Source organism: Schistocerca nitens, chromosome 2 (assembly GCF_023898315.1).
Source record: "Schistocerca nitens isolate TAMUIC-IGC-003100 chromosome 2, iqSchNite1.1, whole genome shotgun sequence".
Classification (NCBI taxonomy): Eukaryota; Metazoa; Arthropoda; class Insecta; order Orthoptera; family Acrididae; genus Schistocerca; species Schistocerca nitens.
In genome coordinates this window covers 1,195,480,968-1,195,553,056 of record NC_064615.1, presented here as the reverse complement: position 1 = coordinate 1,195,553,056, position 72,089 = coordinate 1,195,480,968, and positions in this window count along the sequence as shown.

Genomic DNA, 72,089 nt, shown 5'->3' with positions numbered 1-72,089 from the left:
GGATTCGAAAATCTAGACTCACAGGAGATCGACCATAAGGTGCCCGAGGCAGCAATAGACCCTTGGAGACAGGTCGGCCGGAGGACGATGTATTGAATCGCGACGCAATTTGTGTGTTCCATTGTCATTAAGAGGCTCTGAACCTTAGTATTAACCGCCAGTTTTGCGTCGGATTCGAAAATCTAGACTCACAGGAGAACGACAATAAGGTGCCCGAGGCAGCACTAGACCCTTGGAGACAAGTCGGCTGGAGGACGATGTATTGAATCGCGACGCGATTTGTGTGTTCCATTGTCATTTACAGGCTCTGAACGTTACAATTAACTGTCAGGATTGCGTCGGATTCGAAAATCTAGACTCACAGTAGATCGTCCATAAGGTGCCCGAGGCAGCAATAGACCCTTGGAGACAGGTCGGCCGGAGGACGATGTATTGAATAGCGACGCAATTTGTGTGTTCCATTGTCATTAAGAGGCTCTGAACCTTACAATTAACTGTCAGTTTTGCGTCGGATTCGAAAATCTAGACTCACAGAGGAACGACCATAAGGTGCCCGAGGCAGCACTAGACGCTTGGAGACAAATCGGCTGGAGGACGATGTATTGAATCGCGACGCGATTTGTGTGTTCCATCGTCATTAACAGCCTCTGAACGTTACAATTAACTGTCAGTTTTGCGTCGGATTCGAAAATCTAGACTCACAGGAGAACGACCATAAGGTGCCCGAGGCAGCAATAGACCCTTGGAGCCTGGTCGGCCGGAGGACGATGTATTGAATCGCGACGCAATTTGTGTGTTCCATCGTCATTAACAGGCTCTGAACCTTACAATTAACTGTCAGTTTTGCGTCGGATTCGAAAATCTAGACTCACAGGAGATCGACCATAAGGTGCCCGAGGCAGCAATAGACCCTTGGAGACAGGTCGGCCGGAGGACGATGTATTGAATCGCGACGGGATTTGTGTGTTCCATCGTCATTAACAGGCTCTGAACGTTACAATTAACCGTCAGTTTTGCGTCGGATTCGAAAATCTAGACTCACATGAGATCGACCATAAGGTGCCCGAGGCAGCAATAGACTCTAGAAGACAGGTCGGCCGGAGGACGATGTATTGAATCGCGACGCAATTTGTGTGTTCCATTGTCATTAAGAGGCTCTGAACCTTACTATTAACCGCCAGTTTTGCGTCGCATTCGAAAATCTAGACTCACAGGAGAACGACAATAAGGTGCCCGAGGCAGCACTAGACCCTTGGAGACAAGTCGGCTGGAGGACGATGTATTGAATCGCGACGCGATTTGTGTGTTCCATTGTCATTTACAGGCTCTGAACGTTACAATTAACTGTCAGGATTGCGTCGGATTCGAAAATCTAGACTCACAGTAGATCGACCATAAGGTGCCCGAGGCAGCAATAGACCCTTGGAGACAGGTCGGCCGGAGGACGATGTATTGAATCGCGACGCAATTTGTGTGTTCCATTGTCATTAGGAGGCTCTGAACCTTACAATTAACTGTCAGTTTTGCGTCGGATTCGAAAATCTAGACTCACAGAGGAACGACCATAAGGTGCCCGAGGCAGCACTAGACGCTTGGAGACAAATCGGCTGGAGGACGATGTATTGAATCGCGACGCGATTTGTGTGTTCCATCGTCATTAACAGCCTCTGAACGTTACAATTAACTGTCAGTTTTGCGTCGGATTCGAAAATCTAGACTCACAGGAGAACGACCATAAGGTGCCCGAGGCAGCAATAGACCCTTGGAGCCAGGTCGGCCGGAGGACGATGTATTGAATCGCGACGCAATTTGTGTGTTCCATCGTCATTAACAGGCTCTGAACCTTACAATTAACTGTCAGTTTTGCGTCGGATTCGAAAATCTAGACTCACAGGAGATCGACCATAAGGTGCCCGAGGCAGCAATAGACCCTTGGAGACAGGTCGGCCGGAGGACGATGTATTGAATCGCGACGGGATTTGTGTGTTCCATCGTCATTAACAGGCTCTGAACGTTACAATTGTCAGTTTTGCGTCGGATTCGAAAATCTAGACTCACAGGAGATCGACCACAAGGTGCCCGAGGCAGCAATAGACCCTTGGAGACAGGTCGGCCGGAGGACGATGTATTGAATCGCGACGCAATTTGTGTGTTCCATTGTCATTAAGAGGCTCTGAACCTTACTATTAACCGCCAGTTTTGCGTCGCATTCGAAAATCTAGACTCACAGGAGAACGACAATAAGGTGCCCGAGGCAGCACTAGACCCTTGGAGACAAGTCGGCTGGAGGACGATGTATTGAATCGCGACGCGATTTGTGTGTTCCATTGTCATTTACAGGCTCTGAACGTTACAATTAACTGTCAGGATTGCGTCGGATTCGAAAATCTAGACTCACAGTAGATCGACCATAAGGTGCCCGAGGCAGCAATAGACCCTTGGAGACAGGTCGGCCGGAGGACGATGTATTGAATCGCGACGCAATTTGTGTGTTCCATTGTCATTAAGAGGCTCTGAACCTTACAATTAACTGTCAGTTTTGCGTCGGATTCGAAAATCTAGACTCACAGAGGAACGACCATAAGGTGCCCGAGGCAGCACTAGACGCTTGGAGACAAATCGGCTGGAGGACGATGTATTGAATCGCGACGCGATTTGTGTGTTCCATCGTCATTAACAGCCTCTGAACGTTACAATTAACTGTCAGTTTTGCGTCGGATTCGAAAATCTAGACTCACAGGAGAACGACCATAAGGTGCCCGAGGCAGCAATAGACTCTTGAAGACAGGTCGGCCGGAGGACGATGTATTGAATCGCGACGCAATTTGTGAGTTCCATCGTCATTAACGGGCTCTGAACCTTACAATTAACTGTCAGTTTTGCGTCGGATTCGAAAATCTAGACTCACAAGAGAACGACCATAAGGTGCCCGAGGCAGCACTAGACCCTTGGAGACAAATCGGCTGGAGGACGATGTATTGAATCGCGACGCGATTTGCGTGTTCCATCGTCATTAACAGGCTCTGAAAGTTACAATTAACTGTCAGTTTTGCGTCGGATTCGAAAATCTAGACTCACAGGAGAACGACCATAAGGTGCCCGAGGCAGCAATAGACCCTTGGAGACAGGTCGGCCGGAGGACGATGTATTGAATCGCGACGCAATTTGTGTGTTCCATCGTCATTAACAGGCTCTGAACGTTACAATTAACTATCAGTTTTGCGTCGGATTCGAAAATCTAGACTCACAGGAGATCGACCATAAGGTGCCCGAGGCAGCAATAGACCCTTCGAGACAGGTCGGCCGGAGGACGATGTATTGAATCGCGACGCAATGTGTGTGTTCCATTGTCATTAAGAGGCTCTAAACGTTACAATTAACTGTCAGTTTTGCGTCGGATTCGAAAATCTAGACTCACAGAGGAACGACCATAAGGTGCCCGAGGCAGCACTAGACCCTTGGAGACAAATCGGCTGGAGGACGATGTATTGAATCGCGACGCGATTTGTGTGTTCGATCGTCATTAACAGGCTCTGAACGTTACAATTAACTGTCAGTTTTGCGTCGGATTCGAAAATCTAGACTCACAGGAGATCTACCATAAGGTGCCCGAGGCAGCAATAGACTCTTGGAGACAGCTCGGGCGGAGGACGATGTATTGAATCGCGACGCAATTTGTGTTTTCCATCGTCATTAACAGGCTCTGAACGTTACAATTAACTGTCAGTTTTGCGTCGGATTCGAAAATCTAGACTCACAGGAGATCGACCATAAGGTGCCCGAGGCAGCAATAGACCCTTGGAGACAGGTCGGCCGGAGGACGATGTATTGAATCGCGACGGGATTTGTGTGTTCCATCGTCATTAACAGGCTCTGAACGTTACAATTAACTGTCAGTTTTGCGTCGGATTCGAAAATCTAGACTCACAGGAGATCGACCATGAGGTGCCCGAGGCAGCAATAGACCCTTGGAGACAGGTCGGCCGGAGGACGATGTATTGAATCGCGACGCAATTTGTGTGTTCCATCGTCATTAACAGGCTCTGAACGTTATAATTAACTATCAGTTTTGCGTCGGATTCGAAAATCTAGACTCACAGGAGAACGACCATAAGGTGCCCAAGGCAGCAATAGACCCTTGGAGACAGGTCGGCCGGAGGACGATGTATTGAATCGCGACGCAATTTGTGTGTTCCATTTTCGTTAAGAGGCTCTGAACCTTACGATTAACTGCCAGTTTTGCGTCGCATTCGAAAATCTAGACTCACAGGAGAACGACAATAAGGTGCCCGAGGCAGCACTAGACCCTTGGAGACAAGTCGGCTGGAGGACGATGTATTGAATCGCGACGCGATTTGTGTGTTCCATTGTCATTTACAGGCTCTGAACGTTACAATTAACTGTCAGGTTTGCGTCGGATTCGAAAATCTAGACTCACAGGAGATCGACCATAAGGTGCCCGAGGCAGCAATAGACCCTTGGAGACAGGTCGGCCGGAGGACGATGTATTGAATCGCGACGCAATTTGTGTGTTCCATTATCATTAAGAGGTTCTGAACCTTACAATTAACTGTCAGTTTAGCGTCGGATTTGAAAATCTAGACTCACAGAGGAACGACCATAAGGTGCCCGAGGCAGCACTAGACCCTTGGAGTCAAATCGGCTGGAGGACGATGTATTGAATCGCGACGCAATTTGTGTGTTCCATCGTCATGAACAGGCTCTGAACGTTACAATTAACTGTCAGTTTTGCGTCGGATTCGAAAATCTAGACTCACAGGAGAACGACCATAAGGTGCCCGAGGCAGCAATAGACCCTTGGAGACAGGTCGGCCGGAGGACGATGTATTGAATCGCGACGCAATTTGTGTGTTCCATCGTCATTAACAGGCTCTGAACCTTGCAATTAACTGTCAGTTTTGCGTCGGATTCGAAAATCTAGACTCACAGGAGATCGACCATAAGGTGCCCGAGGCAGCAATAGACCCTTGGAGACAGGTCGGCCGGAGGACGATGTATTGAATCGCGACGCGATATGTGTGTTCCATCGTCATTAACAGGCTCTGAACGTTACAATTAACTGTCAGTTTTGCGTCGGATTCGAAAATCTATACTCACAGGAGATCGACCATAAGGTGCCCGAGGCAGCACTAGACCCTTGGAGACAAATCGGCTGGAGGACGATGTATTGAATCGCGACGCGATTTGTGTGTTCGATCGTCATTAACAGGCTCTGAACGTTACAATTAACTGTCAGTTTTGCGTCGGATTCGAAAATCTAGACTCACAGGAGATCTACCATAAGGTGCCCGAGGCAGCAATAGACTCTTGGAGACAGCTCGGGCGGAGGACGATGTATTGAATCGCGACGCAATTTGTGTTTTCCATCGTCATTAACAGGCTCTGAACGTTACAATTAACTGTCAGTTTTGCGTCGGATTCGAAAATCTATACTCACAGGAGATCGACCATAAGGTGCCCGAGGCAGCAATAGACCCTTGGAGACAGGTCGGCCGGAGGACGATGTATTGAATCGCGACGGGATTTGTGTGTTCCATCGTCATTAACAGGCTTTGAACGTTACAATTAACTGTCAGTTTTGCGTCGGATTCGAAAATCTAGACTCACAGGAGATCGGCCATAAGGTGCCCGAGGCAGCAATAGACCCTTGGAGACAGGTCGGCCGAAGGACGATGTATTGAATCGCGACGGGATTTGTGTGTTCCATCGTCATTAACAGGCTCTGAACGTTACAATTAACTATCAGTTTTGCGTCGGATTCGAAAATCTAGACTCACAGGAGATCGACCATAAGGTGCCCGAGGCAGCAATAGACCCTTGGAGACAGGTCGGCCGGAGGACGATGTATTGAATCGCGACGCAATTTGTGTGTTCCATTGTCATTAAGAGGCTCTAAACGTTACAATTAACTGTCAGTTTTGCGTCGGATTCGAAAATCTAGACTCACAGAGGAACGACCATAAGGTGCCCGAGGCAGCACTAGACCCTTGGAGACAAATCGGCTGGAGGACGATGTATTGAATCGCGACGCGATTTGTGTGTTCGATCGTCATTAACAGGCTCTGAACGTTACAATTAACTGTCAGTTTTGCGTCGGATTCGAAAATCTAGACTCACAGGAGATCTACCATAAGGTGCCCGAGGCAGCAATAGACTCTTGGAGACAGCTCGGGCGGAGGACGATGTATTGAATCGCGACGCAATTTGTGTTTTCCATCGTCATTAACAGGCTCTGAACGTTACAATTAACTGTCAGTTTTGCGTCGGATTCGAAAATCTAGACTCACAGGAGATCGACCATAACGTGCCCGAGGCAGCAATAGACCCTTGGAGACAGGTCGGCCGGAGGACGATGTATTGAATCGCGACGCGATTTGTGTGTTCCATTGTCATTTACAGGCTCTGAACGTTACAATTAACTGTCAGGTTTGCGTCGGATTCCAAAATCTAGACTCACAGGAGATCGACCATAAGGTGCCCGAGGCAGCAATAGACCCTTGGAGACAGGTCGGCCGGAGGACGATGTATTGAATCGCGACGCAATTTGTGTGTTCCATTATCATTAAGAGGTTCTGAACCTTACAATTAACTGTCAGTTTAGCGTCGGATTTGAAAATCTAGACTCACAGAGGAACGACCATAAGGTGCCCGAGGCAGCACTAGACCCTTGGAGTCAAATCGGCTGGAGGACGATGTATTGAATCGCGACGCAATTTGTGTGTTCCATCGTCATGAACAGGCTCTGATCGTTACAATTAACTGTCAGTTTTGCGTCGGATTCGAAAATCTAGACTCACAGGAGAACGACCATAAGGTGCCCGAGGCAGCAATAGACCCTTGGAGCCAGGTCGGCCGGAGGACGATGTATTGAATCGCGACGCAATTTGTGTGTTCCATCGTCATTAACAGGCTCTGAACCTTACAATTAACTGTCAGTTTTGCGTCGGATTCGAAAATCTAGACTCACAGGAGATCGACCATAAGGTGCCCGAGGCAGCAATAGACCCTTGGAGACAGGTCGGCCGGAGGACGATGTATTGAATCGCGACGGGATTTGTGTGTTCCATCGTCATTAACAGGCTCTGAACGTTACAATTAACTGTCAGTTTTGCGTCGGATTCGAAAATCTAGACTCACAGGAGATCGACCATAAGGTGCCCGAGGCAGCAATAGACCCTTGGAGACAGGTCGGCCGGAGGACGATGTATTGAATCGCGACGCAATTTGTGTGTTCCATTGTCATTAAGAGGCTCTGAACCTTACTATTAACCGCCAGTTTTGCGTCGCATTCGAAAATCTAGACTCACAGGAGAACGACAATAAGGTGCCCGAGGCAGCACTAGACCCTTGGAGACAAGTCGGCTGGAGGACGATGTATTGAATCGCGACGCGATTTGTGTGTTCCATTGTCATTTACAGGCTCTGAACGTTACAATTAACTGTCAGGATTGCGTCGGATTCGAAAATCTAGACTCACAGTAGATCGACCATAAGGTGCCCGAGGCAGCAATAGACCCTTGGAGACAGGTCGGCCGGAGGATGATGTATTGAATCGCGACACAATTTGTGTGTTCCATTGTCATTAAGAGGCTCTGAACCTTACAATTAACTGTCAGTTTTGCGTCGGATTCGAAAATCTAGACTCACAGAGGAACGACCATAAGGTGCCCGAGGCAGCACTAGACGCTTGGAGACAAATCGGCTGGAGGACGATGTATTGAATCGCGACGCGATTTGTGTGTTCCATCGTCATTAACAGCCTCTGAACGTTACAATTAACTGTCAGTTTTGCGTCGGATTCGAAAATCTAGACTCACAGGAGAACGACCATAAGGTGCCCGAGGCAGCAATAGACCCTTGGAGCCAGGTCGGCCGGAGGACGATGTATTGAATCGCGACGCAATTTGTGTGTTCCATCGTCATTAACATTCTCTGAACATTACAATTAACTGTCAGTTTTGCGTCGGATTCGAAAATCTAGACTCACAGGAGATCGACCATAAGGTGCCCGAGGCAGCAATAGACCCTTGGAGACAGGTCGGCCGGAGGACGATGTATTGAATCGCGACGGGATTTGTGTGTTCCATCGTCATTAACAGGCTCTAAACGTTACAATTAACTGTCAGTTTTTCGTCGGATTCGAAAATCTAGACTCACATGAGATCGACCATAAGGTGCCCGAGGCAGCAATAGACTCTTGAAGACAGGTCGGCCGGAGGACGATGTATTGAATCGCGACGCAATTTGTGAGTTCCATCGTCATTAACAGGCTCTGAACCTTGCAATTAACTGTCAGTTTTGCGTCGGATTCGAAAATCTAGACTCACAAGGGAACGACCATAAGGTGCCCGAGGCAGCAATAGACCCTTGGAGACAAATCTTCTGGAGGACGATGTATTGAATCGCGACGCGATTTGCGTGTTCCATCGTCATTAACAGGCTCTGAAAGTTACAATTAACTGTCAGTTTTGCGTCGGATTCGAAAATCTAGACTCACAGGAGATCGACCATAAGGTGCCCGAGGCAGCAATAGACCCTTGGAGACAGGTCGGCCGGAGGACGATGTATTGAATCGCGACGCAATTTGTGTGTTCCATCGTCATTAACAGGCTCTGAACCTTGCAATTAACTGTCAGTTTTGCGTCGGATTCGAAAATCTAGACTCACAGGAGATCGACCATAAGGTGCCCGAGGCAGCAATAGACCCTTGGAGACAGGTCGGCCGGAGGACGATGTATTGAATCGCGACGCGATATGTGTGTTCCATCGTCATTAACAGGCTCTGAACGTTACAATTAACTGTCAGTTTTGCGTCGGATTCGAAAATCTATACTCACAGGAGATCGACCATAAGGTGCCCGAGGCAGCAATAGACCCTTGGAGACAGGTCGGCCGGAGGACGATGTATTGATTCGCGACGGGATTTGTGTGTTCCATCGTCATTAAGAGGCTTTGAACGTTACAATTAACTGTCAGTTTTGCGTCGGATTCGAAAATCTAGACTCACAGGAGATCGGCCATAAGGTGCCCGAGGCAGCAATAGACCCTTGGAGACAGGTCGGCCGGAGGACGATGTATTGAATCGCGACGGGATTTGTGTGTTCCATCGTCATTAACAGGCTCTGAACGTTACAATTAACTATCAGTTTTGCGTCGGATTCGAAAATCTAGACTCACAGGAGATCTACCATAAGGTGCCCGAGGCAGCAATAGACTCTTGGAGACAGCTCGGGCGGAGGACGATGTATTGAATCGCGACGCAATTTGTGTTTTCCATCGTCATTAACAGGCTCTGAACGTTACAATTAACTGTCAGATTTGCGTCGGATTCGAAAATCTAGACTCACAGGAGATCGACCATAAGGTGCCCGAGGCAGCAATAGACCCTTGGAGACAGGTCGGCCGGAGGACGATGTTTTGAATCGCGACGGGATTTGTGTGTTCCATCGTCATTAACAGGCTCTGAACGTTACAATTAACTGTCAGTTTTGCGTCGGATTCGAAAATCTAGACTCACAGGAGATCGACCATAAGGTGCCCGAGGCAGCACTGTGTGTTCGATCGTCATTAATAGGCTCTGAACGTTACAATTAACTGTCAGTTTTGCGTCGGATTCGAAAATCTAGACTCACAGGAGATCTACCATAAGGTGCCCGAGGCAGCAATAGACTCTTGGAGACAGCTCGGGCGGAGGACGATGTATTGAATCGCGACGCAATTTGTGTTTTCCATCGTCATTAACAGGCTCTGAACGTTACAATTAACTGTCAGTTTTGCGTCGGATTCGAAAATCTAGACTCACAGGAGATCGACCATAAGGTGCCCGAGGCAGCAATAGACCCTTGGAGACAGGTCGGCCGGAGGACGATGTATTGAATCGCGACGGGATTTGTGTGTTCCATCGTCATTAACAGGCTCTGAACGTTACAATTAACTGTCAGTTTTGCGTCGGATTCGAAAATCTAGACTCACAGGAGATCGACCATAAGGTGCCCGAGGCAGCAATAGACCCTTGGAGACAGGTCGGCCGGAGGACGATGTATTGAATCGCGACGCAATTTGTGTGTTCCATCGTCATTAACAGGCTCTGAACGTTACAATTAACTATCAGTTTTGCGTCGGATTCGAAAATCTAGACTCACAGGAGAACGACCATAAGGTGCCCAAGGCAGCAATAGACCCTTGGAGACAGGTCGGCCGGAGGATGATGTATTGAATCGCGACGCAATTTGTGTGTTCCATTGTCATTAAGAGGCTCTGAACCTTACGATTAACTGCCAGTTTTGCGTCGCATTCGAAAATCTAGACTCACAGGAGAACGACAATAAGGTGCCCGAGGCAGCACTAGACCCTTGGAGACAAGTCGGCTGGAGGACGATGTATTGAATCGCGACGCGATTTGTGTGTTCCATTGTCATTTACAGGCTCTGAACGTTACAATTAACTGTCAGGTTTGCGTCGGATTCGAAAATCTAGACTCACAGGAGATCGACCATAAGGTGCCCGAGGCAGCAATAGACCCTTGGAGACAGGTCGGCCGGAGGACGATGTATTGAATCGCGACGCAATTTGTGTGTTCCATTATCATTAAGAGGTTCTGAACCTTACAATTAACTGTCAGTTTAGCGTCGGATTTGAAAATCTAGACTCACAGAGGAACGACCATAAGGTGCCCGAGGCAGCACTAGACCCTTGGAGTCAAATCGGCTGGAGGACGATGTATTGAATCGCGACGCAATTTGTGTGTTCCATCGTCATGAACAGGCTCTGAACGTTACAATTAACTGTCAGTTTTGCGTCGGATTCGAAAATCTAGACTCACATGAGAACGACCATAAGGTGCCCGAGGCAGCAATAGACCCTTGGAGACAGGTCGGCCGGAGGACGATGTATAGAATCGCGACGCAATTTGTGTGTTCCATCGTCATTAACAGGCTCTGAACCTTGCAATTAACTGTCAGTTTTGCGTCGGATTCGAAAATCTAGACTCACAGGAGATCGACCATAAGGTGCCCGAGGCAGCAATAGACCCTTGGAGACAGGTCGGCCGGAGGACGATGTATTGAATCGCGACGCGATATGTGTGTTCCATCGTCATTAACAGGCTCTGAACGTTACAATTAACTGTCAGTTTTGCGTCGGATTCGAAAATCTATACTCACAGGAGATCGACCATAAGGTGCCCGAGGCAGCAATAGACCCTTGGAGACAGGTCGGCCGGAGGACGATGTATTGAATCGCGACGGGATTTGTGTGTTCCATCGTCATTAACAGGCTTTGAACGTTACAATTAACTGTCAGTTTTGCGTCGGATTCGAAAATCTAGACTCACAGGAGATCGGCCATAAGGTGCCCGAGGCAGCAATAGACCCTTGGAGACAGGTCGGCCGAAGGACGATGTATTGAATCGCGACGGGATTTGTGTGTTCCATCGTCATTAACAGGCTCTGAACGTTACAATTAACTATCAGTTTTGCGTCGGATTCGAAAATCTAGACTCACAGGAGATCGACCATAAGGTGCCCGAGGCAGCAATAGACCCTTGGAGACAGGTCGGCCGGAGGACGATGTATTGAATCGCGACGCAATTTGTGTGTTCCATTGTCATTAAGAGGCTCTAAACGTTACAATTAACTGTCAGTTTTGCGTCGGATTCGAAAATCTAGACTCACAGAGGAACGACCATAAGGTGCCCGAGGCAGCACTAGACCCTTGGAGACAAATCGGCTGGAGGACGATGTATTGAATCGCGACGCGATTTGTGTGTTCGATCGTCATTAACAGGCTCTGAACGTTACAATTAACTGTCAGTTTTGCGTCGGATTCGAAAATCTAGACTCACAGGAGATCTACCATAAGGTGCCCGAGGCAGCAATAGACTCTTGGAGACAGCTCGGGCGGAGGACGATGTATTGAATCGCGACGCAATTTGTGTTTTCCATCGTCATTAACAGGCTCTGAACGTTACAATTAACTGTCAGTTTTGCGTCGGATTCGAAAATCTAGACTCACAGGAGATCGACCATAACGTGCCCGAGGCAGCAATAGACCCTTGGAGACAGGTCGGCCGGAGGACGATGTATTGAATCGCGACGGGATTTGTGTGTTCCATCGTCATTAACAGGCTCTGAACGTTACAATTAACTATCAGTTTTGCGTCGGATTCGAAAATCTAGACTCACAGGAGAACGACCATAAGGTGCCCGAGGCAGCAATAGACCCTTGGAGACAGGTCGGCCGGAGGACGATGTATTGAATCGCGACGCAATTTGTGTGTTCCATTGTCATTAAGAGGCTCTGAACCTTACGATTAACTGCCAGTTTTGCGTCGCATTCGAAAATCTAGACTCACAGGAGAACGACAATAAGGTGCCCGAGGCAGCACTAGACCCTTGGAGACAAGTCGGCTGGAGGACGATGTATTGAATCGCGACGCGATTTGTGTGTTCCATTGTCATTTACAGGCTCTGAACGTTACAATTAACTGTCAGGTTTGCGTCGGATTCGAAAATCTAGACTCACAGGAGATCGACCATAAGGTGCCCGAGGCAGCAATAGACCCTTGGAGACAGGTCGGCCGGAGGACGATGTATTGAATCGCGACGCAATTTGTGTGTTCCATTATCATTAAGAGGTTCTGAACCTTACAATTAACTGTCAGTTTAGCGTCGGATTTGAAAATCTAGACTCACAGAGGAACGACCATAAGGTGCCCGAGGCAGCACTAGACCCTTGGAGTCAAATCGGCTGGAGGACGATGTATTGAATCGCGACGCAATTTGTGTGTTCCATCGTCATGAACAGGCTCTGAACGTTACAATTAACTGTCAGTTTTGCGTCGGATTCGAAAATCTAGACTCACAGGAGAACGACCATAAGGTGCCCGAGGCAGCAATAGACCCTTGGAGCCAGGTCGGCCGGAGGACGATGTATTGAATCGCGACGCAATTTGTGTGTTCCATCGTCATTAACAGGCTCTGAACCTTACAATTAACTGTCAGTTTTGCGTCGGATTCGAAAATCTAGACTCACAGGAGGTCGACCATAAGGTGCCCGAGGCAGCAATAGACCCTTGGAGACAGGTCGGCCGGAGGACGATGTATTGAATCGCGACGCAATTTGTGTGTTCCATCGTCATTAACAGGCTCTGAACGTTACAATTAACTGTCAGTTTTGCGTCGGATTCGAAAATCTAGACTCACAGGAGATCGACCATAAGGTGCCCGAGGCAGCAATAGACTCTTGAAGACAGGTCGGCCGGAGGACGATGTATTGAATCGCGACGCAATTTGTGAGTTCCATCGTCATTAACAGGCTCTGAACGTTACAATTAACTGTCAGTTTTGCGTCGGATTCGAAAATCTAGACTCACAAGAGAACGACCATAAGGTGCCCGAGGCAGCACTAGACCCTTGGAGACAAATCGGCTGGAGGACGATGTATTGAATCGCGACGCGATTTGCGTGTTCCATCGTCATTAACAGGCTCTGAAAGTTACAATTAACTGTCAGTTTTGCGTCGGATTCGAAAATCTAGACTCACAGGAGAACGACCATAAGGTGCCCGAGGCAGCAATAGACCCTTGGAGACAGGTCGGCCGGAGGACGATGTATTGAATCGCGACGCAATTTGTGTGTTCCATCGTCATTAACAGGCTCTGAAACTTGCAATTAACTGTCAGTTTTGCGTCGGATTCGAAAATCTAGACTCACAGGAGATCGACCATAAGGTGCCCGAGGCAGCAATAGACCCTTGGAGACAGGTCGGCCGGAGGACGATGTATTGAATCGCGACGCGATATGTGTGTTCCATCGTCATTAACAGGCTCTGAACGTTACAATTAACTGTCAGTTTTGCGTCGGATTCGAAAATCTAGACTCACAGGAGATCGACCATAAGGTGCCCGAGGCAGCAATAGACCCTTGGAGACAGGTCGGCCGGAGGACGATGTATTGAATCGCGACGGGATTTGTGTGTTCCATCGTCATTAACAGGCTTTGAACGTTACAATTAACTGTCAGTTTTGCGTCGGATTCGAAAATCTAGACTCACAGGAGATCGGCCATAAGGTGCCCGAGGCAGCAATAGACCCTTGGAGACAGGTCGGACGGAGGACGATGTATTGAATCGCGACGGGATTTGTGTGTTCCATCGTCATTAACAGGCTCTGAACGTTACAATTAACTGTCAGTTTTGCGTCGGATTCGAAAATCTAGACTCACAGGAGATCGACCATAAGGTGCCCGAGGCAGCAATAGACACTTGGAGACAGGTCGGCCGGAGGACGATGTATTGAATCGCGACGCAATTTGTGTGTTCCATCGTCATTAACAGGCTCTGAACGTTACAATTAACTATCAGTTTTGCGTCGGATTCGAAAATCTAGACTCACAGGAGAACGACCATAAGGTGCCCAAGGCAGCAATAGACCCTTGGAGACAGGTCGGCCGGAGGACGATGTATTGAATCGCGACGCAATTTGTGTGTTCCATTGTCATTAAGAGGCTCTGAACCTTACGATTAACTGCCAGTTTTGCGTCGCATTCGAAAATCTAGACTCACAGGAGAACGACAATAAGGTGCCCGAGGCAGCACTAGACCCTTGGAGACAAGTCGGCTGGAGGACGATGTATTGAATCGCGACGCGATTTGTGTGTTCCATTGTCATTTACAGGCTCTGAACGTTACAATTAACTGTCAGGTTTGCGTCGGATTCGAAAATCTAGACTCACAGGAGATCGACCATAAGGTGCCCGATGCAGCAGTAGACCCTTGGAGACAGGTCGGCCGGAGGACGATGTATTGAATCGCGACGCAATTTGTGTGTTCCATCGTCATTAACAGGCTCTGAACGTTACAATTAACTATCAGTTTTGCGTCGGATTCGAAAATCTAGACTCACAGGAGAACGACCATAAGGTGCCCGAGGCAGCAATAGACCCTTGGAGACAGGTCGGCCGGAGGACGATGTATTGAATCGCGACGCAATTTGTGTGTTCCATTGTCATTAAGAGGCTCTAAACGTTACAATTAACTGTCAGTTTTGCGGCGGATTCGAAAATCTAGACTCACAGAGGAACGACCATAAGGTGCCCGAGGCAGCACTAGACCCTTGGAGACAAATCGGCTGGAGGACGATGTATTGAATCGCGACGCGATTTGTGTGTTCGATCGTCATTAACAGGCTCTGAACGTTACAATTAACTGTCAGTTTTGCGTCGGATTCGAAAATCTAGACTCACAGGAGATCTAACATAAGGTGCCCGAGGCAGCAATAGACTCTTGGAGACAGCTCGGGCGGAGGACGATGTATTGAATCGCGACGCAATTTGTGTGTTCCATCGTCATTAACAGGCTCTGAACGTTACAATTAACTGTCAGTTTTGCGTCGGATTCGAAAATCTAGACTCACAGGAGATCGACCATAAGGTGCCCGAGGCAGCAATAGACCCTTGGAGACAGGTCGGCCGGAGGACGATGTATTGAATCGCGACGGGATTTGTGTGTTCCATCGTCATTAACAGGCTCTGAACGTTACAATTAACTGTCAGTTTTGCGTCGGATTCGAAAATCTACTCACAGGAGATCGACCATAAGGTGCCCGAGGCAGCAATAGACTCTTGAAGACAGGTCGGCCGGAGGACGATGTATTGAATCGCGACGCAATTTGTGAGTTCCATCGTCATTAACAGGCTCTGAACCTTACAATTAACTGTCAGTTTTGCGTCGGATTCGAAAATCTAGACTCACAAGAGAACGACCATAAGGTGCCCGAGGCAGCACTAGACCCTTGGAGACAAATCGGCTGGAGGACGATGTATTGAATCGCGACGCGATTTGCGTGTTCCATCGTCATTAACAGGCTCTGAAAGTTACAATTAACTGTCAGTTTTGCGTCGGATTCGAAAATCTAGACTCACAGGAGAACGACCATAAGGTGCCCGAGGCAGCAATAGACCCTTGGAGACAGGTCGGCCGGAGGACGATGTATTGAATCGCGACGCAATTTGTGTGTTCCATTGTCATTAACAGGCTCTGAACCTTGCAATTAACTGTCAGTTTTGCGTCGGATTCGAAAATCTAGACTCACAGGAGATCGACCATAAGGTGCCCGAGGCAGCAATAGACCCTTGGAGACAGGTCGGCCGGAGGACGATGTATTGAATCGCGACGCGATATGTGTGTTCCATCGTCATTAACAGGCTCTGAACGTTACAATTAACTGTCAGTTTTGCGTCGGATTCGAAAATCTATACTCACAGGAGATCGACCATAAGGTGCCCGAGGCAGCAATAGACCCTTGGAGACAGGTCGGCCGGAGGACGATGTATTGAATCGCGACGGGATTTGTGTGTTCCATCGTCATTAACAGGCTCTGAACGTTACAATTAACTGTCAGTTTTGCGTCGGATTCGAAAATCTAGACTCACAGGAGAACGACCATAAGGTGCCCGAGGCAGCAATAGACCCTTGGAGCCAGGTCGGCCGGAGGACGATGTATTGAATCGCGACGCAATTTGTGTGTTCCATCGTCATTAACATGCTCTGAACCTTACAATTAACTGTCAGTTTTGCGTCGGATTCGAAAATCTAGACTCACAGGAGATCGACCATAAGGTGCCCGAGGCAGCAATAGACCCTTGGAGACAGGTCGGCCGGAGGACGATGTATTGAATCGCGACGCAATTTGTGTGTTCCATCGTCATTAACAGGCTCTGAACGTTACAATTAACTGTCAGTTTTGCGTCGGATTCGAAAATCTAGACTCACAGGAGATCGACCATAAGGTGCCCGAGGCAGCAATAGACTCTTGAAGACAGGTCGGCCGGAGGACGATGTATTGAATCGCGACGCAATTTGTGAGTCCCATCGTCATTAACAGGCTCTGAACGTTACAATTAACTGTCAGTTTTGCGTCGGATTCGAAAATCTAGACTCACAAGAGAACGACCATAAGGTGCCCGAGGCAGCACTAGACCCTTGGAGACAAATCGGCTGGAGGACGATGTATTGAATCGCGACGCGATTTGCGTGTTCCATCGTCATTAACAGGCTCTGAAAGTTACAATTAACTGTCAGTTTTGCGTCGGATTCGAAAATCTAGACTCACAGGAGAACGACCATAAGGTGCCCGAGGCAGCAATAGACCCTTGGAGACAGGTCGGCCGGAGGACGATGTATTGAATCGCGACGCAATTTGTGTGTTCCATCGTCATTAACAGGCTCTGAAACTTGCAATTAACTGTCAGTTTTGCGTCGGATTCGAAAATCTAGACTCACAGGAGATCGACCATAAGGTGCCCGAGGCAGCAATAGACCCTTGGAGACAGGTCGGCCGGAGGACGATGTATTGAATCGCTACGCGATATGTGTGTTCCATCGTCATTAACAGGCTCTGAACGTTACAATTAACTGTCAGTTTTGCGTCGGATTCGAAAATCTAGACTCACAGGAGATCGACCATAAGGTGCCCGAGGCAGCAATAGACCCTTGGAGACAGGTCGGCCGGAGGACGATGTATTGAATCGCGACGGGATTTGTGTGTTCCATCGTCATTAACAGGCTTTGAACGTTACAATTAACTGTCAGTTTTGCGTCGGATTCGAAAATCTAGACTCACAGGAGATCGGCCATAAGGTGCCCGAGGCAGCAATAGACCCTTGGAGACAGGTCGGACGGAGGACGATGTATTGAATCGCGACGGGATTTGTGGGTTCCATCGTCATTAACAGGCTCTGAACGTTACAATTAACTGTCAGTTTTGCGTCGGATTCGAAAATCTAGACTCACAGGAGATCGACCATAAGGTGCCCGAGGCAGCAATAGACCCTTGGAGACAGGTCGGCCGGAGGACGATGTATTGAATCGCGACGCAATTTGTGTGTTCCATCGTCATTAACAGGCTCTGAACGTTACAATTAACTATCAGTTTTGCGTCGGATTCGAAAATCTAGACTCACAGGAGAACGACCATAAGGTGCCCAAGGCAGCAATAGACCCTTGGAGACAGGTCGGCCGGAGGACGATGTATTGAATCGCGACGCAATTTGTGTGTTCCATTGTCATTAAGAGGCTCTGAACCTTACGATTAACTGCCGGTTTTGCGTCGCATTCGAAAATCTAGACTCACAGGAGAACGACAATAAGGTGCCCGAGGCAGCACTAGACCCTTGGAGACAAGTCGGCTGGAGGACGATGTATTGAATCGCGACGCGATTTGTGTGTTCCATCGTCATTAACAGGCTCTGAACGTTACAATTAACTGTCAGGTTTGCGTCGGATTCGAAAATCTAGACTCACAGGAGATCGACCATAAGGTGCCCGATGCAGCAGTAGACCCTTGGAGACAGGTCGGCCGGAGGACGATGTATTGAATCGCGACGCAATTTGTGTGTTCCATCGTCATTAACAGGCTCTGAAGGTTACAATTAACTATCAGTTTTGCGTCGGATTCGAAAATCTAGACTCACAGGAGAACGACCATAAGGTGCCCGAGGCAGCAATAGACCCTTGGAGACAGGTCGGCCGGAGGACGATGTATTGAATCGCGACGCAATTTGTGTGTTCCATTGTCATTAAGAGGCTCTAAACGTTACAATTAACTGTCAGTTTTGCGTCGGATTCGAAAATCTAGACTCACAGGAGATCTACCATAAGGTGCCCGAGGCAGCAATAGACTCTTGGAGACAGCTCGGGCGGAGGACGATGTATTGAATCGCGACGCAATTTGTGTTTTCCATCGTCATTAACAGGCTCTGAACGTTACAATTAACTGTCAGTTTTGCGTCGGATTCGAAAATCTAGACTCACAGGAGATCGACCATAACGTGCCCGAGGCAGCAATAGACCCTTGGAGACAGGTCGGCCGGAGGACGATGTATTGAATCGCGACGGGATTTGTGTGTTCCATCGTCATTAACAGGCTCTGAACGTTACAATTAACTATCAGTTTTGCGTCGGATTCGAAAATCTAGACTCACAGGAGAACGACCATAAGGTGCCCGAGGCAGCAATAGACCCTTGGAGACAGGTCGGCCGGAGGACGATGTATTGAATCGCGACGCAATTTGTGTGTTCCATTGTCATTAAGAGGCTCTGAACCTTACGATTAACTGCCAGTTTTGCGTCGCATTCGAAAATCTAGACTCACAGGAGAACGACAATAAGGTGCCCGAGGCAGCACTAGACCCTTGGAGACAAGTCGGCTGGAGGACGATGTATTGAATCGCGACGCGATTTGTGTGTTCCATTGTCATTTACAGGCTCTGAACGTTACAATTAACTGTCAGGTTTGCGTCGGATTCGAAAATCTAGACTCACAGGAGATCGACCATAAGGTGCCCGAGGCAGCAATAGACCCTTGGAGACAGGTCGGCCGGAGGACGATGTATTGAATCGCGACGCAATTTGTGTGTTCCATTATCATTAAGAGGTTCTGAACCTTACAATTAACTGTCAGTTTAGCGTCGGATTTGAAAATCTAGACTCACAGAGGAACGACCATAAGGTGCCCGAGGCAGCACTAGACCCTTGGAGTCAAATCGGCTGGAGGACGATGTATTGAATCGCGACGCAATTTGTGTGTTCCATCGTCATGAACAGGCTCTGAACGTTACAATTAACTGTCAGTTTTGCGTCGGATTCGAAAATCTAGACTCACAGGAGAACGACCATAAGGTGCCCGAGGCAGCAATAGACCCTTGGAGCCAGGTCGGCCGGAGGACGATGTATTGAATCGCGACGCAATTTGTGTGTTCCATCGTCATTAACAGGCTCTGAACCTTACAATTAACTGTCAGTTTTGCGTCGGATTCGAAAATCTAGACTCACAGGAGGTCGACCATAAGGTGCCCGAGGCAGCAATAGACCCTTGGAGACAGGTCGGCCGGAGGACGATGTATTGAATCGCGACGCAATTTGTGTGTTCCATCGTCATTAACAGGCTCTGAACGTTACAATTAACTGTCAGTTTTGCGTCGGATTCGAAAATCTAGACTCACAGGAGATCGACCATAAGGTGCCCGAGGCAGCAATAGACTCTTGAAGACAGGTCGGCCGGAGGACGATGTATTGAATCGCGACGCAATTTGTGCTTTCCATCGTCATTAACAGGCTCTGAACGTTACAATTAACTGTCAGTTTTGCGTCGGATTCGAAAATCTAGACTCACAAGAGAACGACCATAAGGTGCCCGAGGCAGCACTAGACCCTTGGAGACAAATCGGCTGGAGGACGATGTATTGAATCGCGACGCGATTTGCGTGTTCCATCGTCATTAACAGGCTCTGAAAGTTACAATTAACTGTCAGTTTTGCGTCGGATTCGAAAATCTAGACTCACAGGAGAACGACCATAAGGTGCCCGAGGCAGCAATAGACCCTTGGAGACAGGTCGGCCGGAGGACGATGTATTGAATCGCGACGCAATTTGTGTGTTCCATCGTCATTAACAGGCTCTGAAACTTGCAATTAACTGTCAGTTTTGCGTCGGATTCGAAAATCTAGACTCACAGGAGATCGACCATAAGGTGCCCGAGGCAGCAATAGACCCTTGGAGACAGGTCGGCCGGAGGACGATGTATTGAATCGCGACGCGATATGTGTGTTCCATCGTCATTAACAGGCTCTGAACGTTACAATTAACTGTCAGTTTTGCGTCGGATTCGAAAATCTAGACTCACAGGAGATCGACCATAAGGTGCCCGAGGCAGCAATAGACCCTTGGAGACAGGTCGGCCGGAGGACGATGTATTGAATCGCGACGGGATTTGTGTGTTCCATCGTCATTAACAGGCTTTGAACGTTACAATTAACTGTCAGTTTTGCGTCGGATTCGAAAATCTAGACTCACAGGAGATCGGCCATAAGGTGCCCGAGGCAGCAATAGACCCTTGGAGACAGGTCGGACGGAGGACGATGTATTGAATCGCGACGGGATTTGTGTGTTCCATCGTCATTAACAGGCTCTGAACGTTACAATTAACTGTCAGTTTTGCGTCGGATTCGAAAATCTAGACTCACAGGAGATCGACCATAAGGTGCCCGAGGCAGCAATAGACCCTTGGAGACAGGTCGGCCGGAGGACGATGTATTGAATCGCGACGCAATTTGTGTGTTCCATCGTCATTAACAGGCTCTGAACGTTACAATTAACTATCAGTTTTGCGTCGGATTCGAAAATCTAGACTCACAGGAGAACGACCATAAGGTGCCCAAGGCAGCAATAGACCCTTGGAGACAGGTCGGCCGGAGGACGATGTATTGAATCGCGACGCAATTTGTGTGTTCCATTGTCATTAAGAGGCTCTGAACCTTACGATTAACTGCCAGTTTTGCGTCGCATTCGAAAATCTAGACTCACAGGAGAACGACAATAAGGTGCCCGAGGCAGCACTAGACCCTTGGAGACAAGTCGGCTGGAGGACGATGTATTGAATCGCGACGCGATTTGTGTGTTCCATTGTCATTTACAGGCTCTGAACGTTACAATTAACTGTCAGGTTTGCGTCGGATTCGAAAATCTAGACTCACAGGAGATCGACCATAAGGTGCCCGATGCAGCAGTAGACCCTTGGAGACAGGTCGGCCGGAGGACGATGTATTGAATCGCGACGCAATTTGTGTGTTCCATCGTCATTAACAGGCTCTGAACGTTACAATTAACTATCAGTTTTGCGTCGGATTCGAAAATCTAGACTCACAGGAGAACGACCATAAGGTGCCCGAGGCAGCAATAGACCCTTGGAGACAGGTCGGCCGGAGGACGATGTATTGAATCGCGACGCAATTTGTGTGTTCCATTGTCATTAAGAGGCTCTAAACGTTACAATTAACTGTCAGTTTTGCGGCGGATTCGAAAATCTAGACTCACAGAGGAACGACCATAAGGTGCCCGAGGCAGCACTAGACCCTTGGAGACAAATCGGCTGGAGGACGATGTATTGAATCGCGACGCGATTTGTGTGTTCGATCGTCATTAACAGGCTCTGAACGTTACAATTAACTGTCAGTTTTGCGTCGGATTCGAAAATCTAGACTCACAGGAGATCTAACATAAGGTGCCCGAGGCAGCAATAGACTCTTGGAGACAGCTCGGGCGGAGGACGATGTATTGAATCGCGACGCAATTTGTGTGTTCCATCGTCATTAACAGGCTCTGAACGTTACAATTAACTGTCAGTTTTGCGTCGGATTCGAAAATCTAGACTCACAGGAGATCGACCATAAGGTGCCCGAGGCAGCAATAGACCCTTGGAGACAGGTCGGCCGGAGGACGATGTATTGAATCGCGACGGGATTTGTGTGTTCCATCGTCATTAACAGGCTCTGAACGTTACAATTAACTGTCAGTTTTGCGTCGGATTCGAAAATCTACTCACAGGAGATCGACCATAAGGTGCCCGAGGCAGCAATAGACTCTTGAAGACAGGTCGGCCGGAGGACGATGTATTGAATCGCGACGCAATTTGTGAGTTCCATCGTCATTAACAGGCTCTGAACCTTACAATTAACTGTCAGTTTTGCGTCGGATTCGAAAATCTAGACTCACAAGAGAACGACCATAAGGTGCCCGAGGCAGCACTAGACCCTTGGAGACAAATCGGCTGGAGGACGATGTATTGAATCGCGACGCGATTTGCGTGTTCCATCGTCATTAACAGGCTCTGAAAGTTACAATTAACTGTCAGTTTTGCGTCGGATTCGAAAATCTAGACTCACAGGAGAACGACCATAAGGTGCCCGAGGCAGCAATAGACCCTTGGAGACAGGTCGGCCGGAGGACGATGTATTGAATCGCGACGCAATTTGTGTGTTCCATTGTCATTAAGAGGCTCTGAACCTTACAATTAACTGTCAGTTTTGCGTCGGATTCGAAAATCTAGACTCACAGGAGATCGACCATAAGGTGCCCGAGGCAGCAATAGACCCTTGGAGACAGGTCGGCCGGAGGACGATGTATTGAATCGCGACGCGATATGTGTGTTCCATCGTCATTAACAGGCTCTGAACGTTACAATTAACTGTCAGTTTTGCGTCGGATTCGAAAATCTATACTCACAGGAGATCGACCATAAGGTGCCCGAGGCAGCAATAGACCCTTGGAGACAGGTCGGCCGGAGGACGATGTATTGAATCGCGACGGGATTTGTGTGTTCCATCGTCATTAACAGGCTCTGAACGTTACAATTAACTGTCAGTTTTGCGTCGGATTCGAAAATCTAGACTCACAGGAGAACGACCATAAGGTGCCCGAGGCAGCAATAGACCCTTGGAGCCAGGTCGGCCGGAGGACGATGTATTGAATCGCGACGCAATTTGTGTGTTCCATCGTCATTAACATGCTCTGAACCTTACAATTAACTGTCAGTTTTGCGTCGGATTCGAAAATCTAGACTCACAGGAGATCGACCATAAGGTGCCCGAGGCAGCAATAGACCCTTGGAGACAGGTCGGCCGGAGGACGATGTATTGAATCGCGACGCAATTTGTGTGTTCCATCGTCATTAACAGGCTCTGAACGTTACAATTAACTGTCAGTTTTGCGTCGGATTCGAAAATCTAGACTCACAGGAGATCGACCATAAGGTGCCCGAGGCAGCAATAGACTCTTGAAGACAGGTCGGCCGGAGGACGATGTATTGAATCGCGACGCAATTTGTGAGTCCCATCGTCATTAACAGGCTCTGAACGTTACAATTAACTGTCAGTTTTGCGTCGGATTCGAAAATCTAGACTCACAAGAGAACGACCATAAGGTGCCCGAGGCAGCACTAGACCCTTGGAGACAAATCGGCTGGAGGACGATGTATTGAATCGCGACGCGATTTGCGTGTTCCATCGTCATTAACAGGCTCTGAAAGTTACAATTAACTGTCAGTTTTGCGTCGGATTCGAAAATCTAGACTCACAGGAGAACGACCATAAGGTGCCCGAGGCAGCAATAGACCCTTGGAGACAGGTCGGCCGGAGGACGATGTATTGAATCGCGACGCAATTTGTGTGTTCCATCGTCATTAACAGGCTCTGAAACTTGCAATTAACTGTCAGTTTTGCGTCGGATTCGAAAATCTAGACTCACAGGAGATCGACCATAAGGTGCCCGAGGCAGCAATAGACCCTTGGAGACAGGTCGGCCGGAGGACGATGTATTGAATCGCTACGCGATATGTGTGTTCCATCGTCATTAACAGGCTCTGAACGTTACAATTAACTGTCAGTTTTGCGTCGGATTCGAAAATCTAGACTCACAGGAGATCGACCATAAGGTGCCCGAGGCAGCAATAGACCCTTGGAGACAGGTCGGCCGGAGGACGATGTATTGAATCGCGACGGGATTTGTGTGTTCCATCGTCATTAACAGGCTTTGAACGTTACAATTAACTGTCAGTTTTGCGTCGGATTCGAAAATCTAGACTCACAGGAGATCGGCCATAAGGTGCCCGAGGCAGCAATAGACCCTTGGAGACAGGTCGGACGGAGGACGATGTATTGAATCGCGACGGGATTTGTGGGTTCCATCGTCATTAACAGGCTCTGAACGTTACAATTAACTGTCAGTTTTGCGTCGGATTCGAAAATCTAGACTCACAGGAGATCGACCATAAGGTGCCCGAGGCAGCAATAGACCCTTGGAGACAGGTCGGCCGGAGGACGATGTATTGAATCGCGACGCAATTTGTGTGTTCCATCGTCATTAACAGGCTCTGAACGTTACAATTAACTATCAGTTTTGCGTCGGATTCGAAAATCTAGACTCACAGGAGAACGACCATAAGGTGCCCAAGGCAGCAATAGACCCTTGGAGACAGGTCGGCCGGAGGACGATGTATTGAATCGCGACGCAATTTGTGTGTTCCATTGTCATTAAGAGGCTCTGAACCTTACGATTAACTGCCGGTTTTGCGTCGCATTCGAAAATCTAGACTCACAGGAGAACGACAATAAGGTGCCCGAGGCAGCACTAGACCCTTGGAGACAAGTCGGCTGGAGGACGATGTATTGAATCGCGACGCGATTTGTGTGTTCCATCGTCATTAACAGGCTCTGAACGTTACAATTAACTGTCAGGTTTGCGTCGGATTCGAAAATCTAGACTCACAGGAGATCGACCATAAGGTGCCCGATGCAGCAGTAGACCCTTGGAGACAGGTCGGCCGGAGGACGATGTATTGAATCGCGACGCAATTTGTGTGTTCCATCGTCATTAACAGGCTCTGAAGGTTACAATTAACTATCAGTTTTGCGTCGGATTCGAAAATCTAGACTCACAGGAGAACGACCATAAGGTGCCCGAGGCAGCAATAGACCCTTGGAGACAGGTCGGCCGGAGGACGATGTATTGAATCGCGACGCAATTTGTGTGTTCCATTGTCATTAAGAGGCTCTAAACGTTACAATTAACTGTCAGTTTTGCGGCGGATTCGAAAATCTAGACTCACAGAGGAACGACCATAAGGTGCCCGAGGCAGCACTAGACCCTTGGAGACAAATCGGCTGGAGGACGATGTATTGAATCGCGACGCGATTTGTGTGTTCGATCGTCATTAACAGGCTCTGAAGGTTACAATTAACTGTCAGTTTTGCGTCGGATTCGAAAATCTAGACTCACAGGAGATCTACCATAAGGTGCCCGAGGCAGCAATAGACTCTTGGAGACAGCTCGGGCGGAGGACGATGTATTGAATCGCGACGCAATTTGTGTGTTCCATCGTCATTAACAGGCTCTGAACGTTACAATTAACTGTCAGTTTTGCGTCGGATTCGAAAATCTAGACTCACAGGAGATCGACCATAAGGTGCCCGAGGCAGCAATAGACCCTTGGAGACAGGTCGGCCGGAGGACGATGTATTGAATCGCGACGGGATTTGTGTGTTCCATCGTCATTAACAGGCTCTGAACGTTACAATTAACTGTCAGTTTTGCGTCGGATTCGAAAATCTAGACTCACAGGAGATCGACCATAAGGTGCCCGAGGCAGCAATAGACTCTTGAAGACAGGTCGGCCGGAGGACGATGTATTGAATCGCGACGCAATTTGTGAGTTCCATCGTCATTAACAGGCTCTGAACCTTACAATTAACTGTCAGTTTTGCGTCGGATTCGAAAATCTAGACTCACAAGAGAACGACCATAAGGTGCCCGAGGCAGCACTAGACCCTTGGAGACAAATCGGCTGGAGGACGATGTATTGAATCGCGACGCGATTTGCGTGTTCCATCGTCATTAACAGGCTCTGAAAGTTACAATTAACTGTCAGTTTTGCGTCGGATTCGAAAATCTAGACTCACAGGAGAACGACCATAAGGTGCCCGAGGCAGCAATAGACCCTTGGAGACAGGTCGGCCGGAGGACGATGTATTGAATCGCGACGCAATTTGTGTGTTCCATTGTCATTAACAGGCTCTGAACCTTGCAATTAACTGTCAGTTTTGCGTCGGATTCGAAAATCTAGACTCACAGGAGGTCGACCATAAGGTGCCCGAGGCAGCAATAGACCCTTGGAGAGAGGTCGGCCGGAGGACGATGTATTGAATCGCGACGCGATATGTGTGTTCCATCGTCATTAACAGGCTCTGAACGTTACAATTAACTGTCAGTTTTGCGTCGGATTCGAAAATCTATACTCACAGGAGATCGACCATAAGGTGCCCGAGGCAGCAATAGACCCTTGGAGACAGGTCGGCCGGAGGACGATGTATTGAATCGCGACGGGATTTGTGTGTTCCATCGTCATTAACAGGCTCTGAACGTTATAATTAACTGTCAGTTTTGCGTCGGATTCGAAAATCTAGACTCACAGGAGTTCGGCCATAAGGTGCCCGAGGCAGCAATAGACCCTTGGAGACAGGTCGGCCGGAGGACGATGTATTGAATCGCGACGGGATTTGTGTGTTCCATCGTCATTAACAGGCTCTGAACGTTACAATTAACTATCAGTTTTGCGTCGGATTCGAAAATCTAGACTCACAGGAGATCGACCATAAGGTGCCCGAGGCAGCAATAGACCCTTGGAGACAGGTCGGCCGGAGGACGATGTATTGAATCGCGACGCGATTTGTGTGTTCCATTGTCATTAAGAGGCTCTAAACGTTACAATTAACTGTCAGTTTTGCGTCGGATTCGAAAATCTAGACTCACAGAGGAACGACCATAAGGTGCCCGAGGCAGCACTAGACCCTTGGAGACAAATCGGCTGGAGGACGATGTATTGAATCGCGACGCGATATGTGTGTTCGATCGTCATTAACAGGCTCTGATCGTTACAATTAACTGTCAGTTTTGCGTCGGATTCGAAAATCTAGACTCACAGGAGATCTACCATAAGGTGCCCGAGGCAGCAATAGACCCTTGGAGACAGGTCGGCCGGAGGACGATGTATTGAATCGCGACGGGAATTGTGTGTTCCATCGTCATTAACAGGCTCTGAACGTTACAATTAACTGTCAGTTTTGCGTCGGATTCGAAAATCTAGACTCACAGGAGATCGACCATAAGGTGGCCGAGGCAGCAATAGACTCTTGGAGACAGGTCGGCCGGAGGACGATGTATTGAATCGCGACGCAATTTGTGTGTTCCATCGTCATTAACAGGCCCTGAACCTTACAATTAACTGTCAGTTTTGCGTCGGATTCGAAAATCTAGACTCACAGGAGATCGACCATAAGGTGCCCGAGGCAGCAATACACCCTTGGAGACAGGTCGGCCGGAGGACGATGTATTGAATCGCGACGGGATTTGTGTGTTCCATCGTCATTAACAGGCTCTGAACGTTACAATTAACTGTCAGTTTTGCGTCGGATTCGAAAATCTAGACTCACAGGAGATCGACCATAAGGTGGCCGAGGCAGCAATAGACTCTTGGAGACAGGTCGGCCGGAGGACGATGTATTGAATCGCGACGCAATTTGTGTGTTCCATCGTCATTAACAGGCCCTGAACCTTACAATTAACTGTCAGTTTTGCGTCGGATTCGAAAATCTAGACTCACAGGAAATCGACCATAAGGTGCCCGAGGCAGCAATAGACCCTTGGAGACAGGTCGGCCGGAGGACGATGTATTGAATCGCGACGCGATTTGTGTGTTCCATCGTCATTAACAGGCTCTGAACGTTACAATTAACTGTCAGTTTTGCGTCGGATTCGAAAATCTAGACTCACAGGAGATCGACCATAAGGTGCCCGAGGCAGCAATAGACCCTTGGAGACAGGTCGGCCGGAGGACGATGTATTGAATCGCGACGCAATTTGTGTGTTCCATCGTCATTAACAGGCTCTGAACGTTACAATTAACTGTCAGTTTTGCGTCGGATTCGAAAATCTAGACTCACAGGAGATCGACCATAAGGTGCCCGAGGCAGCAATAGACCCTTGGAGACAGGTCGGCCGGAGGACGATGTATTGAATCGCGACGCAATTTGTGTGTTCCATCGTCATTAACAGGCTCTGAACGTTACAATTAACTATCAGTTTTGCGTCGGATTCGAAAATCGAGACTCACAGGAGAACGACCATAAGGTGCCCGAGGCAGCAATAGACCCTTGGAGACAGGTCGGCCGGAGGACGATGTATTGAATCGCGACGCAATTTGTGTGTTCCATTGTCATTAAGAGGCTCTGAAACTTACGATTAACTGCCAGTTTTGCGTCGCATTCGAAAATCTAGACTCACAGGAGAACGACAATAAGGTGCCCGAGGCAGCACTAGACCCTTGGAGACAAGTCGGCTGGAGGACGATGTATTGAATCGCGACGCGATTTGTGTGTTCCATTGTCATTTACAGGCTCTGAACGTTACAATTAACTGTCAGGTTTGCGTCGGATTCGAAAATCTAGACTCACAGGAGATCGACCATAAGGTGCCCGAGGCAGCAATAGACCCTTGGAGACAGGTCGGCCGGAGGACGATGTATTGAATCGCGACGCAATTTGTGTGTTCCATTGTCATTAAGAGGCTCTGAACCTTACAATTAACTGTCAGTTTTGCGTCGGATTCGAAAATCTAGACTCACAGAGGAACGACCATAAGGTGCCCGAGGCAGCACTAGACCCTTGGAGACAAATCGGCTGGAGGACGATGTATTGAATCGCGACGCGATTTGTGTGTTCCATCGTCATTAACAGGCTCTGAACGTTACAATTAACTGTCAGTTTTGCGTCGGATTCGAAAATCTAGACTCACAGGAGAACGACCATAAGGTGCCCGAGGCAGCAATAGACCCTTCGAGACAGGTCGGCCGGAGGACGTTGTATTGAATCGCGACGCAATTTGTGTGTTCCATCGTCATTAACAGGCTCTGAACCTTACAATTAACTGTCAGTTTTGCGTCGGATTCGAAAATCTAGACTCACAGGAGATCGACCATAAGGTGCCCGAGGCAGCAATAGACCCTTGGAGACAGGTCGGCCGGAGGACAATGTATTGAATCGCGAAGGGATTTGTGTGTTCCATCGTCATTAACAGGCTCTGAACGTTACAATAAACTGTCAGTTTTGCGTCGGATTCGAAAATCTAGACTCACAGGAGATCGACCATAAGGTGCCGGAGGCAGCAATAGACTCTTGGAGACAGGTCGGGCGGAGGACGATGTATTGAATCGCGACGCAATTTGTGTGTTCCATCGTCATTAACAGGCTCTGAACCTTACAATTAACTGTCAGTTTTGCGTCGGATTCGAAAATCTAGACTCACAAGAGAACGACCATAAGGTGCCCGAGGCAGCACTAGACCCTTGGAGACAAGTCGGCTGGAGGACGATGTATTGAATCGCGACGCGATTTGTGTGTTCCATCGTAATTAACAGGCTCTGAACGTTACAATTAACTGTCAGTTTTGCGTCGGATTCGAAAATCTAGACTCACAGGAGAACGACCATAAGGTGCCCGAGGGAGCAATAGACCCTTGGAGACAGGTCGGCCGGAGAACGATGTATTGAATCGCGACGCAATTTGTGTGTTCCATCGTCATTAACACGCTCTGAACCTTACAATTAACTGTCAGTTTTGCGTCGGATTCGAAAATCTAGAGTCACAGGAGATCGACCATAAGGTGCCCGAGGCAGCAATAGACCCTTGGAGACAGGTCGGCCGGAGGACGATGTATTGAATCGCGACGCGATTTGTGTGTTCGATCGTCATTAACAGGCTCTGAACGTTACAATTAACTGTCAGTTTTGCGTCGGATTCGAAAATCTATACTCACAGGAGATCTACCATAAGGTGCCCGAGGCAGCAATAGACCCTTGGAGACAGGTCGGCCGGAGGACGATGTATTGAATCGCGACGGGAATTGTGTGTTCCATCGTCATTAACAGGCTCTGAACGTTACAATTAACTGTCAGTTTTGCGTCGGATTCGAAAATCTAGACTCACAGGAGATCGACCATAAGGTGCCCGAGGCAGCAATAGACCCTTGGAGACAGGTCGGCCGGAGGACGATGTATTGAATCGCGACGCAATTTGTGTGTTACATTGTCATTAAGAGGCTCTAAACGTTACAATTAACTATCAGTTTTGCGTCGGATTCGAAAATCTAGACTCACAGAGGAACGACCATAAGGTGCCCGAGGCAGCACTAGACCCTTGGAGACAAATCGGCTGGAGGACGATGTATTGAATCGCGACGCGATTTGTGTGTTCGATCGTCATTAACAGGCTCTGAACGTTACAATTAACTGTCAGTTTTGCGTCGGATTCGAAAATCTAGACTCACAGGAGATCTACCATAAGGTGCCCGAGGCAGCAATAGACTCTTGGAGACAGCTCGGGAGGAGGACGATGTATTGAATCGCGACGCAATTTGTGTTTTCCATCGTCATTAACAGGCTCTGAACGTTACAATTAACTGTCAGTTTTGCGTCGGATTCGAAAATCTAGACTCACAGGAGATCGACCATAAGGTGCCCGAGGCAGCAATAGACCCTTGGAGACAGGTCGGCCGGAGGACGATGTATTGAATCGCGACGGGATTTGTGTGTTCCATCGTCATTAACAGGCTCTGAACCTTACAATTAACTGTCAGTTTTGCGTCGGATTCGAAAATCTAGACTCACAGGAGATCGACCATAAGGTGCCCGAGGCAGCAATAGACCCTTGGAGACAAGTCGGCCGGAGGACGATGTATTGAATCGCGACGCAATTTGTGTGTTCCATCGTCATTAACAGGCTCTGAACGTTACAATTAACTATCAGTTTTGCGTCGGATTCGAAAATCTAGACTCACAGGAGAACGACCATAAGGTGCCCAAGGCAGCAATAGACCCTTGGAGACAGGTCGGCCGGAGGACGATGTATTGAATCGCGACGCAATTTGTGTGTTCCATTGTCATTAAGAGGCTCTGAACCTTACGATTAACTGCCAGTTTTGCGTCGCATTCGAAAATCTAGACTCACAGGAGAACGACAATAAGGTGCCCGAGGCAGCACTAGACCCTTGGAGACAAGTCGGCTGGAGGACGATGTATTGAATCGCGACGCGATTTGTGTGTTCCATTGTCATTTACAGGCTCTGAACGTTACAATTAACTGTCAGTTTTGCGTCGGATTCGAAAATCTAGACTCACAGGAGATCGACCACAAGGTGCCCGAGGCAGCAATAGACCCTTGGAGACAGGTCGGCCGGAGGACGATGTATTGAATCGCGACGCAATTTGTGTGTTCCATCGTCATTAACAGGCTCTGACCGTTACAATTAACTATCAGTTTTGCGTCGGATTCGAAAATCTAGACTCACAGGAGAACGACCTTAAGGTGCCCGAGGCAGCAATAGACCCTTGGAGACAGGTCGGCCGGAGGACGATGTATTGAATCGCGACGCAATTTGTGTGTTCCATTGTCATTAAGAGGCCCTGAACCTTACGATTAACTGCCAGTTTTGCGTCGCATTCGAAAATCTAGACTCACAGGAGAACGACAATAAGGTGCCCGAGGCAGCACTAGACCCTTGGAGACAAGTCGGCTGGAGGACGATGTATTGAATCGCGACGCGATTTGTGTGTTCCATTGTCATTTACAGGCTCTGAACGTTACAATTAATTGTCAGGTTTGCGTCGGATTCGAAAATCTAGACTCACAGGAGATCGACCATAAGGTGCCCGAGGCAGCAATAGACCCATGGAGACAGGTCGGCCGGAGGACGATGTATTGAATCGCGACGCAATTTGTGTATTCCATTGTCATTAAGAGGCTCTGAACCTTACAATTAACTGTCAGTTTTGCGTCGGATTCGAAAATCTAGACTCACAGAGGAACGACCATAAGGTGCCCGAGGCAGCACTAGACCCTTGGAGACAAATCGGCTGGAGGACGATGTATTGAATCGCGACGCGATTTGTGTGTTCCATCGTCATTAACAGGCTCTGAACGTTACAATTAACTGTCAGTTTTGCGTCGGATTCGAAAATCTAACTCACAGGAGAACGACCATAAGGTGCCCGAGGCAGCAATAGACCCTTGGAGACAGGTCGGCCGGAGGACGATGTATTGAATCGCGACGCGATTTGTGTGTTCCATCGTCACTAACAGGCTCTGAACGTTACAATTAACTGTCAGTTTTGCGTCGGATTCGAAAATCTAGACTCACAGGAGATCGACCATAAGGTGCCCGAGGCAGCAATAGAACCTTGGAGACAGGTCGGCCGGAGGACGATGTATTGAATCGCGACGGGATTTGTGTGTTCCATCGTCATTAACAGGCTCTGAACGTTACAATTAACTGTCAGTTTTGCGTCGGATTCGAAAATCTAGACTCACAGGAGATCGACCATAAGGTGCCCGAGGCAGCAATAGACTCTTGGAGACAGGTCGGCCGGAGGACGATGTATTGAATCGCGACGCAATTTGTGTGTTCCATCGTCATTAACAGGCTCTGAACCTTACAATTAACTGTCAGTTTTGCGTCGGATTCGAAAATCTAGACTCACAAGAGAACGACCATAAGGTGCCCGAGGCAGCACTAGACCCTTGGAGACAAGTCGGCTGGAGGACGATGTATTGAATCGCGACGCGATTTGTGTGTTCCATCGTCATTAACAGGCTCTGAACGTTACAATCAACTGTCAGTTTTGTGTCGGATTCGAAAATCTAGACTCACAGGAGAACGACCATAAGGTGCCCGAGGCAGCAATAGACCCTTGGAGACAGGTCGGCCGGAGGACGATGTATTGAATCGCGACGCGATTTGTGTGTTCCATCGTCATTAACAGGCTCTGAACGTTACAATTAACTGTCAGTTTTGCGTCGGATTCGAAAATCTAGACTCACAGGAGATCGACCATAAGGTGCCCGAGGCAGCAATAGACCCTTGGAGACAGGTCGGCCGAAGGACGATGTATTGAATCGCGACGGGATTTGTGTGTTCCATCGTCATTAACAGGCTCTGAACGTTACAATTAACTGTCAGTTTTGCGTCGGATTCGAAAATCTGGACTCACAGGAGATCGACCATAAGGTGCCCGAGGCAGCAATAGACCCTTGGAGACAGGTCGGCCGGAGGACGATGTATTGAATCGCGACGCAATTTGTGTGTTCCATCGTCATTAACAGGCTCTGAACGTTACAATTAACTATCAGTTTTGCGTCGGATTCGAAAATCTAGACTCACAGGAGAACGACCATAAGGTGCCCGAGGCAGCAATAGACCCTTGGAGACAGGTCGGCCGGAGGACGATGTATTGAATCGCGACGCAATTTGTGTGTTCCATTGTCATTAAGAGGCTCTGAACCTTACGATTAACTGCCAGTTTTGCGTCGCATTCGAAAATCTAGACTCACAGGAGAACGACAATAACGTGCCCGAGGCAGCACTAGACCCTTGGAGACAAGTCGGCTGGAGGACGATGTATTGAATCGCGACGCGATTTGTGTGTTCCATTGTCATTTACAGGCTCTGAACGTTACAATTAACTGTCAGGTTTGCGTCGGATTCGAAAATCTAGACTCACAGGAGATCGACCATAAGGTGCCCGAGGCAGCAATAGACCCTTGGAGACAGGTCGGCCGGAGGACGATGTATTGAATCGCGACGCAATTTGTGTGTTCCATTGTCATTAAGAGGTTCTGAACCTTACATTTAACTGTCAGTTTTGCGTCGGATTCGAAAATCTAGACTCACAGAGGAACGACCATAAGGTGCCCGAGGCAGCAATAGACCCTTGGAGACAGGTCGTCCGGAGGACGATGTATTGAATCGCGACGCGATATGTGTGTTACATCGTCATTAACAGGCTCTGAACGTTACAATTAACTGTCAGTTTTGCGTCGGATTCGAAAATCTATACTCACAGGAGATCGACCATAAGGTGCCCGAGGCAGCAATAGACCCTTGGAGACAGGTCGGCCGGAGGACGATGTATTGAATCGCGACGGGATTTGTGTGTTCCATCGTCATTAACAGGCTTTGAACGTTACAATTAACTGTCAGTTTTGCGTCGGATTCGAAAATCTAGACTCACAGGAGATCGGCCATAAGGTGCCCGAGGCAGCAATAGACCCTTGGAGACAGGTCGGCCGGAGGACGATGTATTGAATCGCGACGGGATTTGTGTGTTCCATCGTCATTAACAGGCTCTGAACGTTACAATTAACTATCAGTTTTGCGTCGGATTCGAAAATCTAGACTCACAGGAGATCGACCATAAGGTGCCCGAGGCAGCAATAGACCCTTGGAGACAGGTCGGCCGGAGGACGATGTATTGAATCGCGACGCAATTTGTGTGTTCCATTGTCATTAAGAGGCTCTAAACGTTACAATTAACTGTCAGTTTTGCGTCGGATTCGAAAATCTAGACTCACAGAGGAACGACCATAAGGTGCCCGAGGCAGCACTAGACCCTTGGAGACAAATCGGCTGGAGGACGATGTATTGAATCGCGACGCGATTTGTGTGTTCGATCGTCATTAACAGGCTCTGAACGTTACAATTAACTGTCAGTTTTGCGTCGGATTCGAAAATCTAGACTCACAGGAGATCTACCATAAGGTGCCCGAGGCAGCAATAGACCCTTGGAGACAGGTCGGCCGGAGGACGATGTATTGAATCGCGACGGGAATTGTGTGTTCCATCGTCATTAACAGGCTCTGAACGTTACAATTAACTGTCAGTTTTGCGTCGGATTCGAAAATCTAGACTCACAGGACATCGACCATAAGGTGCCCGAGGCAGCAATACACCCTTGGAGACAGGTCGGCCGGAGGACGATGTATTGAATCGCGACGGGATTTGTGTGTTCCATCGTCATTAACAGGCTCTGAACGTTACAATTAACTGTCAGTTTTGCGTCGGATTCGAAAATCTAGACTCACAGGAGATCGACCATAAGGTGGCCGAGCCAACAATAGACTCTTGGAGACAGGTCGGCCGGAGGACGATGTATTGAATCGCGACGCAATTTGTGTGTTCCATCGTCATTAACAGGCTCTGAACCTTACAATTAACTGTCAGTTTTGCGTCGGATTCGAAAATCTGGACTCACAAGTGATCGACCATAAGGTGTCCGAGGCAGCAATAGACCCTTGGAGACAGGTCGGCCGGAGGACGATGTATTGAATCGCGACGCAATTTGTGTGTTCCATCGTCATTAACAGGCTCTGAACGTTACAATTAACTATCAGTTTTGCGTCGGATTCGAAAATCTAGACTCACAGGAGAACGACCATAAGGTGCCCGAGGCAGCAATAGACCCTTGGAGACAGGTCGGCCGGAGGACGATGTATTGAATCGCGACGCAATTTGTGTGTTCCATTGTCATTAAGAGGCTCTGAAACTTACGATTAACTGCCAGTTTTGCGTCGCATTCGAAAATCTAGACTCACAGGAGAACGACAATAAGGTGCCCGAGGCAGCACTAGACCCTTGGAGACAAGTCGGCTGGAGGACGATGTATTGAATCGCGACGCGATTTGTGTGTTCCATTGTCATTTACAGGCTCTGAACGTTACAATTAACTGTCAGGTTTGCGTCGGATTCGAAAATCTAGACTCACAGGAGATCGACCATAAGGTGCCCGAGGCAGCAATAGACCCTTGGAGACAGGTCGGCCGGAGGACGATGTATTGAATCGCGACGCAATTTGTGTGTTCCATTGTCATTAAGAGGCTCTGAACCTTACAATTAACTGTCAGTTTTGCGTCGGATTCGAAAATCTAGACTCACAGAGGAACGACCATAAGGTGCCCGAGGCAGCACTAGACCCTTGGAGACAAATCGGCTGGAGGACGATGTATTGAATCGCGACGCGATTTGTGTGTTCCATCGTCATTAACAGGCTCTGAACGTTACAATTAACTGTCAGTTTTGCGTCGGATTCGAAAATCTAGACTCACAGGAGAACGACCATAAGCTGCCCGAGGCAGCAATAGACCCTTGGAGACAGGTCGGCCGGAGGACGATGTATTGAATCGCGACGCGATTTGTGTGTTCCATCGTCATATGCAGGCTCTGAACGTTACAATTAACTGTCAGTTTTGCGTCGGATTCGAAAATCTAGACTCACAGGAGATCGACCATAAGGTGCCCGAGGCAGCAATAGAACCTTGGAGACAGGTCGGCCGGAGGTCGATGTATTGAATCGCGACGGGATTTGTGTGTTCCATCGTCATTAACAGGCTCTGAACGTTACAATTAACTGTCAGTTTTGCGTCGGATTCGAAAATCTAGACTCACAGGAGATCGACCATAAGGTGCCCGAGGCAGCAATAGACTCTTGGAGACAGGTCGGCCGGAGGACGATGTATTGAATCGCGACGCAATTTGTGTGTTCCATCGTCATTAACAGGCTCTGAACCTTACAATTAACTGTCAGTTTTGCGTCGGATTCGAAAATCTAGACTCACAAGAGAACGACCATAAGGTGCCCGAGGCAGCACTAGACCCTTGGAGACAAGTCGGCTGGAGGACGATGTATTGAATCGCGACGCGATTTGTGTGTTCCATCGTCATTAACAGGCTCTGAACGTTACAATCAACTGTCAGTTTTGTGTCGGATTCGAAAATCTAGACTCACAGGAGAACGACCATAAGGTGCCCGAGGCAGCAATAGACCCTTGGAGACAGGTCGGCCGGAGGACGATGTATTGAATCGCGACGCGATTTGTGTGTTCCATCGTCATTAACAGGCTCTGAACGTTACAATTAACTGTCAGTTTTGCGTCGGATTCGAAAATCTAGACTCACAGGAGATCGACCATAAGGTGCCCGAGGCAGCAATAGACCCTTGGAGACAGGTCGGCCGGAGGACGATGTATTGAATCGCGACGCAATTTGTGTGTTCCATCGTCATTAACAGGCTCTGAACGTTACAATTAACTATCAGTTTTGCGTCGGATTCGAAAATCTAGACTCACAGGAGAACGACCATAAGGTGCCCGAGGCAGCAATAGACCCTTGGAGACAGGTCGGCCGGAGGACGATGTATTGAATCGCGACGCAATTTGTGTGTTCCATTGTCATTAAGAGGCTCTGAATCTTACGATTAACTGCCAGTTTTGCGTCGCATTCGAAAATCTAGACTCACAGGAGAACGACAATAACGTGCCCGAGGCAGCAATACACCCTTGGAGACAAGTCGGCTGGAGGACGATGTATTGAATCGCGACGCGATTTGTGTGTTCCATTGTCATTTACAGGCTCTGAACGTTACAATTAACTGTCAGGTTTGCGTCGGATTCGAAAATCTAGACTCACAGGAGATCGACCATAAGGTGCCCGAGGCAGCAATAGACCCTTGGAGACAGGTCGGCCGGAGGACGATGTATTGAATCGCGACGCAATTTGTGTGTTCCATTGTCATTAAGAGGCTCTGAACCTTACATTTAACTGTCAGTTTTGCATCGGATTCGAAAATCTAGACTCACAGAGGAACGACCATAAGGTGCCCGAGGCAGCAATAGACCCTTGGAGACAGGTCGTCCGGAGGACGATGTATTGAATCGCGACGCGATATGTGTGTTCCATCGTCATTAACAGGCTCTGAACGTTACAATTAACTGTCAGTTTTGCGTCGGATTCGAAAATCTATACTCACAGGAGATCGACCATAAGGTGCCCGAGGCAGCAATAGACCCTTGGAGACAGGTCGGCCGGAGGACGATGTATTGAATCGCGACGGGATTTGTGTGTTCCATCGTCATTAACAGTCTCTGAACGTTACAATTAACTATCAGTTTTGCGTCGGATTCGAAAATCTAGACTCACAGGAGATCGACCATAAGGTACCCGAGGCAGCAATAGACCCTTGGAGACAGGTCGGCCGGAGGACGATGTATTGAATCGCGACGCAATTTGTGTGTTCCATTGTCATTAAGAGGCTCTAAACGTTACAATTAACTGTCAGTTTTGCGTCGGATTCGAAAATCTAGACTCACAGAGGAACGACCATAAGGTGCCCGAGGCAGCACTAGACCCTTGGAGACAAATCGGCTGGAGGACGATGTATTGAATCGCGACGCGATTTGTGTGTTCGATCGTCATTAACAGGCTCTGAACGTTACAATTAACTGTCAGTTTTGCGTCGGATTCGAAAATCTAGACTCACAGGAGATCTACCATAAGGTGCCCGAGGCAGCAATAGACCCTTGGAGACAGGTCGGCCGGAGGACGATGTATTGAATCGCGACGGGAATTGTGTGTTCCATCGTCATTAACCGGCTCTGAACGTTACAATTAACTGTCAGTTTTGCGTCGGATTCGAAAATCTAGACTCACAGGACATCGACCATAAGGTGCCCGAGGCAGCAATACACCCTTGGAGACAGGTCGGCCGGAGGACGATGTATTGAATCGCGACGGGATTTGTGTGTTCCATCGTCATTAACAGGCTCTGAACGTTACAATTAACTGTCAGTTTTGCGTCGGATTCGAAAATCTAGACTCACAGGAGATCGACCATAAGGTGGCCGAGGCAGCAATAGACTCTTGGAGACAGGTCGGCCGGAGGACGATGTATTGAATCGCGACGCAATTTGTGTGTTCCATCGTCATTAACAGGCTCTGAACCTTACAATTAACTGTCAGTTTTGCGTCGGATTCGAAAATCTAGACTCACAGGAGATCGACCATAAGGTGCCCGAGGCAGCAATAGACCCTTGGAGACAGGTCGGCCGGAGGACGATGTATTGAATCGCGACGCAATTTGTGTGTTCCATCGTCATTAACAGGCTCTGAACGTTACAATTAACTATCAGTTTTGCGTCGGATTCGAAAATCTAGACTCACAGGAGAACGACCATAAGGTGCCCGAGGCAGCAATAGACCCTTGGAGACAGGTCGGCCGGAGGACGATGTATTGAATCGCGACGCAATTTGTGTGTTCCATTGTCATTAAGAGGCTCTGAAACTTACGATTAACTGCCAGTTTTGCGTCGCATTCGAAAATCTAGACTCACAGGAGAACGACAATAGGGTGCCCGAGGCAGCACTAGACCCTTGGAGACAAGTCGGCTGGAGGACGATGTATTGAATCGCGACGCGATTTGTGTGTTCCATTGTCATTTACAGGCTCTGAACGTTACAATTAACTGTCAGGTTTGCGTCGGATTCGAAAATCTAGACTCACAGGAGATCGACCATAAGGTGCCCGAGGCAGCAATAGACCCATGGAGACAGGTCGGCCGGAGGACGATGTATTGAATCGCGACGCAATTTGTGTATTCCATTGTCATTAAGAGGCTCTGAACCTTACAATTAACTGTCAGTTTTGCGTCGGATTCGAAAATCTAGACTCACAGGGGAACGACCATAAGGTGCCCGAGGCAGCACTAGACCCTTGGAGACAAATCGGCTGGAGGACGATGTATTGAATCGCGACGCGATTTGTGTGTTCCATCGTCATTAACAGGCTCTGAACGTTACAATTAACTGTCAGTTTTGCGTCGGATTCGAAAATCTAGACTCACAGGAGAACGACCATAAGGTGCCCGAGGCAGCAATAGACCCTTGGAGACAGGTCGGCCGGAGGACGATGTATTGAATCGCGTCGCGATTTGTGTGTTCCATCGTCATTAACAGGCTCTGAACGTTACAATTAACTGTCAGTTTTGCGTCGGATTCGAAAATCTAGACTCACAGGAGATCGACCATAAGGTGCCCGAGGCAGCAATAGAACCTTGGAGACAGGTCGCCCGGAGGACGATGTATTGAATCGCGACGGGATTTGTGTGTTCCATCGTCATTAACAGGCTCTGAACGTTACAATTAACTGTCAGTTTTGCGTCGGATTCGAAAATCTAGACTCACAGGAGATCGACCATAAGGTGCCCGGGGCAGCAATAGACTCTTGGAGACAGGTCGGCCGGAGGACGATGTATTGAATCGCGACGCGATATGTGTGTTCCATCGTCATTAACAGGCTCTGAACCTTACAATTAACTGTCAGTTTTGCGTCGGATTCGAAAATCTAGACTCACAAGAGAACGACCATAAGGTGCCCGAGGCAGCACTAGACCCTTGGAGACAAGTCGGCTGGAGGACGATGTATTGAATCGCGACGCGATTTGTGTGTTCCATCGTCATTAACAGGCTCTGAACGTTACAATCAACTGTCAGTTTTGTGTCGGATTCGAAAATCTAGACTCACAGGAGAACGACCATAAGGTGCCCGAGGCAGCAATAGACCCTTGAAGACAGGTCGGCCGGAGGACGATGTATTGAATCGCGACGCGATTTGTGTGTTCCATCGCCATTAACAGGCTCTGAACGTTACAATTAACTGTCAGTTTTGCGTCGGATTCGAAAATCTAGACTCACAGGAGATCGACCATAAGGTGCCCGAGGCAGCAATAGACCCTTGAAGACAGGTCGGGCGGAGGACGATGTATTGAATCGCGACGCGATTAGTGTGTTCCATCGTCATTAACAGGCTCTGAACGTTACAATTAACTGCGTCGGATAAGAAATTTTAGACTCACAGGAGATCGACCATAAGGTGCCCGAGGCAGCAATAGACCCTTGGAGAAAGTTCGGCCGGAGGAGGATGTATTGAATCGCGCCGCTATTTGTGTGTTCCATTGTCATTAAGAGGCTCTGAACGTTGCAATAAACTGTCAGTTTTGCGTCGGATTCGAAAATCTAGACTCACAGGAGAACAACCATAAGGTGCCCGAAGCAGCACTAGACCTTGGAGACAAATCGGCTGGAGGACGATGTATTGAATCGCGACGCGATTTGTGTGTTCCATCGTCATTAACAGGCTCTGAACGTTACAATTAACTGTCAGTTTTGCGTCGGATTCGAAAATCTAGACTCACAGGAGAACGACCATAAGGTGCCCGAGGCAGCAATAGACCCTTGGAGACAGGTCGGCCGGAGGACGATGTATTGAATCGCGACGCGATTTGTGTGTTCCATTGTCATTAAGAGGCTCTGAACGTTACAATTAACTGTCAGTTTTGCGTCGGATTCAAAAATCTAGACTCACAGAGGAACGACCATAAGGTGCCCGAGGCAGCACTAGACCCTTGGAGACAAATCGGCTGGAGGACGATGTATTGAATCGCGACGCAATTTGTGTGTTCCATCGTCATTAACAGGCTCTGAACCTTAGAATTAACTGTCAGTTTTGCGTCGGATTCGAAAATCTATACTCACAGGAGTACGACCATAAGGTGCCCGAGGCAGCACTAGACCCTTGGAGACAAGTCGGCTGGAGGACGATGCATTGAATCGCGACGCGATTTGTGTGTTCCATCGTCATTAACACGCTCTGAACGTTACAATTAACTGTCAGTTTTGCGTCGGATTCGAAAATCTAGACTCACAGGAGATCGACCATAAGGTCCCCGAGGCAGCAATAGACCCTTGGAGACAGGTCGGCCGGACGACGATGTATTGAATCGCGACGGGATTTCTGTGTTCCATCGTCATTAAAAGGCTCTGAACGTTACAATTAACTATCAGTTTTGCGTCGGATTCGAAAATCTAGACTCACAGGAGAACGACCATAAGGTGCCCGAGGCAGCAATAGACCCTTGGAGACAGGTCGGCCGGAGGACGATGTATTGAATCGCGACGCAATTTGTGTGTTCCATCGTCATTAACAGGCTCTGAACGTTACAATTAACTGTCAGTTTTGCGTCGGATTCGAAAACCTAGACTCACAGGAGATCGACCTTAAGGTGCCCGAGGCAGCAATAGACCCTTGGAGACAGGTCGGCCGGAGGACGATGTATTGTATCGCGACGCGGTTTGTGTGTTCCATCGTCATTAACAGGCTCTGAACGTTACAATTAACTGTCAGTTTTGCGTCGGATTCGAAAATCCAGACTCACAGGAGATCGACCATAAGGTGCCCGAGGCAGCAATAGACCCTTGGAGACAGGTCGGCCGGAGGACGATGTATTGAATCGCGACGCGATTTGTGTGTTCCATTGTCATTAAGAGGCTCTGAACCTTACAATTAACTGTCAGTTTTGCGTCGGATTCGAAAATCTAGACTCACAGGAGATCAACCATAAGGTGCCCGAGGCAGCAATAGACAATTGGAGGCAGGTCGGCCGGAGGACGATGTATTGAATCGCGACGCGATTTGTGTGTTCCATTGTCATTAAGAGGCTCTGAACCTTACAATTAACTGTCAGTTTTGCGTCGGATTCGAAAATCTAGACTCACAGGAGTACGACCATAAGGTGTCCGAGGCAGCACTAGACCCTTGGAGACAAGTCGGCTGGAGGACGATGTATTGAATCGCGACGCAGTTTGTGTGTTCCATCGTCATTAACAGGCTCTGAACGTTACAATTAACTGCGTCGGATTCGAAATTCTAGACTCACAGGAGATCGACCATAAGGTGCCCCAGGCAGCAATAGACCCTTGGAGACAGTTCGGCCGGAGGACGATGTATTGAATCGCGACGCGATTTGTGTGTTCCATTGTCATTAAGAGGCTCTGAACGTTACAATTAACTGTCAGTTTTGCGTCGGATTCGAAAATCTAGACTCACAGGAGAACGACCATACGGTGTCCGAGGCAGCACTAGTCCCTTGGAGACAAGTCGGCTGGAGGACGATGTATTGAATCGCGACGCAATTAGTGTGTTCCATCGTCATTAACAGGCTCTGAACGTTACAATTAACTGCGTCGGATTCGAAATTCTAGACTCACAGGAGATCGACCATAAGGTGCCCGAGGCAGCAATAGACCCTTGGAGAAAGTTCGGCCGGAGGACGATGTATTGAATCGCGCCGCTATTTGTGTGTTCCATTGTCATTAAGAGGCTCTGAATGTTGCAATAAACTGTCAGTTTTGCGTCGGATTCAAAAATCTAGACTCACAGAGGAACGACCATAAGGTGCCCGAGGCAGCACTAGACCCTTGGAGACAAATCGGCTGGAGGACGATGTATTGAATCGCGACGCGATTTGTGTGTTCCATCGTCATTAACAGGCTGTGAACGTTACAATTAACTGTCAGTTTTGCGTTGGATTCGAAAATCTAGACTCACAGGAGAACGACCATAAGGTGCCCAAGGCAGCAATAGACCCTTGGAGACAGGTCGGCCGGAGGACGATGTATTGAATCGCGACGCAATTTTGTGTGTTCCATCGTCATTAACAGGCTCTGAACCTTACAATTAACTGTCAGTTTTGCGTCGGATTCGAAAATCTATACTCACAGGAGAACGACCATAAGGTGCCCGAGGCAGCACTAGACCCTTGGAGACAAGTCGGCTGGAGGACGATGCATTGAATCGCGACGCGATTTGTGTGTTCCATCGTCATTAACACGCTCTGAACGTTACAATTAACTGTCAGTTTTGCGTCGGATTCGAAAATCTAGACTCACAGGAGATCAACCATAAGGTGCCCGAGGCAGCAATAGACAATTGGAGGCAGGTCGGCCGGAGGACGATGTATTGAATCGCGACGCGATTTGTGTGTTCCATTGTCATTAAGAGGCTCTGAACCTTACAATTAACTGTCAGTTTTGCGTCGGATTCGAAAATCTAGACTCACAGGAGTACGACCATAAGGTGTCCGAGGCAGCACTAGACCCTTGGAGACAAGTCGGCTGGAGGACGATGTATTGAATCGCGACGCAGTTTGTGTGTTCCATCGTCATTAACAGGCTCTGAACGTTACAATTAACTGCGTCGGATTTGAAATTCTAGACTCACAGGAGATCGACCATAAGGTGCCCCAGGCAGCAATAGACCCTTGGAGACAGTTCGGCCGGAGGACGATGTATTGAATCGCGACGCGATTTGTGTGTTCCATTGTCATTAAGAGGCTCTGAACGTTACAGTTAACTGTCAGTTTTGCGTCGGATTCGAAAATCTAGACTCACAGGAGAACGACCATACGGTGTCCGAGGCAGCACTAGTCCCTTGGAGACAAGTCGGCTGGAGGACGATGTATTGAATCGCGACGCAATTAGTGTGTTCCATCGTCATTAACAGGCTCTGAACGTTACAATTAACTGCGTCGGATTCGAAATTCTAGACTCACAGGAGATCGACCATAAGGTGCCCGAGGCAGCAATAGACCCTTGGAGAAAGTTCGGCCGGAGGACGATGTATTGAATCGCGCCGCTATTTGTGTGTTCCATTGTCATTAAGAGGCTCTGAACGTTGCAATAAACTGTCAGTTTTGCGTCGGATTCGAAAATCTAGACTCACAGGAGAACAACCATAAGGTGCCCGAAGCAGCACTAGACCCTTGGAGGCAAATCGGCTGGAGGACGATGTATTGAATCGCGACGCGATTTGTGTGTTCCATCGTCATTAACAGGCTCTGAACGTTACAATTAACTGTCAGTTTTGCGTCGGATTCGAAAATCTAGACTCACAGGAGAACGACCATAAGGTGCCCGAGGCAGCAATAGACCCTTGGAGACAGGTCGGCCGGAGGACGATGTATTGAATCGCGACGCGATTTGTGTGTTCCATTGTCATTAAGAGGCTCTGAACGTTACAATTAACTGTCAGTTTTGCGTCGGATTCAAAAATCTAGACTCACAGAGGAACGACCATAAGGTGCCCGAGGCAGCACTAGACCCTTGGAGACAAATCGGCTGGAGGACGATGTATTGAATCGCGACGCGATTTGTGTGTTCCATCGTAATTAACAGGCTGTGAACGTTGCAATTAACTGTCAGTTTTGCGTTGGATTCGAAAATCTAGACTCACAGGAGAACGACCATAAGGTGCCCAAGGCAGCAATAGACCCTTGGAGACAGGTCGGCCGGAGGACGATGTATTGAATCGCGACGCAATTTTTGTGTTCCATCGTCATTAACAGGCTCTGAACCTTACAATTAACTGTCAGTTTTGCGTCGGATTCGAAAATCTATACTCACAGGAGAACGACCATAAGGTGCCCGAGGCAGCACTAGACCCTTGGAGACAAGTCGGCTGGAGGACGATGCATTGAATCGCGACGCGATTTGTGTGTTCCATCGTCATTAACACGCTCTGAACGTTACAATTAACTGTCAGTTTTGCGTCGGATTCGAAAATCTAGACTCACAGGAGATCGATCATAAGGTCCCCGAGGCAGCAATAGACCCTTGGAGACAGGTCGGCCGGACGACGATGTATTGAATCGCGACGGGATTTGTGTGTTCCATCGTCATTAAAAGGCTCTGAACGTTACAATTAACTGTCAGTTTTGCGTCGGATTCGAAAATCTAGACTCACAGGAGAACGACCATAAGGTGCCCGAGGCAGCAATAGACCGTTGGAGACAGGTCGGCCGGAGGACGATGTATTGAATCGCGACGCAATTTGTGTGTTCCATCGTCATTAACAGGCTCTGAACCTTACAATTAACTGTCAGTTTTGCGTCGGATTCGAAAATCTAGACTCACAGGAGATCGACCATAAGGTGCCCGAGGCAGCAATAGACACTTGGAGACAGGTCGGCCGGAGGACGATGTATTGTATCGCGACGCGACTTGTGTGTTCCATCGTCATTAACAGGCTCTGAACGTTACAATTAACTGTCAGTTTTGCGTCGGATTCGAAAATCTAGACTCACAGGAGATCAACCATAAGGTGCCCGAGGCAGCAATAGACCCTTGGAGACAGGTCGGCCGGAGGACGATGTATTGAATCGCGACGCGATTTGTGTGTTCCATTGTCATTAAGAGGCTCTGAACCTTACAATTAACTGTCAGTTTTGCGTCGGATTCGAAAATCTAGACTCACAGGAGATCAACCATAAGGTGCCCGAGGCAGCAATAGACAATTGGAGGCAGGTCGGCCGGAGGACGATGTATTGAATCGCGACGCGATTTGTGTGTTCCATTGTCATTAAGAGGCTCTGAACCTTACAATTAACTGTCAGTTTTGCGTCGGATTCGAAAATCTAGACTCACAGGAGATCAACCATAAGGTGCCCGAGGCAGCAATAGACAATTGGAGGCAGGTCGGCCGGAGGACGATGTATTGAATCGCGACGCAATTTGTGTGTTCCATCGTCATTAACAGGCTCTGAACGTTACAATTAACTGTCAGTTTTGCGTCGGATTCGAAAATCTAGACTCACAGGAGAACGACCATAAGGTGCCCGAGGGAGCAATAGACCCTTGGAGACAGGTCGGCCGGAGGACGATGTATTGAATCGCGACGCAATTTGTGTGTTCCATCGTCATTAACAGGCTCTGAACCTTACAATTAACTGTCAGTTTTGCGTCGGATTCGAAAATCTAGAGTCACATTAGATCGACCATAAGGTGCCCGAGGCAGCAATAGACCCTTGGAGACAGGTCGGCCGGAGGACGATGTATTGAATCGCGACGCGATTTGTGTGTTCGATCGTCATTAACAGACTCTGAACGTTACAATTAACTGTCAGTTTTGCGTCGGATTCGAAAATCTAGACTCACAGGAGATCTACCATAAGGTGCCCGAGGCAGCAATAGACCCTTGGAGACAGGTCGGCCGGAGGACGATGTATTGAATCGCGACGGGAATTGTGTGTTCCATCGTCATTAACAGGCTCTGAACGTTACAATTAACTGTCAGTTTTGCGTCGGATTCGAAAATCTAGACTCACAGGAGATCGACCATAAGGTGCCCGAGGCAGCAATAGACCCTTGGAGTCAGGTCGGCCGGAGGACGATGTATTGAATCGCGACGCAATTTGTGTGTTCCATCGTCATTAACAGGCTCTGAACGTTACAATTAACTATCAGTTTTGCGTCGGATTCGAAAATCTAGACTCACAGGAGAACGACCTTAAGGTGCCCGAGGCAGCAATAGACCCTTGGAGACAGGTCGGCCGGAGGACGATGTATTGAATCGCGACGCAATTTGTGTGTTCCATTGTCATTAAGAGGCTCTGAACCTTACGATTAACTGCCAGTTTTGCGTCGCATTCGAAAATCTAGACTCACAGGAGAACGACAATAAGGTGCCCGAGGCAGCACTAGACCCTTGGAGACAAGTCGGCTGGAGGACGATGTATTGAATCGCGACGCGATTTGTGTGTTCCATTGTCATTTACAGGCTCTGAACGTTACAATTAATTGTCAGGTTTGCGTCGGATTCGAAAATCTAGACTCACAGGAGATCGACCATAAGGTGCCCGAGGCAGCAATAGACCCATGGAGACAGGTCGGCCGGAGGACGATGTATTGAATCGCGACGCAATTTGTGTATTCCATTGTCATTAAGAGGCTCTGAACCTTACAATTAACTGTCAGTTTTGCGTCGGATTCGAAAATCTAGACTCACAGGGGAACGACCATAAGGTGCCCGAGGCAGCACTAGACCCTTGGAGACAAATCGGCTGGAGGACGATGTATTGAATCGCGACGCGATTTGTGTGTTCCATCGTCATTAACAGGCTCTGAACGTTACAATTAACTGTCAGTTTTGCGTCGGATTCGAAAATCTAGACTCACAGGAGAACGACCATAAGGTGCCCGAGGCAGCAATAGACCCTTGGAGACAGGTCGGCCGGAGGACGATGTATTGAATCGCGTCGCGATTTGTGTGTTCCATCGTCATTAACAGGCTCTGAACGTTACAATTAACTGTCAGTTTTGCGTCGGATTCGAAAATCTAGACTCACAGGAGATCGACCATAAGGTGCCCGAGGCAGCAATAGAACCTTGGAGACAGGTCGGCCGGAGGACGATGTATTGAATCGCGACGGGATTTGTGTGTTCCATCGTCATTAACAGGCTCTGAACGTTACAATTAACTGTCAGTTTTGCGTCGGATTCGAAAATCTAGACTCACAGGAGATCGACCATAAGGTGCCCGGGGCAGCAATAGACTCTTGGAGACAGGTCGGCCGGAGGACGATGTATTGAATCGCGACGCGATATGTGTGTTCCATCGTCATTAACAGGCTCTGAACCTTACAATTAACTGTCAGTTTTGCGTCGGATTCGAAAATCTAGACTCACAAGAGAACGACCATAAGGTGCCCGAGGCAGCACTAGACCCTTGGAGACAAGTCGGCTGGAGGACGATGTATTGAATCGCGACGCGATTTGTGTGTTCCATCGTCATTAACAGGCTCTGAACGTTACAATCAACTGTCAGTTTTGTGTCGGATTCGAAAATCTAGACTCACAGGAGAACGACCATAAGGTGCCCGAGGCAGCAATAGACCCTTGAAGACAGGTCGGCCGGAGGACGATGTATTGAATCGCGACGCGATTTGTGTGTTCCATCGTCATTAACAGGCTCTGAACGTTACAATTAACTGTCAGTTTTGCGTCGGATTCGAAAATCTAGACTCACAGGAGAACGACCATAAGGTGCCCGAGGCAGCAATAGACCCTTGAAGACAGGTCGGGCGGAGGACGATGTATTGAATCGCGACGCGATTAGTGTGTTCCATCGTCATTAACAGGCTCTGAACGTTACAATTAACTGCGTCGGATAAGAAATTCTAGACTCACAGGAGATCGACCATAAGGTGCCCGAGGCAGCAATAGACCCTTGGAGAAAGTTCGGCCGGAGGACGATGTATTGAATCGCGCCGCTATTTGTGTGTTCCATTGTCATTAAGAGGCTCTGAACGTTGCAATAAACTGTCAGTTTTGCGTCGGATTCGAAAATCTAGACTCACAGGAGAACAACCATAAGGTGCCCGAAGCAGCACTAGACCCTTGGAGACAAATCGGCTGGAGGACGATGTATTGAATCGCGACGCGATTTGTGTGTTCCATCGTCATTAACAGGCTCTGAACGTTACAATTAACTGTCAGTTTTGCGTCGGATTCGAAAATCTAGACTCACAGGAGAACGACCATAAGGTGCCCGAGGCAGCAATAGACCCTTGGAGACAGGTCGGCCGGAGGACGATGTATTGAATCGCGACGCGATTTGTGTGTTCCATTGTCATTAAGAGGCTCTGAACGTTACAATTAACTGTCAGTTTTGCGTCGGATTCAAAAATCTAGACTCACAGAGGAACGACCATAAGGTGCCCGAGGCAGCACTAGACCCTTGGAGACAAATCGGCTGGAGGACGATGTATTGAATCGCGACGCAATTTGTGTGTTCCATCGTCATTAACAGGCTCTGAACCTTAGAATTAACTGTCAGTTTTGCGTCGGATTCGAAAATCTATACTCACAGGAGTACGACCATAAGGTGCCCGAGGCAGCACTAGACCCTTGGAGACAAGTCGGCTGGAGGACGATGCATTGAATCGCGACGCGATTTGTGTGTTCCATCGTCATTAACACGCTCTGAACGTTACAATTAACTGTCAGTTTTGCGTCGGATTCGAAAATCTAGACTCACAGGAGATCGACCATAAGGTCCCCGAGGCAGCAATAGACCCTTGGAGACAGGTCGGCCGGACGACGATGTATTGAATCGCGACGGGATTTCTGTGTTCCATCGTCATTAAAAGGCTCTGAACGTTACAATTAACTATCAGTTTTGCGTCGGATTCGAAAATCTAGACTCACAGGAGAACGACCATAAGGTGCCCGAGGCAGCAATAGACCCTTGGAGACAGGTCGGCCGGAGGACGATGTATTGAATCGCGACGCAATTTGTGTGTTCCATCGTCATTAACAGGCTCTGAACCTTACAATTAACTGTCAGTTTTGCGTCGGATTCGAAAACCTAGACTCACAGGAGATCGACCTTAAGGTGCCCGAGGCAGCAATAGACCCTTGGAGACAGGTCGGCCGGAGGACGATGTATTGTATCGCGACGCGGTTTGTGTGTTCCATCGTCATTAACAGGCTCTGAACGTTACAATTAACTGTCAGTTTTGCGTCGGATTCGAAAATCCAGACTCACAGGAGATCGACCATAAGGTGCCCGAGGCAGCAATAGACCCTTGGAGACAGGTCGGCCGGAGGACGATGTATTGAATCGCGACGCGATTTGTGTGTTCCATTGTCATTAAGAGGCTCTGAACCTTACAATTAACTGTCAGTTTTGCGTCGGATTCGAAAATCTAGACTCACAGGAGATCAACCATAAGGTGCCCGAGGCAGCAATAGACAATTGGAGGCAGGTCGGCCGGAGGACGATGTATTGAATCGCGACGCGATTTGTGTGTTCCATTGTCATTAAGAGGCTCTGAACCTTACAATTAACTGTCAGTTTTGCGTCGGATTCGAAAATCTAGACTCACAGGAGTACGACCATAAGGTGTCCGAGGCAGCACTAGACCCTTGGAGACAAGTCGGCTGGAGGACGATGTATTGAATCGCGACGCAGTTTGTGTGTTCCATCGTCATTAACAGGCTCTGAACGTTACAATTAACTGCGTCGGATTCGAAATTCTAGACTCACAGGAGATCGACCATAAGGTGCCCCAGGCAGCAATAGACCCTTGGAGACAGTTCGGCCGGAGGACGATGTATTGAATCGCGACGCGATTTGTGTGTTCCATTGTCATTAAGAGGCTCTGAACGTTACAATTAACTATCAGTTTTGCGTCGGATTCGAAAATCTAGACTCACAGGAGAACGACCATACGGTGTCCGAGGCAGCACTAGTCCCTTGGAGACAAGTCGGCTGGAGGACGATGTATTGAATCGCGACGCAATTAGTGTGTTCCATCGTCATTAACAGGCTCTGAACGTTACAATTAACTGCGTCGGATTCGAAATTCTAGACTCACAGGAGATCGACCATAAGGTGCCCGAGGCAGCAATAGACCCTTGGAGAAAGTTCGGCCGGAGGACGATGTATTGAATCGCGCCGCTATTTGTGTGTTCCATTGTCATTAAGAGGCTCTGAACGTTGCAATAAACTGTCAGTTTTGCGTCGGATTCGAAAATCTAGACTCACAGGAGAACAACCATAAGGTGCCCGAAGCAGCACTAGACCCTTGGAGACAAATCGGCTGGAGGACGATGTATTGAATCGCGACGCGATTTGTGTGTTCCATCGTCATTAACAGGCTCTGAACGTTACAATTAACTGTCAGTTTTGCGTCGGATTCGAAAATCTAGACTCACAGGAGAACGACCATAAGGTGCCCGAGGCAGCAATAGACCCTTGGAGACAGGTCGGCCGGAGGACGATGTATTGAATCGCGACGCGATTTGTGTGTTCCATTGTCATTAAGAGGCTCTGAACGTTACAATTAACTGTCAGTTTTGCGTCGGATTCAAAAATCTAGACTCACAGAGGAACGACCATAAGGTGCCCGAGGCAGCACTAGACCCTTGGAGACAAATCGGCTGGAGGACGATGTATTGAATCGCGACGCGATTTGTGTGTTCCATCGTCATTAACAGGCTGTGAACGTTACAATTAACTGTCAGTTTTGCGTTGGATTCGAAAATCTAGACTCACAGGAGAACGACCATAAGGTGCCCAAGGCAGCAATAGACCCTTGGAGACAGGTCGGCCGGAGGACGATGTATTGAATCGCGACGCAATTTGTGTGTTCCATCGTCATTAACAGGCTCTGAACCTTACAATTAACTGTCAGTTTTGCGTCGGATTCGAAAATCTATACTCACAGGAGAACGACCATAAGGTGCCCGAGGCAGCACTAGACCCTTGGAGACAAGTCGGCTGGAGGACGATGCATTGAATCGCGACGCGATTTGTGTGTTCCATCGTCATTAACACGCTCTGAACGTTACAATTAACTGTCAGTTTTGCGTCGGATTCGAAAATCTAGACTCACAGGAGATCAACCATAAGGTGCCCGAGGCAGCAATAGACAATTGGAGGCAGGTCGGCCGGAGGACGATGTATTGAATCGCGACGCGATTTGTGTGTTCCATTGTCATTAAGAGGCTCTGAACCTTACAATTAACTGTCAGTTTTGCGTCGGATTCGAAAATCTAGACTCACAGGAGTACGACCATAAGGTGTCCGAGGCAGCACTAGACCCTTGGAGACAAGTCGGCTGGAGGACGATGTATTGAATCGCGACGCAGTTTGTGTGTTCCATCGTCATTAACAGGCTCTGAACGTTACAATTAACTGCGTCGGATTCGAAATTCTAGACTCACAGGAGATCGACCATAAGGTGCCCCAGGCAGCAATAGACCCTTGGAGACAGTTCGGCCGGAGGACGATGTATTGAATCGCGACGCGATTTGTGTGTTCCATTGTCATTAAGAGGCTCTGAACGTTACAGTTAACTGTCAGTTTTGCGTCGGATTCGAAAATCTAGACTCACAGGAGAACGACCATACGGTGTCCGAGGCAGCACTAGTCCCTTGGAGACAAGTCGGCTGGAGGACGATGTATTGAATCGCGACGCAATTAGTGTGTTCCATCGTCATTAACAGGCTCTGAACGTTACAATTAACTGCGTCGGATTCGAAATTCTAGACTCACAGGAGATCGACCATAAGGTGCCCGAGGCAGCAATAGACCCTTGGAGAAAGTTCGGCCGGAGGACGATGTATTGAATCGCGCCGCTATTTGTGTGTTCCATTGTCATTAAGAGGCTCTGAACGTTGCAATAAACTGTCAGTTTTGCGTCGGATTCGAAAATCTAGACTCACAGGAGAACAACCATAAGGTGCCCGAAGCAGCACTAGACCCTTGGAGACAAATCGGCTGGAGGACGATGTATTGAATCGCGACGCGATTTGTGTGTTCCATCGTCATTAACAGGCTCTGAACGTTACAATTAACTGTCAGTTTTGCGTCGGATTCGAAAATCTAGACTCACAGGAGAACGACCATAAGGTGCCCGAGGCAGCAATAGACCCTTGGAGACAGGTCGGCCGGAGGACGATGTATTGAATCGCGACGCGATTTGTGTGTTCCATTGTCATTAAGAGGCTCTGAACGTTACAATTAACTGTCAGTTTTGCGTCGGATTCAAAAATCTAGACTCACAGAGGAACGACCATAAGGTGCCCGAGGCAGCACTAGACCCTTGGAGACAAATCGGCTGGAGGACGATGTATTGAATCGCGACGCGATTTGTGTGTTCCATCGTCATTAACAGGCTGTGAACGTTACAATTAACTGTCAGTTTTGCGTTGGATTCGAAAATCTAGACTCACAGGAGAACGACCATAAGGTGCCCAAGGCAGCAATAGACCCTTGGAGACAGGTCGGCCGGAGGACGATGTATTGAATCGCGACGCAATTTTTGTGTTCCATCGTCATTAACAGGCTCTGAACCTTACAATTAACTGTCAGTTTTGCGTCGGATTCGAAAATCTATACTCACAGGAGAACGACCATAAGGTGCCCGAGGCAGCACTAGACCCTTGGAGACAAGTCGGCTGGAGGACGATGCATTGAATCGCGACGCGATTTGTGTGTTCCATCGTCATTAACACGCTCTGAACGTTACAATTAACTGTCAGTTTTGCGTCGGATTCGAAAATCTAGACTCACAGGAGATCGATCATAAGGTCCCCGAGGCAGCAATAGACCCTTGGAGACAGGTCGGCCGGACGACGATGTATTGAATCGCGACGGGATTTGTGTGTTCCATCGTCATTAAAAGGCTCTGAACGTTACAATTAACTGTCAGTTTTGCGTCGGATTCGAAAATCTAGACTCACAGGAGAACGACCATAAGGTGCCCGAGGCAGCAATAGACCCTTGGAGACAGGTCGGCCGGAGGACGATGTATTGAATCGCGACGCAATTTGTGTGTTCCATCGTCATTAACAGGCTCTGAACCTTACAATTAACTGTCAGTTTTGCGTCGGATTCGAAAATCTAGACTCACAGGAGATCGACCATAAGGTGCCCGAGGCAGCAATAGACACTTGGAGACAGGTCGGCCGGAGGACGATGTATTGTATCGCGACGCGACTTGTGTGTTCCATCGTCATTAACAGGCTCTGAACGTTACAATTAACTGTCAGTTTTGCGTCGGATTCGAAAATCTAGACTCACAGGAGATCAACCATAAGGTGCCCGAGGCAGCAATAGACCCTTGGAGACAGGTCGGCCGGAGGACGATGTATTGAATCGCGACGCGATTTGTGTGTTCCATTGTCATTAAGAGGCTCTGAACCTTACAATTAACTGTCAGTTTTGCGTCGGATTCGAAAATCTAGACCCACAGGAGATCAACCATAAGGTGCCCGAGGCAGCAATAGACAATTGGAGGCAGGTCGGCCGGAGGACGATGTATTGAATCGCGACGCGATTTGTGTGTTCCATTGTCATTAAGAGGCTCTGAACCTTACAATTAACTGTCAGTTTTGCGTCGGATTCGAAAATCTAGACTCACAGGAGATCAACCATAAGGTGCCCGAGGCAGCAATAGACAATTGGAGGCAGGTCGGCCGGAGGACGATGTATTGAATCGCGACGCGATTTGTGTGTTCCATTGTCATTAAGAGGCTCTGAACCTTACAATTAACTGTCAGTTTTGCGTCGGATTCGAAAATCTAGACTCACAGGAGTACGACCATAAGGTGTCCGAGGCAGCAGTAGACCCTTGGAGACAAGTCGGCTGGAGGACGATGTATTGAATCGCGACGCAGTTTGTGTGTTCCATCGTCATTAACAGGCTCTGAACGTTATAATTAACTGCGTCGGATTCGAAATTCTAGACTCACAGGAGATCGACCATAAGGTGCCCCAGGCAGCAATAGACCCTTGGAGACAGTTCGGCCGGAGGACGATGTATTGAATCGCGACGCGATTTGTGTGTTCCATTGTCATTAAGAGGCTCTGAACGTTACAATTAACTGTCTGTTTTGCGTCGGATTCGAAAATCTAGACTCACAGGAGAACGACCATACGGTGTCCGAGGCAGCACTAGTCCCTTGGAGACAAGTCGGCTGGAGGACGATGTATTGAATCGCGACGCAATTCGTGTGTTCCATCGTCATTAACAGGCTCTGAACGTTACAATTAACTGCGTCGGATTCGAAATTCTAGACTCACAGGAGATCGACCATAAGGTGCCCGAGGCAGCAATAGACCCTTGGAGAAAGTTCGGCCGGAGGACGATGTATTGAATCGCGCCGCTATTTGTGTGTTCCATTGTCATTAAGAGGCTCTGAACGTTGCAATAAACTGTCAGTTTTGCGTCGGATTCGAAAATCTAGACTCACAGGAGAACAACCATAAGGTGCCCGAAGCAGCACTAGACCCTTGGAGACAAATCGGCTGGAGGACGATGTATTGAATCGCGACGCGATTTGTGTGTTCCATCGTCATTAACAGGCTCTGAACGTTACAATTAACTGTCAGTTTTGCGTCGGATTCGAAAATCTAGACTCACAGGAGAACGACCATAAGCTGCCCGAGGCAGCAATAGACCCTTGGAGACAGGTCGGCCGGAGGACGATGTATTGAATCGCGACGCGATTTGTGTGTTCCATTGTCATTAAGAGGCTCTGAACGTTACAATTAACTGTCAGTTTTGCGTCGGATTCGAAAATCTAGACTCACAGGAGATCGACCATAAGGTGCCCGAGGCAGCAATAGACCCTTGGAGACAGGTCGGCCGGAGGACGATGTATTGAATCGCGATGGGATTTGTGTGTTCCATCGTCATTAACAGGCTCTGAACCTTACAATTAACTGTCAGTTTTGCGTCGGATTCGAAAATCTAGACTCACAGGAGATCAACCATAAGGTGCCCGAGGCAGCAATAGACCCTTGGAGACAGGTCGGCCGGACGACGATGTATTGAATCGCGACGCGATTTGTGTGTTCCATTGTCATTAAGAGGCTCTGAACCTTACAATTAACTGTCAGTTTTGCGTCGGATTCGAAAATCTAGACTCACAGGAGATCAACCATAAGGTGCCCGAGGCAGCAATAGACCCTTGGAGGCAGGTCGGCCGGAGGACGATGTATTGAATCGCGACGCGATTTGTGTGTTCCATTGTCATTAAGAGGCTCTGAACCTTACAATTAACTGTCAGTTTTGCGTCGGATTCGAAAATCTAGACTCACAGGAGAACGACCATAAGGTGTCCGAGGCAGCACTAGACCCTTGGAGACAAGTCGGCTGGAGGACGATGTATTGAATCGCGACGCAGTTTGTGTGTTCCATCGTCATTAACAGGCTCTGAACGTTACAATTAACTGTGTCGGATTCGAAATTCTAGACTCACAGGAGATCGACCATAAGGTTCCCCAGGCAGCAATAGACCCTTGGAGACAGTTCGGCCGGAGGACGATGTATTGAATCGCGACGCTATTTGTGTACTCCATTGTCATTAAGAGGCTCTGAACGTCACAATTAACTGTCAGTTTTGCGTCGGATTCGAAAATCTAGACTCACAGGAGATCGACCATAAAGTGCCCGAGGCAGTAATAGACCCTTGGAGACAGGTCGGCCGGAGGACGATGTATTGAATCGCGACGCGATTTGTGTGTTCCATCGTCATTAACAGGCTCTGAACGTTACAATTAACTGTCAGTTTTGCGTCGGATTCGAAAATCTAGACTCATAGGAGAACGACCATAAGGTGCCCGAGGCAGCAATAGACTCTTGGAGACAGGTCGGCCGGAGGGCGATGTATTGAATCGCGACGCGATTTGTGTGTTCCATTGTCATTAAGAGGCTCTGAACGTTACAATTAACTGTCAGTTTTGCGTCGGATTCAAAAATCTAGACTCACAGAGGAACGACCATAAGGTGCCCGAGGCAGCACTAGACCCTTGGAGACAAATCGGCTGGAGGACGATGTATTGAATCGCGACGCGATTTGTGTGTTCCATCGTCATTAACAGGCTGTGAACGTTACAATTAACTGTCAGTTTTGCGTTGGATTCGAAAATCTAGACTCACAGGAGAACGACCATAAGGTGCCCGAGGCAGCAATAGACCCTTGGAGACAGGTCGGCCGGAGGACGATGTATTGAATCGCGACGCAATTTGTGTGTTCCATCGTCATTAACAGGCTCTGAACCTTACAATTAACTGTCAGTTTTGCGTCGGATTCGAAAATCTATACTCACAGGAGAACGACCATAAGGTGCCCGAGGCAGCACTAGACCCTTGGAGACAGGTCGGCCGGAGGACGATGTATTGAATCGCGACGCGATTTGTGGGTTCCATTGTCATTAAGAGGCTCTGAACGTTACAATTAACTGTCAGTTTTGCGTCGGATTCAAAAATCTAGACTCACAGAGGAACGACCATAAGGTGCCCGAGGCAGCACTAGACCCTTGGAGACAAATCGGCTGGAGGACGATGTATTGAATCGCGACGCGATTTGTGTGTTCCATCGTCATTAACAGGCTCTGAACGTTACAATTAACTGTCAGTTTGCGTCGGATTCGAAAATCTAGACTCACAGGAGAACGACCATAAGGTGCCCGAGGCAGCAATAGACCCTTGGAGACAGGTCGGCCGGAGGACGATGTATTGAATCGCGACGCAATTTGTGTGTTCCATCGTCATTAACAGGCTCTGAACCTTACAATTAACTGTCAGTTTTGCGTCGGATTCGAAAATCTAGACTCACAGGAGATCGACCATAAGGTGCCCGAGGCAGCAATAGACCCTTTGAGACAGGTCGGCCGGAGGACGATGTATTGTATCGCGACGCGATTTGTGTGTTCCATCGTCATTAACAGGCTCTGAACGTTACAATTAACTGTCAGTTTTGCGTCGGATTCGAAAATCCAGACTCACAGGAGATCGACCATAAGGTGCCCGAGGCAGCAATAGACCCTTGGAGACAGGTCGGCCGGAGGACGATGTATTGAATCGCGATGGGATTTGTGTGTTCCATCGTCATTAACAGGCTCTGAACGTTACAATTAACTGTCAGCTTTGCGTCGGATTCGAAAATCTAGACTCACAGGAGATCAACCATAAGGTGCCCGAGGCAGCAATAGACCCTTGGAGACAGGTCGGCCGGAGGACGATGTTTTGAATCGCGACGCGATTTGTGTGTTCCATTGTCATTAAGAGGCTCTGAACCTTACAATTAACTGTCAGTTTTGCGTCGGATTCGAAAATCTAGACTCACAGGAGATCAACCATAAGGTGCCCGAGGCAGCAATAGACAATTGGAGGCAGGTCGGCCGGAGGACGATGTATTGAATCGCGACGGGATTTGTGTGTTCCATCGTCATTCACAGGCTCTGAACGTTACAATTAACTGTCAGTTTTGCGTCGGATTCGAAAATCTAGACTCACAGGAGATCGACCATAAGGTGCCCGAGGCAGCAATAGACCCTTGGAGACAGGTCGGCCGGAGGACGATGTATTGAATCGCGACGCGATTTGTGTTTTCCATTGTCATTAAGAGGCTCTGAACGTTACAATTAACTGTCAGTTTTGCGTCGGATTCGAAAATCTAGACTCACAGGAGAACGACCATACGGTGTCCGAGGCAGCACTAGTCCCTTGGAGACAAGTCGGCTGGAGGACGATGTATTGAATCGCGACGCAATTAGTGTGTTCCATCGTCATTAACAGGCTCTGAACGTTACAATTAACTGCGTCGGATAAGAAATTCTAGACTCACAGGAGATCGACCATAAAGTGCCCGAGGCAGCAATAGACCCTTGGAGGAAGTTCGGCCGGAGGACGATGTATTGAATCGCGCCGCTATTTGTGTGTTCCATTGTCATTAAGAGGCTCTGAACGTTGCAATAAACTGTCAGTTTTGCGTCGGATTCGAAAATCTAGACTCACAGAACAACCATAAGGTGCCCGAAGCAGCACTAGACCCTTGGAGACAAATCGGCTGGAGAACGATGTATTGAATCGCGACGCGATTTGTGTGTTCCATCGTCATTAACAGGCTCTGAACGTTACAATTAACTGTCAGTTTTGCGTCGGATTCGAAAATCTAGACTCACAGGAGAACGACCATAAGGTGCCCGAGGCAGCAATAGACTCTTGGAGACAGGTCGGCCGGAGGACGATGTATTGAATCGCGACGCGATTTGTGTGTTCCATTGTCATTAAGAGGCTCTGAACGTTACAATTAACTGTCAGTTTTGCGTCGGATTCAAAAATCTAGACTCACAGAGGAACGACCATAAGGTGCCCGAGGCAGCACTAGACCCTTGGAGACAAATCGGCTGGAGGACGATGTATTGAATCGCGACGCAATTTGTGTGTTCCATCGTCATTAACAGGCTCTGAACGTTACAATTAACTGTCAGTTTTGCGTCGGATTCGAAAATCTAGACTCACAGGAGAACGAGCATAAGGTGCCCGAGGCAGCAATAGACCCTTGGAGACAGGTCGGCCGGAGGACGATGTATTGAATCGCGACGCAATTTGTGTGTTCCATCGTCATTAACAGGCTCTGAACCTTACAATTAACTGTCAGTTTTGCGTCGGATTCGAAAATCTATACTCACAGGAGAACGACCATAAGGTGCCCGAGGCAGCACTAGACCCTTGGAGACAAGTCGGCTGGAGGACGATGCATTGAATCGCGACGCGATTTGTGTGTTCCATCGTCATTAACACGCTCTGAACGTTACAATTAACTGTCAGTTTTGCGTCGGATTCGAAAATCTAGACTCACAGGAGATCGACCATAAGGTCCCCGAGGCAGCAATAGACCCTTGGAGACAGGTCGGCCGGACGACGATGTATTGAATCGCGACGGGATTTCTGTGTTCCATCGTCATTAACAGGCTCTGAACGTTACAATTAACTGTCAGTTTTGCGTCGGATTCGAAAATCTAGACTCACAGGAGAACGACCATAAGGTGCCCGAGGCAGCAATAGACCCTTGGAGACAGGGCGGCCGGAAGACGATGTATTGAATCGCGACGCAATTTGTGTGTTCCATCGTCATTAACAGGCTCTGAACCTTACAATTAACTGTCAGTTTTGCGTCGGATTCGAAAATCTAGACTCACAGGAGATCGACCATAAGGTGCCCGAGGCAGCAATAGACCCTTGGAGACAGGTCGGCCGGAGGACGATGTATTGAATCGCGACGCGATTTGTGTGTTCCATTGTCATTAAGAGGCTCTGAACCTTACAATTAACAGTCAGTTTTGCGTCGGATTCGAAAATCTAGACTCACAGGAGATCGACCATAAGGTGCCCGAGGCAGCAATAGGCTATTGGAGACAGGTCGGCCGGAGGACGATGTATTGAATCGCGACGCGATTTGTGTGTTCCATTGTCATTAAGAGGCTCTGAACCTTACAATTAACTGTCAGTTTTGCGTCGGATTCGAAAATCTAGACTCACAGGAGTACGACCATAAAGTGTCCGAGGCAGCACTAGACCCTTGGAGACAAGTCGGCTGGAGGACGATGTATTGAATCGCGACGCAGTTTGTGTGTTCCATCGTCATTAACAGGCTCTGAACGTTACAATTAACTGCGTCGGATTCGAAATTCTAGACCCACAGGAGATCGACCATAAGGTGCCCCAGGCAGCAATAGACCCTTGGAGACAGTTCGGCCGGAGGACGATGTATTGAATCGCGACGCGATTTGTGTGTTCCATTGTCATTAAGAGGCTCTGAACGTTACAATTAACTGTCAGTTTTGCGTCGGATTCGAAAATCTAGACTCACAGGAGAACGACCATACGGTGTCCGAGGCAGCACTAGTCCCTTGGAGACAAGTCGGCTGGAGGACGATGTATTGAATCGCGACGCAATTAGTGTGTTCCATCGTCATTAACAGGCTCTGAACGTTACAATTAACTGCGTCGGATTCGAAATTCTAGACTCACAGGAGATCGACCATAAGGTGCCCGAGGCAGCAATAGACCCTTGGAGAAAGTTCGGCCGGAGGACGACGTATTGAATCGCGCCGCTATTTGTGTGTTCCATTGTCATTAAGAGGCTCTGAACGTTGCAATAAACTGTCAGTTTTGCGTCGGATTCGAAAATCTAGACTCACAGGAGAACAACCATAAGGTGCCCGAAGCAGCACTAGACCCTTGGAGACAAATCGGCTGGAGGACGATGTATTGAATCGCGACGCGATTTGTGTGTTCCATCGTCATTAACAGGCTCTGAACGTTACAATTAACTGTCAGTTTTGCGTCGGATTCGAAAATCTAGACTCACAGGAGAACGACCATAAGGTGCCCGAGGCAGCAATAGACCGTTGGAGACAGGTCGGCCGGAGGACGATGTATTGAATCGCGACGCGATTTGTATGTTCCATTGTCATTAAGAGGCTCTGAACGTTACAATTAACTGTCAGTTTTGCGTCGGATTCGAAAATCTATACTCACAGGAGAACGACCATAAGGTGCCCGAGGCAGCACTAGACCCTTGGAGACAAGTCGGCTGGAGGACGATGCATTGAATCGCGACGCGATTTGTGTGTTCCATCGTCATTAACACGCTCTGAACGTTACAATTAACTGTCAGTTTTGCGTCGGATTCGAAAATCTAGACTCACAGGAGATCGACCATAAGGTCCCCGAGGCAGCAATAGACCCTTTGAGACAGGTCGGCCGGACGACGATGTATTGAATCGCGACGGGATTTCTGTGTTCCATCGTCATTAAAAGGCTCTGAACGTTACAATTAACTGTCAGTTTTGCGTCGGATTCGAAAATCTAGACTCACAGGAGAACGACCATAAGGTGCCCGAGGCAGCAATAGACCCTTGGAGACAGGTCGGCCGGAGGACGATGTATTGAATCGCGACGCAATTTGTGTGTTCCATCGTCATTAACAGGCTCTGAACCTTACAATTAACTGTCAGTTTTGCGTCGGATTCGAAAATCTAGACTCACAGGAGATCGACCATAAGGTGCCCGAGGCAGCAATAGACCCTTTGAGACAGGTCGGCCGGAGGACGATGTATTGTATCGCGACGCGATTTGTGTGTTCCATCGTCATTAACACGCTCTGAACGTTACAATTAACTGTCAGTTTTGCGTCGGATTCGAAAATCCAGACTCACAGGAGATCGACCATAAGGTGCCCGAGGCAGCAATAGACCCTTGGAGACAGGTCGGCCGGAGGACGATGTATTGAATCGCGATGGGATTTGTGTGTTCCATCGTCATTAACAGGCTCTGAACGTTACAATTAACTGTCAGTTTTGCGTCGGATTCGAAAATCTAGACTCACAGGAGATCAACCATAAGGTGCCCGAGGCAGCAATAGACCCTTGGAGACAGGTCGGCCGGAGGACGATGTATTGAATCGCGACCCGATTTGTGTGTTCCATTGTCATTAAGAGGCTCTGAACCTTACAATTAACTGTCAGTTTTGCGTCGGATTCGAAAATCTAGACTCACAGGAGATCAACGATAAGGTGCCCGAGGCAGCAATAGACCCTTGGAGGCAGGTCGGCCGGAGGACGATGTATTGAATCGCGACGCGATTTGTGTGTTCCATTGTCATTAAGAGGCTCTGAACCTTACAATTAACTGTCAGTTTTGCGTCGGATTCGAAAATCTAGACTCACAGGAGTACGACCATAAGGTGTCCGAGGCAGCGCTAGACCCATGGAGACAAGGCGGCTGGAGGACGATGTATTGAATCGCGACGCAGTTTGTGTGTTCCATCGTCATTAACAGGCTCTGAACGATACAATTAACTGCGTCGGATTCGAAATTCTAGACTCACAGGAGATCGACCATAAGGTGCCCCAGGCAGCAATAGACCCTTGGAGACAGTTCGGCCGGAGGACGATGTATTGAATCGCGACGCGATTTGTGTGTTCCATTGTCATTAAGAGGCTCTGAACGTTACAATTAACTGTCAGTTTTGCGTCGGATTCGAAAATCTAGACTCACAGGAGAACGACCATACGGTGTCCGAGGCAGCACTAGTCCCTTGGAGACAAGTCGGCTGGAGGACGATGTATTGAATCGCGACGCAATTAGTGTGTTCCATCGTCATTAACAGGCTCTGAACGTTACAATTAACTGCGTCGGATTCGAAATTCTAGACTCACAGGAGATCGACCATAAGGTGCCCGAGGCAGCAATAGACCCTTGGAGAAAGTTCGGCCGGAGGACGATGTATTGAATCGCGCCGCTATTTGTGTGTTCCATGGTCATTAAGAGGCTCTGAACGTTGCAATAAACTGTCAGTTTTCGCGTCGGATTCGAAAATCTAGACTCACAGGAGAACAACCATAAGGTGCCCGAAGCAGCACTATACCCTTGGAGACAAATCGGCTGGAGGACGATGTATTGAATCGCGACGCGATTTGTGTGTTCCATCGTCATTAACAGGCTCTGAACGTTACAATTAACTGTCAGTTTTGCGTCGGATTCGAAAATCTAGACTCACAGGAGAACGACCATAAGGTGCCCGAGGCAGCAATAGACCCTTGGAGACAGGTCGGCCGGAGGACGATGTATTGAATCGCGACGCGATTTGTATGTTCCATTGTCATTAAGAGGCTCTGAACGTTACAATTAACTGTCAGTTTTGCGTCGGATTCAAAAATCTAGACTCACAGAAACGACCATAAGGTGCCCGAGGCAGCACTAGACCCTTGGAGACAAATAGGCTGGAGGACGATGTATTGAATCGCGACGCGATTTGTGTGTTCCATCGTCATTAACAGGCTGTGAACGTTACAATTAACTGTCAGTTTTGCGTCGGATTCGAAAATCTAGACTCACAGGAGATCGACCATAAGGTCCCCGAGGCAGAAATAGACCCTTGGAGACAGGTCGGCCGGACGACGATGTATTGAATCGCGACGGGATTTGTGTGTTCCATCGTCATTAAAAGGCTCTGAACGTTACAATTAACTGTCAGTTTTGCGTCGGATTCGAAAATCTAGACTCACAGGAGAACGACCATAAGGTGCCCGAGGCAGCAATAGACCCTTGGAGACAGGTCGGCCGGAGGACGATGTATTGAATCGCGACGCAATTTGTGTGTTCCATCGTCATTAACAGGCTCTGAACCTTACAATTAACTGTCAGTTTTGCGTCGGATTCGAAAATCTAGACTCACAGGAGATCGACCATAAGGTGCCCGAGGCAGCAATAGACCCTTGGAGACAGGTCGGCCGGAGGACGATGTATTGTATCGCGACGCGATTTGTGTGTTCCATCGTCATTAACAGGCTATGAACGTTACAATTAACTGTCAGTTTTGCGTCGGATTCGAAAATCCAGACTCACAGGAGATCGACCATAAGGTGCCCGAGGCAGCAATAGACCCTTGGAGACAGGTCGGCCGGAGGACGATGTATTGAATCGCGATGGGATTTGTGTGTTCCATCGTCATTAACAGGCTCTGAACGTTACAATTAACTGTCAGTTTTGCGTCGGATTCGAAAATCTAGACTCACAGGAGATCAACCATAAGGTGCCCGAGGCAGCAATAGACCCTTGGAGACAGGTCGGCCGGAGGACGATGTATTGAATCGCGACGCGATTTGTGTGTTCCATTGTCATTAAGAGGCTCTGAACCTTACAATTAACTGTCAGTTTTGCGTCGGATTCGAAAATCTAGACTCACAGGAGATCAACCATAAGGTCCCCGAGGCAGCAATAGACAATTGGAGGCAGGTCGGCCGGAGGACGATGTATTGAATCGCGACGCCATTTGTGTGTTCCATTGTCATTAAGAGGCTCTGAACCTTACAATTAACTGTCAGTTTTGCGTCGGATTCGAAAATCTAGACTCACAGGAGATCAACCATAAGGTGCCCGAGGCAGCAATAGACAATTGGAGGCAGGTCGGCCGGCGGACGATGTATTGAATCGCGACGCGATTTGTGTGTTCCATTGTCATTAAGAGGCTCTGAACCTTACAATTAACTGTCAGTTTTGTGTCGGATTCGAAAATCTAGACGCACAGGAGTACGACCATAAGGTGTCCGAGGCAGCACTAGACCCATGGAGACAAGTCGGCTGGAGGACGATGTATTGAATCGCGACGCAGTTTGTGTGTTCCATCGTCATTAACAGGCTCTGAACGTTACAATTAACTGCGTCGGATTCGAAATTCTAGACTCACAGGAGATCGACCATAAGGTGCCCCAGGCAGCAATAGACCCTTGGAGACAGTTCGGCCGGAGGACGATGTATTGAATCGCGACGCGATTTGTGTGTTCCATTGTCATTAAGAGGCTCTGAACGTTACAACTAACTGTCAGTTTTGCGTCGGATTCGAAAATCTAGACTCACAGGAGAACGACCATACGGTGTCCGAGGCAGCACTAGTCCCTTGGAGACAAGTCGGCTGGAGGACGATGTATTGAATCGCGACGCGAATTGTGTGTTCCATCGTCATTAACAGGCTGTGAACGTTACAATTAACTGTCAGTTTTGCGTTGGATTCGAAAATCTAGACTCACAGGAGAACGACCATAAGGTGCCCGAGGCAGCAATAGACCCTTGGAGACAGGTCGGCCGGAGGACGATGTATTGAATCGCGACGCGATTTGTATGTTCCATTGTCATTAAGAGGCTCTGAACGTTACAATTAACTGTCAGTTTTGCGTCGGATTCAAAAATCTAGACTCACAGAAACGACCATAAGGTGCCCGAGGCAGCACTAGACCCTTGGAGACAAATAGGCTGGAGGACGATGTATTGAATCGCGACGCGATTTGTGTGTTCCATCGTCATTAACAGGCTGTGAACGTTACAATTAACTGTCAGTTTTGCGTTGGATTCGAAAATCTATACTCACAGGAGAACGACCATAAGGTGCCCAAGGCAGCAATAGACCCTTGGAGACAGGTCGGCCGGAGGACGATGTATTGAATCGCGACGCAATTTGTGTGTTCCATCGTCATTAACAGGCTCTGAACCTTACAATTAACTGTCAGTTTTGCGTCGGATTCGAAAATCTAGACTCACAGGAGAACGACCATAAGGTGCCCGAGGCAGCACTAGACCCTTGGAGACAAGTCGGCTGGAGGACGATGCATTGAATCGCGACGCGATTTGTGTGTTCCATCGTCATTAACACGCTCTGAACGTTACAATTAACTGTCAGTTTTGCGTCGGATTCGAAAATCTAGACTCACAGGAGATCGACCATAAGGTCCCCGAGGCAGCAATAGACCCTTGGAGACAGGTCGGCCGGACGACGATGTATTGAATCGCGACGGGAATTGTGTGTTCCATCGTCATTAAAAGGCTCTGAACGTTACAATTAACTGTCAGTTTTGCGTCGGATTCGAAAATCTAGACTCACAGGAGAACGACCATAAGGTGCCCGAGGCAGCAATAGACCCTTGGAGACAGGTCGGCCGGAGGACGATGTATTGAATCGCGACGCAATTTGTGTGTTCCATCGTCATTAACAGGCTCTGAACCTTACAATTAACTGTCAGTTTTGCGTCGGATTCGAAAATCTAGACTCACAGGAGATCGACCATAAGGTGCCCGAGGCAGCAATAGACCCTTGGAGACAGGTCGGCCGGAGGACGATGTATTGTATCGCGACGCGATTTGTGTGTTCCATTGTCATTAAGAGGCTCTGAACGTTGCAATAAACTGTCAGTTTTGCGTCGGATTCGAAAATCTAAACTCACAGGAGAACAACCATAAGGTGCCCGAAGCAGCACTAGACCCTTGGAGACAAATCGGCTGGAGGACGATGTATTGAATCGCGACGCGATTTGTGTGTTCCATCGTCATTAACAGGCTCTGAACGTTACAATTAACTGTCAGTTTTGCGTCGGATTCGAAAATCTAGACTCACAGGAGAACGACCATAAGGTGCCCGAGGCAGCAATAGACCCTTGGAGACAGGTCGGCCGGAGGACGATGTATTGAATCGCGACGCGATTTGTGTGTTCCATTGTCATTAAGAGGCTCTGAACGTTACAATTAACTGTCAGTTTTGCGTCGGATTCAAAAATCTAGACTCACAGAGGAACGACCATAAGGTGCCCGAGCCAGCACTAGACCCTTGGAGACAAATCGGCTGGAGGACGATGTATTGAATCGCGACGCGATTTGTGTGTTCCATCGTCATTAACAGGCTGTGAAAGTTACAATTAACTGTCAGTTTTGCGTTGGATTCGAAAATCTAGACTCACAGGAGAACGACCATAAGGTGCCCAAGGCAGCAATAGACCCTTGGAGACAGGTCGGCCGGAGGACGATGTATTGAATCGCGACGCAATTTGTGTGTTCCATCGTCATTAACAGGCTCTGAACCTTACAATTAACTGTCAGAGTTGCGTCGGATTCGAAAATCTATACTCACTGGAGAACGACCATAAGGTGCCCGAGGCAGCACTAGACCCTTGGAGACAAGTCGGCTGGAGGACGATGCATTGAATCGCGACGCGATTTGTGTGTTCCATCGTCATTAACACGCTCTGAACGTTACAATTAACTGTCAGTTTTGCGTCGGATTCGAAAATCTAGACTCACAGGAGATCGACCATAAGGTCCCCGAGGCAGCAATAGACCCTTGGAGACAGGTCGGCCGGACGACGATGTATTGAATCGCGACGGGATTTGTGTGTTCCATCGTCATTAAAAGGCTCTGAACGTTACAATTAACTGTCAGTTTTGCGTCGGATTCGAAAATCTAGACTCACAGGAGAACGACCATAAGGTGCCCGAGGCAGCAATAGACCCTTGGAGACAGGTCGGCCGGAGGACGATGTATTGAATCGCGACGCAATTTGTGTGTTCCATCGTCATTAACAGGCTCTGAACGTTACAATTAACTGTCAGTTTTGCGTCGGATTCGAAAATCTAGACTCACAGGAGATCGACCATAAGGTGCCCGAGGCAGCAATAGACCCTTGGAGACAGGTCGGCCGGAGGACGATGTATTGTATCGCGACGCGATTTGTGTGTTCCATCGTCATTAACAGGCTCTGAACGTTACAATTAACTGTCAGTTTTGCGTCGGATTCGAAAATCCAGACTCACAGGAGATCGACCATAAGGTGCCCGAGGCAGCAATAGACCCTTGGAGACAGGTCGGCCGGAGGACGATGTATTGAATCGCGATGGGATTTGTGTGTTCCATCGTCATTAACAGGCTCTGAACGTTACAATTAACTGTCAGTTTTGCGTCGGATTCGAAAATCTAGACTCACAGGAGATCAACCATAAGGTGCCCGAGGCAGCAATAGACCCTTGGAGACAGGTCGGCCGGAGGACGATGTATTGAATCGCGACGCGATTTGTGTGTTCCATTGTCATTAAGAGGCTCTGAACCTTACAATTAACTGTCAGTTTTGCGTCGGATTCGAAAATCTAGACTCACAGGAGATCAACCATAAGGTGCCCGAGGCAGCAATAGACAATTGGAGGCAGGTCGGCCGGAGGACGATGTATTGAATCGCGACGCGATTTGTGTGTTCCATTGTCATTAAGAGGCTCTGAACCTTACAATTAACTGTCAGTTTTGCGTCGGATTCGAAAATCTAGACTCACAGGAGTACGACCATAAGGTGTCCGAGGCTGCACTAGACCCTTGGAGACAAGTCGGCTGGAGGACGATGTATTGAATCGCGACGCAGTTTGTGTGTTCCATCGTCATTAACAGGCTCTGAACGTTACAATTAACTGCGTCGGATTCGAAATTCTAGACTCACAGGAGATCGACCATAAGGTGCCCCAGGCAGCAATAGACCCTTGGAGACAGTTCGGCCGGAGGACGATGTATTGAATCGCGACGCGATTTGTGTGTTCCATTGTCATTAAGAGGCTCTGAACGTTACAATTAACTGTCAGTTTTGCGTCGGATTCGAAAATCTAGACTCACAGGAGAACGACCATAAGGTGCCCGAGGCAGCAATAGACCCTTGGAGACAGGTCGGCCGGAGGACGATGTATTGAATCGCGATGGGATTTGTGTGTTCCATCGTCATTAACAGGCTCTGAACGTTACAATTAACTGTCAGTTTTGCGTCGGATTCGAAAATCTAGACTCACAGGAGATCAACCATAAGGTGCCCGAGGCAGCAATAGACCCTTGGAGACAGGTCGGCCGGAGGACGATGTATTGAATCGCGACGCGATTTGTGTGTTCCATTGTCATTAAGAGGCTCTGAACCTTACAATTAACTGTCAGTTTTGCGTCGGATTCGAAAATCTAGACTCACAGGAGATCAACCATAAGGTGCCCGAGGCAGCAATAGACAATTGGAGGCAGGTCGGCCGGAGGACGATGTATTGAATCGCGACGCGATTTGTTTGTTCCATTGTCATTAAGAGGCTCTGAACCTTACAATTAACTGTCAGTTTTGCGTCGGATTCGAAAATCTAGACTCACAGGAGATCAACCATAAGGTGCCCGAGGCAGCAATAGACATTTGGAGGCAGGTCGGCCGGAGGACGATGTATTGAATCGCGACGCGATTTGTGTGTTCCATTGTCATTAAGAGGCTCTGAACCTTACAATAAACTGTCAGTTTTGCGTCGGATTCGAAAATCTAGACTCACAGGAGTACGACCATAAGGTGTCCGAGGCAGCAGTAGACCCTTGGAGACAAGTCGGCTGGAGGACGATGTATTGAATCGCGACGCAGTTTGTGTGTTCCATCGTCATTAACAGGCTCTGAACGTTACAATTAACTGCGTCGGATTCGAAATTCTAGACTCACAGGAGATCGACCATAAGGTGCCCCAGGCAGCAATAGACCCTTGGAGACAGTTCGGCCGGAGGACGATGGATTGAATCGCGACGCGATTTGTGTGTTCCATTGTCATTAAGAGGCTCTGAACGTTACAATTAACTGTCTGTTTTGCGTCGGATTCGAAAATCTAGACTCACAGGAGAACGACCATACGGTGTCCGAGGCAGCACTAGTCCCTTGGAGACAAGTCGGCTGGAGGACGATGTATTGAATCGCGACGCAATTAGTGTGTTCCATCGTCATTAACAGGCTCTGAACGTTACAATTAACTGCGTCGGATTCGAAATTCTAGACTCACAGGAGATCGACCATAAGGTACCCGAGGCAGCAATAGACCCTTGGAGAAAGTTCGGCCGGAGGACGATGTATTGAATCGCACCGCTATTTGTGTGTTCCATCGTCATTAACAGGCTCTGAACCTTACAATTAACTGTCAGAGTTGCGTCGGATTCGAAAATCTATACTCACAGGAGAACGACCATAAGGTGCCCGAGGCAGCACTAGACCCTTGGAGACAAGTCGGCTGGAGGACGATGCATTGAATCGCGACGCGATTTGTGTGTTCCATCGTCATTAACACGCTCTGAACGTTACAATTAACTGTCAGTTTTGCGTCGGATTCGAAAATCTAGACTCACAGGAGATCGACCATAAGGTCCCCGAGGCAGCAATAGACCCTTGGAGACAGGTCGGCCGGACGACGATGTATTGAATCGCGACGGGATTTGTGTGTTCCATCGTCATTAAAAGGCTCTGAACGTTACAATTAACTGTCAGTTTTGCGTCGGATTCGAAAATCTAGACTCACAGGAGAACGACCATAAGGTGCCCGAGGCAGCAATAGACCCTTGGAGACAAATCGGCTGGAGGACGATGTATTGAATCGCGACGCGATTTGTGTGTTCCATCGTCATTAACAGGCTGTGAAAGTTACAATTAACTGTCAGTTTTGCGTTGGATTCGAAAATCTAGACTCACAGGAGAACGACCATAAGGTGCCCAAGGCAGCAATAGACCCTTGGAGACAGGTCGGCCGGAGGACGATGTATTGAATCGCGACGCAATTTGTGTGTTCCATCGTCATTAACAGGCTCTGAACCTTACAATTAACTGTCAGAGTTGCGTCGGATTCGAAAATCTATACTCACAGGAGAACGACCATAAGGTGCCCGAGGCAGCACTAGACCCTTGGAGACAAGTCGGCTGGAGGACGATGCATTGAATCGCGACGCGATTTGTGTGTTCCATCGTCATTAACACGCTCTGAACGTTACAATTAACTGTCAGTTTTGCGTCGGATTCGAAAATCTAGACTCACAGGAGAACGACCATAAGGTGCCCGAGGCAGCAATAGACCCTTCGAGACAGGTCGGCCGGAGGACGATGTATTGAATCGCGACGCAATTTGTGTGTTCCATCGTCATTAACAGGCTCTGAACGTTACAATTAACTGTCAGTTTTGCGTCGGATTCGAAAATCTAGACTCACAGGAGATCGACCATAAGGTGCCCGAGGCAGCAATAGACCCTTGGAGACAGGTCGGCCGGAGGACGATGTATTGTATCGCGACGCGATTTGTGTGTTCCATTGTCATTAAGAGGCTCTGAACCTTACAATTAACTGTCAGTTTTGCGTCGGATTCGAAAATCTAGACTCACAGGAGATCAACCATAAGGTGCCCGAGGCAGCAATAGACAATTGGAGGCAGGTCGGCCGGAGGACGATGTATTGAATCGCGACGCGATTTGTGTGTTCCATTGTCATTAAGAGGCTCTGAACCTTACAATTAACTGTCAGTTTTGCGTCGGATTCGAAAATCTAGACTCACAGGAGATCAACCATAAGGTGCCCGAGGCAGCAATAGACAATTGGAGGCAGGTCGGCCGGAGGACGATGTATTGAATCGCGACGCGATTTGTGTGTTCCATTGTCATTAAGAGGCTCTGAACCTTACAATTAACTGTCAGTTTTGCGTCGGATTCGAAAATCTAGACTCACAGGAGATCAACCATAAGGTGCCCGAGGCGGCAGTAGACCCTTGGAGACAAGTCGGCTGGAGGACGATGTATTGAATCGCGACGCAGTTTGTGTGTTCCATCGTCATTAACAGGCTCTGAACGTTACAATTAACTGCGTCGGATTCGAAATGCTAGACTCACAGGAGATCGACCATAAGGTGCCCCAGGCAGCAATAGACCCTTGGAGACAGTTCGGCCGGAGGACGATGGATTGAATCGCGACGCGATTTGTGTGT